This window comes from Rattus norvegicus, chromosome 1 (assembly GCF_021556685.1).
Source record: "Rattus norvegicus strain SHRSP/BbbUtx chromosome 1, alternate assembly SHRSP_T2T, whole genome shotgun sequence".
Lineage (NCBI taxonomy): Eukaryota > Metazoa > Chordata > Mammalia > Rodentia > Muridae > Rattus > Rattus norvegicus.
This window is the reverse complement of record NC_141534.1, coordinates 173,758,258-173,830,346: the sequence shown is the minus strand read 5'-3', so window position 1 is coordinate 173,830,346 and position 72,089 is coordinate 173,758,258. Positions and strand designations below refer to the sequence as shown.

General features: G+C 39.4%; 3 protein-coding genes and 2 pseudogenes across 3 annotated transcripts; 2 read left to right on the top strand and 3 right to left on the bottom strand.

The window, feature by feature from the left end:
* Positions 1–1,960: 1,960 nt before the first annotated feature.
* On the bottom strand, positions 1,961–2,908 carry Or10a4 (olfactory receptor family 10 subfamily A member 4). Its single transcript, NM_001000206.1, has one exon. It carries the CDS (start codon positions 2,906–2,908, stop codon positions 1,961–1,963), a length of 948 nt encoding a protein of 315 aa, NP_001000206.1.
* An 8,143-nt stretch (positions 2,909–11,051) lies between these two features.
* On the bottom strand, positions 11,052–12,005 carry Or10a2 (olfactory receptor family 10 subfamily A member 2). The gene has a single exon (NM_001000205.1). It carries the CDS (start codon positions 12,003–12,005, stop codon positions 11,052–11,054), a length of 954 nt encoding a protein of 317 aa, NP_001000205.1.
* Positions 12,006–28,849: 16,844 nt separating this feature from the next.
* On the top strand, positions 28,850–29,794 carry Or2d36b (olfactory receptor family 2 subfamily D member 36B). The gene is given in 1 exon segment (NM_001000204.1): positions 28,850–29,794. A coding segment is annotated over 1 exon segment (945 nt).
* Positions 29,795–54,081: 24,287 nt separating this feature from the next.
* Positions 54,082–60,501, top strand: Tm9sf3-ps1 (transmembrane 9 superfamily member 3, pseudogene 1; annotated as a pseudogene).
* Or10a5c-ps1 (olfactory receptor family 10 subfamily A member 5C, pseudogene 1) lies at positions 61,649–62,600 on the bottom strand (annotated as a pseudogene).

Here is a 72,089-nt window from a genome sequence, read left to right as displayed (position 1 = left end):
TAGTTTTGAGCAGAGACCGAAGGTATGGCCAGTCAGAGATTTCTTCACCTGGGGATCCAGCCCATATTCACACAGTCACCGAACCCAGACATTATTGGGGATGCCAATAAGTGCATTTTGACAAGTCCTGATATAGCTGTCTCCTGAGTGGTTCTTCAAGAGCATGACATTGACCTGAGAACAGGGTCCCCATTGGAGAACTTAGAGAAAGAATTGATCCAGTTGAAGGGGTTTGCAACCCCATAATAAAGACAATACTAACCAACCAGTGATCCCTGGGACTAATCCACCATCCAAAGGGTATACACAGACAGACCTATGGCTCCAGCTGCAAATGTAGTAGAGGAAGGCCTTTTTGGGCACCAATGGGAGGAGAAACCCTTGGTCCTGCCAAGGCTCAACCCCCAGTGTATGTGATTGTTAGTGGTAGTAAGAAGAAAGGGATGGGTTGATGGGTGGTTGAATACCCTCATAGAAGCATGGAAAGTGGTTTGGGAAAGGCATTTATGGACAGGAAACCAGGAAAGGTGATAACATTTGAAATGTTAATAAATAAAAAAATCCAATGAAAAATCTTAAAACATAATGTGTTTTTCTGCTGTTTCTTATTAGAGGGCTTTTGTTATCATTATGCTGAAGACACTTTGTGCAGGAAACAGCTGATTACAATTCCTCATGCCAAAAAGGAAAGCATGGATAATACAATCAATAGAGAGGGAATCCCTCTGCAGTAAATGGTCTTTACCCTGTCATGATCATTGCATCATTAGAAATGTGTTTGTACACGTGTATGCAGCCAGTATGCCAAGGCTGCTGTTTACTGAAAGTTCAGATTTGTGTGTGTTCATAGAGAAGAATTCGGAGGAGAGACTGTTCTGTTGATCAAATGTGCAGTCTTGAAAGAAAAACTGAGGGCTGGAGAGATGGCTCAGTGGTTAAGAGCACTGACTGCTCGTTCAGAGGTCCTGAGTTCAATTCCCAGCAACCACATGGTGTCTCACAACCATCTGTAATGAGATCAGATGCCCTCTTCTGGTGTCTGAAGACAGCTACAGTGTACTTATAAATAATAAATAAATAAATAAATCTTAAAAAAAAGAAAAAATGAGTTCATTCAATCACAATAAAAGCACAAAAATTGAGAAAATAAAATAACATTTGGGTTAACTACAGCAGGTCCCCAAAATTGTCTACTTATTTTTAGCTGGAGAGCATCTGCAACCTTCCTATCAAGAACTGTTCAATTTGCCAATGGGTAATTTGTGATTATCTGTGAAGTGTATATGACAATGTGCTTTAAATGTGGAATATTCTTTCTATAGATGAAACACATTGTAATTTTGGCAGCATAATCAAAACTCTTTAATTACCAACCACCATAAACCCTGGAGGTTTATAGTATTTTTCATTGTCTCTCTTTGTCACTAGGATACAAATTGCATTAGGTAAGAACTTCGTTCTAGACTTTGTATTCATGGGATAGATTGGCTCTCCTGTGGTATTCTGAATCAAGTTTTGAACTCAAGTGAAAAAAAGCAATTGAAAATAAGGAGGGGTGAAAGAATAAAAACATTTATTTGTTTTATTAGTATAATTATTTTAACTAACATAATGGTGCCCATGAAATATTTAGATACTGTGTTTGGGCAAATCAAGGGAAGTAAAACAGATTCTAAATAACTGGATAAATAATTTCAGGATTAAAATAAAAATATATGGTGAGTTGTAGGAAATTGTCCACGTTTAGTTGAAGTACCAAGGAGTACCCTAGAGAACCTAGTGACTCATTCAGCCTGCTATACTTCTTTCTGTACCTTCATTCTTTCATCCTCTAGTGGATCCTAGTGGAGAGTCCACAATTTCGGTAGGTGCATAGTGTTCCTTGAAAGAGTAGCTACTTAGAGAATTCATTGTTCTTTGTTTTATCCTCACACCATGCATTTGCTAGTTTCTAAGTCAATCATAGCTTCTGAGGACCCAGAGTTCTATGCATGATCCGCCTCAGTGCAGCTTTCACCTCGTTATTCCTTAAGCTGTAGATGATGGGGTTCAACATTGGAGTGACGACTGTGTAGGAGAGTGATAGCATCTTTTTGTTCTCGGGGGAGGTGTTTGAGCGTGGCCGGAAATATGTGAGGATGGCAGTACTGTAGAAGAGGGAGACAACCAGGAGATGGGAGGAACAAGTGGAAAAGGCCTTGCGTTTTCCCTCAGCTGAAGGCATCCTGAAGATGGTGGCGAGGATGCGGACATAGGAACCCAGGATCAGTAAGAAAGGAAAGAGGATGAACAGAACCGTGGCTGTCAGAGCCTCCAGTTCAAACAGGGAGGTATCAGCACAGACCAGGGCTATGACAGGGGGGCTGTCACAAAAGAAGTGGTTTACGGTGTTAGGACCACAAAAAGGGAAACTGAAAATCCATGTGGTTTGCACAGTGGCCACCGGGAACCCCGAGAACCAAGAGGCAGCTGCTAGCTGGGCACAGGACCTGCAGCTCATGATTATTGGGTAGTGCAAGGGATCACAGATAGCCATGTAGCGGTCATATGCCATTGTGGCCAGGAGGCAGCACTCAGCAGCCCCAAAGAAAAAGAAGAAATACATCTGAGTAGCACAGCCAAGGAAGGAGATGGATTTGTCTTGCAGTATCAGAGTACTCAGCATCTTGGGCACAATGACCAAGTTGAAGCCTATTTCCAAGAAGGATAAGTTTCTAAGGAAGAAGTACATGGGACTTTGTAGAGCAGAGTCAGCTGTAGTAACCAGGATGATGAGGACATTGCCCAAGAGTGTAACTAGGTAAATGATCAAAAACAGGAGAAATAGTAGAGCTTGTATTTCATAAGACAAGCTTGAGAAGCTGGTAAGAATAAATTCCTTGACGGTTGTCCAGTTTCCCCAGGTCATTCTTTAGTATGATTTCATTGGAAATTCAAGATTCAGGAATGTAGAAAAATTCCACATGTTAAGTTAAAGCTTACATTTTATTCTAAATAGGGAACTTCTTGTGGTTCTGTATTCTACATTTGCTGTGACTATTGAATATCAAGCATTCATTCTCTCTGAAATGCATGAAATGATTTTGACTATTGAGTTCCTGATTGTTCTGAAAATACCCTGCTTTTTCCTTCCAATTAAACTGACATGCATTATATGTATTTGTACATTCCAAGCTTTTCACTGTTCTGTGGAGAAGACATGAAGGCACAACTCCACTTACTTTCTTGCCGTAGCACTCTTCAGTTGTCAGTAGGTTAATAAAGACAGTTGTTTTTAAAGTGAGTGGTTTTGATGTACAAAGGAAGACGATGAAGTTCAACTTGGTTCACTTTGCATAGTAAAAGAGGAGAAAACACAAAAAGAAACAGTTATAATGATTAAATGGAAATGATTCTTGAGTAGTCCTAAAACAGTACCAATATCCAAACCCTATATATTAATAAATATTTAATATTATTTCAGAAAGCCCCTTTTATATACTCACCAAGACTTACAGCACAGAGGTGAACATATATGCATCTCAGGGAGGAAGAACTCTCAAAGTTTCTGTACGTGAGCAAAGAACATAGTTGAGATGACATCAGCCCCATGTGACAATCCTGATGTGTTAGGTAAGCCTTCACATTATCTCCTCTTGGCTATCTTGTGCTTGGCTATTGAGATGTTTGATGGTCATACATAACATGTTAATAAAGTCTACCCCAGATGTCAGTACTAAGGAAGACTTTCTAAGAGAAAGCAATAGAAGATTTCATTAATAACAAAGTTTCAAAATTGAAAGTCTCAGATTTTGATGATGAGAATCTTAGAAAAAGAAACAAAATTAAAATGTGTAGCATGTTGTCCTATGCATTGCATTTTCTCAATAAAATTCAGCCATGATGATTATGACAGTTGATGGTATCTTTGCTTTCTAAGAAGCAAATCTATCCAAACCATTGCTCAAACTCTCTTTACCCCCCACTATTCAAATTTCTAAGACAAAAGAATAAGAATTATTCAATAATTGCCAATTGTGTTCTGTGTGGTTGTCATCAAAAGTCATAATTGATGACGACTGATAATCTCTGCTCTTGTAGAAACAGCCTTCTCAATGATTACATACATAAGTAGCAAGTTTTTCTGGTAGAATGTGTGCTGTGTGGGCCGTGAGTATGAACAATGCTGCACAATAAAGTCATCAGGGAGCAAGGCATTTGGGTGTAGAGACTGTTAGAAATGCCTCCTTGAAAAGAAGACACCCAAGTACCATGTAGGTTCAAGAGTTCAGCATAGAAAGGTCAGAAGGAAAGGTAAATATAAAATGGGGATACTTAATGATTTTGCTGATTGATGTTTATTAAAAAATCCCCATCCTTGGTTTCTCCAGGTGGGCTTCTGTTTCCTTATTTTTAATTTTTGGGCACTTTTCCCTCTGTTTATCTGTTTTGTCCTATGCTGACATGTTAATTTTTTGATATATCACATCACATCATATCATATCATATCATATATCGTATCATATCATTCTCTTAGAAGATAGTTTGTGTTATAATGAGAGACAGAAAGGGTGTGTGTGGTGGACAAATCTGGATGGGAGAGAAATTGTGAGGGAAATTTGGTAGGGTAGAGGGAAAAGAAATAGAAATTAGTATAAATCATATGAGAAAAATGTCTTCAATAAGAAAAGAATAACAATGAAAAGAAGCCTTCTTTAATATTTGTTTACATAGCAACAGATGATTTATGACATACAAGCTATAGGTTTTACAACTTCATTAGAGATTTAGCAAATATTCTGGTAGAACATTGTTGAATAATTTAAAAGCAATCTAGTGAAGTCTAGCCATGACCAGTGTTAGGTTGAACTGTTGTAAACACAATTTTCTAAGGGCACATGGTCATATGACTGCAGTTAGATACTGGAAAACAAGTGAAAGGAAAGAAAACAGTTATCAAAGGAACACTTAGAAAAGTTTAGGAACTTCACACCCGACGAGTTATTGCTCTCTGGCTTTCAAGCAGGCATAGACTCCCGTTAAAGCACAGACAGGGAATGGCAATGCTGAAGTCAAATAGGATTTGGATGGAAAGAAAGATAAGGTCTTTGAGTTATCATCATACAGTTTTGCTTGTCTCCTGTTTTCTGAAATGCCTCCAGCTGCATCTTCCTGAGGACTCAGGGTTGCAAGAGACTTGAAAAAAAAAAACCCTAAATTTCTCATCTACCTCCTTCCCTGTAGTTGTAATTATGTACTTTCATTCACTTGTTTTGATCCCTTGCCAGCCTTCCACTTAATACTTTCTTCTTTTGAGCTATTTTTTCCTCTCTTTCATTCAGGCCCATCATCTTCCAGTTCTCTTTTAGATTCTGTTTCCACACTATGAAGAGAAAGGGCAGGAGAGAAGTCACTGGGTAGATATTGAAAATGGCCTTTCTGTAGCTGAGGTTCTATTTGTGAAGATATTATCAGTGCAATAGAATTCAGTTTCCTTTAGGTATTGAACAGTGAATACAGAACTTTTATTGATTGTGCTTGTGACATAGACACAGAGTGTGCTATAGCAGGAAGTGAAAGTAATGGAGAAACTTAGTTGAGGTTGGTGGCTTGCATAGTGACACCTCTCTGTTCACAGTGTCTCCTTTCAGGACTAGCACCTTGGAGATTCTGTGTTTTGTAAAAGACAGAAGAACTAGAAAAATACTAAAGAGTGTTGAGCAAAATTGCCATATTAAATGTTGATTTTATTCCACACAGATTTATCAGCAAGGACTCTGTTTTCAGTGCAGGTCAGAGTACTGAGGGTAAGATAACTTTTAAACCATCATAAAATTGGACACTGACATAACTGATGCTATTTTTTCTGATACGTAAGACTAAAAGCAATATTACTACCTGTCAGGGTGATATTGAAGGACCAACTGAAATGATATATATGCAAACACACACTGAATATTTTAAAGCACATTTCACCATTACTTCACACATTTCTCAGAATACGTATTTTGTCAAGTTCTATAAAATTCCACATACTTCACCAGTGTCTCCAATCTCTCTTCCCATCTCTTAGATATTTGTCAAAGAAGACATATTTTGGTGATGATTTGTCTTATTTACAAAAGCTTGTGAGTCTATGCCACCAACCCCTTGTCCTTTACTCACCTCTTGTCAGTGACATCTGTTAATGTAAATTTTGGAAGAACTTTCCTTTGTGACATTCACTGTGGAGAACCATCAGGCTATTTGTGACTTCAGAAGAGCCCTTAAGTTTGGTTTTGACTGTGCCACTTATTCCAGATAAACACTAGGTAGTCTCAGTCAGTAATTGCAAAGACTCTCTGGGCTAGGCTTGTTTCGTTCTCAATATCTAGTAGACTCTGGGTTGTGCCACTGTCAAGTTCTGCAAGATGCTTTGTTTCAGGGCCATGCCAGTCACTTCAGGTATATCTTGTGCACTGGCTGGGCCAGGTCTTATAAACAGGCTCTGAGCTCTGCAGTGCTCATCACTCCAGAGATACTGCACTTTGCCTATGTCTGTTACTCTGGAGGATTCCAGTCTGAGTCTCAAGACTATTTCATTCCCTTATGTTTATCATAACCAATTGATTTCCCTTAATGTTTCCTCCTCTTTAAAATGACATGTTTCAAAAATACCTTTTAAGTATTATTTAATTTTAAGTTTCTCCTTGAAGCATTAACTGTATCTGACTTGTTCATTATTGTTTCTTGGTTACAAACATGGCACCTGCAACCAAAAATAAAGTGAGAATAGTTAGGGATACTTACTCTCTCTGTCATTTTCCCTCTCATCCTTTCCCTCAACACCGATTTCATTCTAGCATTTGCAAGAGGACCATTTATAATACAGGTCCTCATAAAGAAGAAATGTATAGGGTCCACTTGGAACTTCATTTATCAGATGCTTATCACATAACTGGTGCTAAGTATTTAGTAGTAAATGGCCACCTCTTAATGGGGTATAAAGTTTAGAAGGAAAACAAACAAAGGAATCTTATAAAATAGGAAATTACAATCATGAATGTGCATTTAGGAGAAAATGATACAGCAACAAAAGCACCATTGGCTTTTTTTTTCTTTAGATATAAACCATGAGCATGAGGGAACAATTATTATGGGAAAATTATTATTCCTTGTGAGTCAGCTGAAGAAATATATGGGGAAGGGGAAGAAAGATGCCTTTAAGAAGTCAACAGTCTGTGTATTGTCTTGGTCACATCCACAAGGTCACTGCATCTAAGTGGGGGATGAGGAAACAGAACTGTCACTCTTCTGTATAAGGGTTTGTGTGGTTTTGAATCCATTGCAGAAATAACATGTCATGAAAAGTATTGCTCAAGAAAGGAAAATACTTACCTCTTCTTATGTGTTAGTATGTATCACTGCTGTTGAGAAATACCTATCAGTGGAAGATGAGTCTGAATATAATTAGTTTAAACATAACATAAGAGTATCCATGGAAAACTCATACTGCTGGGTAGGCATTGAATTTCGAATTTGGAGAAGTTATCTCATCCAGCTCCCTTAGATTTAAAGTTTCAGTGATCCTTACTTTTTTAAAAGTGTTTTTGTTTGGTGTTTTGGTTAAAGGGTTTGCAGTTTTGTTTTGTTTTGTTTTTGTTTTTTTCTTAACTCAAAATCATAGATGATGGAGATTCCTGAAGGGATGATTGTAGAGATGATAACTGGTATACTTTCCATTCAATCCTCTTGGGCCAGTCTTTCTCTTTGTGGAGAATTCTACACAATAATATGATGAAATATGATCTTATCAGTCCCTATTTCTCTAACTCTCCATATGAGCATCACTACATGTTCCTTTTCAATTTAAGGCTTTTTTTTGGTTATTTTTGAAAACCCACTAAGTGCAATCGGTACTCCCTATTTGTGTATGGGTATGGGCTATCCACCAGGAGCATGGAAAACTTATCACTGGGAGCAACTTTAATAAAATGGTTGTACCTTCTTCCAGCAGCTATCAGGTTCCAATACATTATCATGAAAGAGTAGGGCCTGGAGTATACATTCATTTCCATCCTGGAATTGTGGTTGTCTTGACCTTATCCAGGTCTTGTCTGGTAATCAATTTATTTGCTATGAGTTCATTAATGCAAGAGCTATGCCATGCCTAGAAGATAACCTTTTACAGTATCCAACCCCACCCTCTAGCTCTTACATTCTTTCTCTGGGCCAATTTTACAGACTCTGTGAATCTTTTCCTTTAGAAACTTTAATTTTACAAATCAAGGTAATACACATTTATAATTTAAAATTTACCACATTCCTAAACTTGGTACAAGCTTTTCTTTCAGATTTTCTGGTACCTATAGAAGAATGTCCTTGAATCCTAAAATCCTTCTGAGCTTGAGGTTTCTGGAAGAATGCTCTCTCCTCTTTATCGTATATGATCCATAGGAAGGATAAAGATTTGCTTATGCCTCACTGTTTCATGGAGGATCAGACTGATGCCAGGATTTCATATGAAATCAAAGCTAAGCTTCATACTTTCTCCTCTCTACTACAATTGCTCTACTCAATTATGTCATTGGTAATCAAGTTTTCGTCTTGACTTTCTGACTCTGTAACCAATGTGTGCTGATCATTGCTGGGTCCCGCAGCAAGTGATGTTCCTCTTGGTTTTGTGTTCTAAACAAACAGAAGAACAGGCAAGAAGAGAAATCCCGTGTAACCCCAGCTTTTACATAGTTTGTGTGTCTTCTCCAGCCTTTCAGGACACTTTAGTTTTGCTGTAAGGCCTGGTCTTTCTCCAGACTTGTCCCTGGTATTTGGAGTAGCACAATTAGCGATATGCCGTCTACAATCACTTCCCATAAACTCTTCTTTAAAGATTATTTTGAATTAATTTATTCTCATACTACTTCAACATAGCATCATTTGTAAAGCTGGAGTATCCCATTAATTTGTAAATTTTTATACTATAAAAGTCAAAGATGGGGCAGTGCTCACTTAATGTACAAATCTGAGTACAAATCTCTAGCATCCTTGTAAAATCCCTTACATGACAATATGTGGCTGTAATCCTAAGACTGACGGGGTGGGGAGCAAAATCCTGCAGGTCCCAGGAGCTTGCTAGCCAGCCAACCTATCCAAAATGATATGCTTCTGCTGTAATGACAGATACTGTCTCAAAGAAACAAGGGAGAGAATGATAGAGGAACATACTCAATGACCTCTTCTCCCCTCTACATGTATGCAGTTGCAGGCACAGGTGAATTTACCCAGCCCAATACAAAACACAACACACATTTTATAATTTAAAATTTTATTGTACAAAGTAATTATATACTCAACGTTGAACTAATTATTAAGTCTTGCATTTTGAGTTTTCATGGATATTCTTTTTGAATCATTTGAAATAATACCTATACCTTAGTTTCCACCCACAGCTTGGGATACACCTTGATTGATTTGGTTTTGGTTTCTGGGATACGGTATTGACTTTCATGATCATCTGTAGGATGTCTCACTAGATTAGACTACCTCATTCATCTACCTCAACATCTAATGTTCTATTGGAAATACCATCGGAATTTCTGTTCTACTTGTTGTTGTGCATGTTAAATATCTACTGATTATTGCATTGTGTTGTATTGTGTATCTACACATCAAGTGTTATTATGACAATACTCTGGATTTGAAATTCTATAGTTTTTACTAGGCTCTAATTCTATCCATATATTCCTAGTGTTTTTTTGTAGTTCTGTGGAATATAAGGCTTTTGATATACCTAAACAGAATGAAGTTTTAGTTTTCAAAGAATTAAAAAGTATTTCAAGAAAAGCTAGATTGTAAAATAAATGCACAAAAGTATTTATAAAGTTGAAATTATTGATAAAGTTGGAATTTAAGCACAAATGAATTGAATAGTACAGAGTGTATGATAAATTGTAGTGAATAATTGAAAGATGGATGAATTTGACCAAATAATGGTTTCAGGCTTTGAAGAGAAACAGTGGAATATTAAGACATTACCTGTGTTAATTATCTGAAGTATGTATTCAGAGGTTCAAATGAAATGTGTACCTTTCCTCTCATATACTCCTCTATTTTTCCTCACTCTTCAAGATTTATTTTATTTAATTAAAAATTCACTGAACTTATTATTCAAATGAAATAGTCAATATCAATTTATCATAATAAATATTCTTAATGAAATAAACATACTAAAAACCTGCTGGTGATAATTTTAATGGATTGATATTTTCATTATGTAATATTATTCTTGCATTTATATTTTGCCCCAGAAATTAATTTTCTAGATTTACATCTGTCATACATATCATTAGAAATAAAAGACATGTGCAAAAAGCTGATTTTGATGGCAAATTTTGTAACAGTAAATGATTAAATAAATAAATGACTCATCTATAAAATAAAGTGCCATGAGGTTATGAAAGGAATAGTAGGGAGGAATTTGAAGATTATAACTTCATCCTGAAACATACAGGCCATGGTATTTTGTCCATAGAAAATTCTGGACCAAACAAACACAAATAGTTTTGAGTTTCATTTGCCATACCATGATGAATAATAAATATGTGTTCATTGGAAAGGTGAAAACCATCGGCAATTTGGGAGCAGGGAAGACTTGGAATGACCAGAATGACACCATGGGTAGCCCTAATACTTTTGCCCTGTGGATATCTTAACCACTACTCAATCCTTCAGGAGATTCCCACCTCATCTGACCACACTATTCATGGTTCATCTCACTATAGTTCTCTGGGTTCCTTTTTTCTTTATTCACCTCAAAGTCTAGGTGATTTAAGAGTTAAGTTCATGACTATTAATAGAAAATGAACAAGAAAATTAAAGATAGAGTTTGTGATTATATCATTAGCAAGTAAAGTAAATTTTGTGTAGATTGCAATAATATGTCTAAACTATATTAGTGGGTATTTTCATCTTCCAATGAGATTTCCAAAACCCACATTGGCAACCGGAATTCATCACAATAGAGATCAATAGGTAGATATAAGTCACAAATATATGCTCTCCATTCAGCAAATATTAACCTTACCTTTAAATGTCTACAGGATCAATTTTCTGAGGGCCAGGGCCTTGTGAAAGGTCCTGCTGAGGGCATTCTTCACCTCATTATTTCTTAGGCTATAGATGATTGGGTTCAGCAGAGGAGTCACAACAGTGTAGGACAATGATAACAACTTTTTGCTTTCAGGAGAATTATTTGATTTAGGCCTAAAATAAGTGAGGCTTAAAGACACATAGAAAAGAGAGACAACAAGCAGATGTGAGGAGCAGGTGGAGAAGGCTTTGTGCTTCCCTTGAGCTGATGGAATCTTGAGGATGGAAGCTACAATGAGAGTGTAGGAACAAAGGATCAGCAGGCAGGGTATCATGACCACCAAAATGGTTCCGACAATGGCATAGACCTCAAACCGTGCTGTATTTGCACAGACCAGCTTCAGCACAGGTGGGCTGTCACAGAAGAAGTGGTTCACCTTGTTGTTGGCACAGAATGGAAATCTGAAGAGCCATGTGGTCTGCACAGTGGCTACAGGGAATCCTGGAAACCAGGAAGCAGCAGCCAGTTTGACACGTGTCCCTTGGTTCATGATGATTGGGTAATGTAAGGGACTGCAGATGGCTACATAGCGGTCATATGCCATGGTGGCCAGGAGGAAACATTCAGCCACTCCGAAGAAGAAGAAGAAATACATTTGAGTGGCACAGCCAAGGAAGGAGATGCTTGTGTCCTGGGCAATAAGGGTCCCCAACATTTTGGGTACAATGACCATGTTGAAGCCAATCTCTAAGAAGGATAAGTTCCTGAGGAAGAAATACATGGGGCTTTGCAGCATGGGGTCAGCTAAGGTCACCAGAATGATGAGGCTATTTCCGATCAGAGTGACTAAATAGATGGCTAGAAAGGCCAGGAATAGAACATCCTGTATTTCAGAAGACAGAGAAGAGAAGCTCATGAGGACAAACTCAGTTACTCTTGTCTGGTTTCCTGCAGCCATGGCTATGGCCAAAAATCTCCTGTGCTCATAAAGACAGATTCTTGAGCACAAAAATCAGATTTTGGATTCTTTTTCTCCAGATTACTGATTAATTTCATGGAAAGAGCCAGAGTAAGGATCCTTGGGAAGAAGAAGACAAATTCTTAGTGCATAAGCTTAGACATGCCTGAATGAACTTCTGAAGTTGATTTTTTTTCCAGATTGTACATGAACATCTAGAAAGGCCAAGCATAGGTAGAGACCTGAATTTGTAGAAAGGGCATTGAAGAATATATTTTTGGAGATGTGATGGTCCTTAATGCACCCTAACAATTCAGAAATATATCCATGGTCAATAATTTACAAAAGTATATCAAATAGAAATTTATCAAGGCTCTAGAAATCAAAAAATAAAAGTAGCTAGGTCAAGTAATGATTTTTTTATAATCTTTTTGAGACTTGACTTTGAGAGGTGAATGATGGGCTAACAGCTATTGAAAACAGCTTATGCTCTCTCTTCCCCTGAAAATTCTATTTCTGTGTGAACACTTTAACCTCAGAGTAATGGTGAAAAATCAAGAAAGAACATATATGTCCTTTTCCACACACAGATTTGCAGCTGTACTGTGTTGCCTTGTTTGGCATATGGAGTAGAGGATGGCCCTATTGGGCACCGATGGGAGGAGAATCCACGGTCCTGCCAATGCATGATGCCCTAGTGTGGGGGGAATGTCAAGGGAGGAGTTGGGAATGGGTGAGCGGGTGGGTGTGTGGGTAAACATCCTCATAGAATCAGGGGGGAGGGGGATAGGATCGGGGGTTTATGGACCGGAAACTGGGAACTGGATAACATTTAAAATGAAAATAAAAAAAAATCCAATAAAGAAAAATAAAATCAACCAGTTCAGGAGGTTCCTTAGACGTAATTGGATCCTCTTTCATTCTAATTTTGTTGCTTATCAACAAGTACTTAGTGTCACTGCTGCAATTCATGATATTGAATTCTAAGAAAACACGATATGATAAAGTTGGAAAATAAATATAGTAAACTATATATATACGTTTAGGGAATCAGCATAAGAAAAAAAAGAAAAACATGAAAAGTGAAAGAAACTTAGATTCTGGGTGTGACTGGTCATACCTATGTTCCCAGCATTTGGGAGGCTGAGGCAGGTGATGGCCGTGTGTTCCAGGCAAATCTGGAACGTTTGTGAGTTCTAGATTAACCTGTATTAGAGAGTAAGGCTTCTCTTTTAAAAGTAAACTAAACAAACAAACCAGGAAAAAAATCCCACAAACCAACATTTTTAGAGAAAAAAGAGAAAAGAAAAATAATGGTTGGTGTTGGATATTTTGCACTCTTAGATTTTTATCCCATGCTAATGAATTTGGACTTTATTTTTTAGATGAAGAAACATGTGGACGTTGGGACATGGGAATGACACGCTCATACCCTTCGTGTAGACAAATTGTTCTGTAAATTGTGAGGCCAGGAGGTATAGTATGAATGAAGGAGAAGAATGAAAGCTGTGTGCCCAGAAACAAGGAGACCAGGTTGTAGGCTCAATTTTCCTAGGAGTATTCACTATTAACCAATTCTGAAGCAGGGAAAAATTTATTGAAGAAAGGTCATTATTATTAATAAATAATGTGACTATCAAGGCTACATTTAAAATCCCAAAACTCTATCAAGGAACAGGGGATTGTTATCACAGAATGACTATGGTCAAATTGATCCACGATTTTCCTGAAGAGTATAATTTTTTGAATTTTCTAATAAAGTCTTACAAAACAGTAAGGGGATCAATAATGCAGTAGAAACTCTCAAGTAGAAAAGTTCTTACTGTCAATGAAAGGCAGCACCAGATCTGTCAATACTAGTTATGTATTAAAAAGGACATGCAGTAACTTTTATAATGAACAGATTTTCTTGTTTTGACTAAAATTGGGGGGAAGTGATAAGGAAATTTTGGTTAAGTTTTCTGATTAGAAAAATAATTCAACATTGTAAAATAAATAAAAATATCCATATAAACCACACTTTGGTTTGAGGGAAGAAAGAAAAATTACTTACCAACATCCATTTTAAAGGAAATGTTAGCATCCTGGATATCTTACTATAAGGCATTTTACAGCTGTTCACTTTGGGAAAAGGGATATACCACACTATTCTACTTCCTGCAACTGCCTAACAATTTATTTCAAGAAGTAATATAAAAATAATTAATTTGTGTCTTTAAAGTAAGTGTCTCGTTTTAACAAATGGAAAGACATTGCTTTGTAAAGGAATCCTTTACGATGAAGGGCAATTGGATGTTTGGAAATGACTTCATCATATCAGTTGGCTATCATAATTGGTTATGTCTTCCATAAAATTATATTTATTTACATAAAATCATGAACAAAATTTTTACAGAAAATTAAAAAAATCTGACAGATTCAGAATGTTAATGAACTTTGAATGCATTTCAAAAGAGGCATGGTGTAATGGAGCCAATTTGTTTGAATGCCAGCTAAAAGTCAATAACAGGGCAATGGTAATAGTAGATAACAGAGATGACTTACAATTAATGAGAGAGGAATCTTTAAGACGATTAGAATTATCTTTTAATCTCTGCAAATTTGTTGGTCAGAAACATAGACTCAGTGAGAATATTTAAGTAATATAAATGGTAATAGACATTCCAATTGTCTTTCTTCATAGCTATTTACCAATACTCCTCTTTATACTTAAATAATGTTAAGTGAGACACACTGGCCTTGCTGAGCAGGCTGAAAAACTGCCATGAGATGCATCTGCACTGAGCTTACAGGAGCAGAGGAAGCTGACACAGGTGACAGAAAATCTTTAGTTGTCCTCACAGTGTCTCCATTGTCCTTGGAGTCAGATGACAAGAAAGAACCTTTATTTCCCCAGGTGTTAGTAGATGTTTTTATTCCCCATGGGACCTGCCCTTTCTTGAATCTATTTTCCTTCGAGGCCATGATGAAGTTCCAATACCAGAAGGATAAACCTTAAAACAGAAGACCAAATTCTAGTAAAGGGAAGCATCATCACCATGTATAGGAACATACTAAAAGTCTGAAAGCTGAACATCTTAAATTTTAACCCCAGGTCTGGGGCTCTCTGCTTGTGGTGCTCACCAGTTTTGTTAAACCCTCTGACCTTCAGTTTCCAGTTTGTTTAAAGATAATTTTCTCATTGGACAGAAGTGATGCTAAGATGTAATAAATTGCTTTATATTTATTAAAAACACCTATAGTTTATCAATTGAACAAATATTCATGTCACATACTAGTACAGATGAGACATTTTTCTGCACATTCTATTATAAAAGTAAAAAGAAACGGATATGGTTGTGTGCCTATATGGCTTATATTTTACTTATTTATTTATTTATTTAATCTTTTTTAAATTGAATATTTCTTATTTACATTTCGATTGTTATTCCCCTTCCTGGATTCCGGGCCAATATCCCCTAACCCATTACCTCCCCTTCTATATCCTACCCCCAATATTGTACTCCCCCCAACAATCACGTTCACTAGGTGTTCAGTCTTGGCAGGACCAGGACCCCTTCCACTGGTGCTCTTACTAGGCTATTCATTGCTACCTATGAGTTTGGAGCCCAGGGTTCAGTCCATGTACAGTATTTGGGTATTGGCTTAGTCCCTGGAAGCTCTGGTTGCTTGGCATTGTTGTTCATAGGAGGTCTCGAGCCCCTTCAAGCTCTTCAAGTCCTTTCTCTGATTCCTTCAACAGGGGTCCTGTTCTCAGTTCAGTGGTTTCCTGCTGGCATTCACCTATGTATTTGCTGTATTCTGGCTGTGTCTCTCAGGAGAGATTTACATCCTGTTCCTGTCAGCCTGCACTTCTTTGCTTCATCCATCTTATCTAGTTTGGTGGATGTATATGTATGGGCCACATTTGGGGCAGGCTCTGAAAGGGTGTTCCTTCTGCCTCTGTTCTAAACTTTGCCTCCCTATTCCCTGCCAAGGGTATTCTTTTTTTTTTTTTATTAACTTGAGTATTTCTTATATACATTTCGAGTGTTATTCCCTTTCCCGGTTTCCGGGCAAACATCCACTTCCCCCCTCCACTTTTTAGTCGGTGTTCCCCTCCCCATCCTCCCCACATTGCCGCCCTCCCCCCAAAAATCTAGTTCACTGGGGGTTCAGTCTTAGCAGGACCCAGGGCTTCCCCTTCCACTGGTGCTCTTACTAGGATATTCATTGCTACCTATGAGGTCAGACTCCAGGGTCAGTCCATGGTAGTCTTTAGGTAGTGGCTTAATCCCTGGAAGCTCTGGTTGCTTGGCATTGTTGTACATATGGGGTCTCGAGCCCCTTCAAGCTCTTCCAGTTCTTTCTCTGATTCCTTCAACGGGGGTCCTATTCTCAGTTCAGTGGTTTGCTGCTGGCATTCGCCTCTGTGTTTGCTGTATCCTGGCTGTGTCTCTCAGGAGCGATCTACATCCGGCTCCTGTCAGCCTGCACTTTGCTTCATCCATCTTGTCTAATTGGGTGGCTGTATATGTATGGGCCACATGTGGGGCAGGCTCTGAATGGGTGTTCCTTCTGCCTCTGTTTTAATCTTTGCCTCCCTATTCCCTGCCAAGGGTATTCTTGTTCCCTTTTAAAGAAGGAGTGAAGCATTTGCATTTTGGCCATCCTTCTTGAGTTTCATGTGTTCTGTGCACCTAGGGTAATTCGAGCATTTGGGCTAATAGCCACTTATCAATGAGTGCATACCATGTGTGTTGTTCTGTGATTGGGTTACCTCACACAGGATGATATTTTCCAGTTCCATCCATTTGTCTATGAATTTCATAAAGTCATTGTTTTTAATAGCTGAGTAATATTCCATTGTGTAGATGTACCACAATTTCTGTACCCATTCCTCTGTTGAAGGGCATGTGGGTTCTTTCCAGCTTCTGGCTAGTATAAATAAAGCTGCTATGAACATAGTGGAGCATGTGTCTTTGTTATATGTTGGGGCATCTTTTGGGTATATGCCCAAGAGAGGTATAGCTGGGTCCTCAGGTAGTTCAATGTCCAATTTTCTGAGGAATCTCCAGACTGATTTCCAGAATGATTGTACCAGTTTGCAATCCCACCAAGAGTGGAGGAGTGTTCCTTTTTCTCCACATCCTCACCAGCAATGGCTGTCACCTGAGTTTTGATCTTAGTCATTCTCACTGGTGTGAGGTGAAATCTCAGGGTTGTTTTGATTTGCATTTCCCTTATGACTAAAGATGTTGAATATTTCTTTACTTGTTTCTAAGCCTTTCAGCATTCCTCGGGTGTGAATTCTTTGTTTAGTTCTGAACCCCATTTTTTAATAGGGTTATTTGTTTCCCTGCAGTCTAACTTCTTGAGTTCTTTGTATATATTGGATATAAGCCCACTATTTGTTGTAGGATTGGTAAAGATCTTTTCCCAATCTGTTGGTTGCCATTTTGTCCTAACCACAGTGTCCTTTGCCTTACAGAAGCTTTGCAGTTTTATGAGATCCCATTTGTCGATTCTTGATCTTAGAGCATAAGCCATTGGTGTTTTGTTCAGGAAATTTTTTCCAGTGCCCATGTGTTCTAGATGCTTCCCCACTTTTTCTTCTATTAGTTTGAGTGCATCTGGTTTGATGTCGAGGTCCTTGATCCACTTGGACTTAAGCTTTGTAGAGGGTGATAAGCATGGATCAATCTGCATTCTTCTACATGTTGACCTCCAGTTGAACCAGCACCATTTGCTGAAAATACTATCTTTTTTCCATTGGATGGTTTTGGCTCCTTTGTCAAAAATCAAGTGACCATAGGTGTGTGGGTTCATTTCTGGGTCTTCAATTCTATTCCACTGGTCTCTCTGTCTGTCTCTGTACCAATACCATGCAGTTTTTTTTTAATCACTATTGCTCTGTAATACTGCTTGAGTTCAGGGATAGTGATTCCCCCTGAAGTCTTTTTATTGTTGAGGATAGTTTTAGCTATCTTGGGTTTTTTGTTATTCCAGATGAATTTGCAAATTGTTCTGTCTAACTCTCTGAAGAATTGAAATGGTATTTTGATGGGGATTGCATTGAATCTGTAGTTCACTTTTGGTAAAATGGCCATTTTTACTATATTAATCCTGCCAATCCATGAGCATGGGAGATCTTTCCATCTTCTGAGGTCTTTTTCAATTATTATCTTCAGAAGCTTGAAGTTGTTATCATACAGATCTTTTATTTGCTTGGTCAAAGTCACACCGAGGTATTTTATATTATTTGGGACTCTTATGAAGGGTGTCGTTTCCCTAATTTCTTTCTCAGCTTGTTTCTCTTTTGTGTAGAGGAAAGCTACTGATTTATTTGAGTTAATTTTATACCCAGTCACTCTGCGGAAGGTGTTTATCAGGTTTAGTAGTTCTCTGTTGGAACTTTTGGGATCACTTAAATATAGTATCATATCATCTGCAAAGAGTGATATTTTGACTTCTTCTTTTCCAATCTGTATCCCCTTGACCTCCTTTTGTTGTCTGATTGCTCTGGCTAGAACTTCAAGAACTATATTGTATAAGTAGGCATAGAGTGGGAAGCCTTGTCTAGTCCCTGATTTTAGTGGGATTGTCTCAAGTTTCTCTCCATTTAGTTTAATGTTTGCGACTCATTTGCTATATATGGCTTTTACTATGTTTAGGTATGGGCCTTGAATTCCTATTCTTTCCAGGACTTTTATTATGAAGAGGTGTTGAATTTTGTCAAATGATTTCTCAGCATCTAATGAAATGATCATGTGGTTTTGTTCTTTCAGTTTGTTTATATAATGGATTATGTTGATGGTTTTCCGTATATTAAACCATCCCTGCATGCCTGGGATGAAGCCTACTCGATCATGGTTGATGATTGTTTTGATGTGCTCTTGGATTCGGATTGCCAGAATTTTACTGAGTATATTTGCGTCGATATCCAAAAGGGAAATTGGTCTGAAGTTCTCTTTCTTTGTTGAGTCTTTGTGTGATTTAGGTATAAGAGTGATTGTGGCTTCATAGAAGGAATTCGGTAGTGCTCCTTCTGTTTCAATTTTGTGGAATAGTTTGGATAGTATTGGTATGAGGTCTTCTATGAAGGTCTGATAGAATTCTGCACTGAACCCATCTGGACCTGGGCTCTTTTTGGTTGGGAGACCTTTAATGACTCCTTTTATTTTGTTAGGAGTTATGGGGTTGTTTAAATGGTTTATCTTTTCTTGATTTAACTTCAATACCTGGTATCTGTCTAGGAAATTGTCCATTTCCTGCAGATTTTCAAGTTTTGTTGAATATAGGCTTTTGTAGTAGGATCTGATGAATTTTTGAATTTCTTCTGATTTTGTAGTTATGTTTCACTTTTCACTTCTGATTTTGTTAATTTGAACACACTCTCTGTGTCCTCCTGTTAGTCTGGCTAAGGGTTCATCTGTTTTGTTGTTTTTCTCAAATAACCAACTTTTGGTTCTGTTGATTCTTTCTATAGTCCTTTTTGTTTCTACTTGGTTGATTTCAGCTCTGTGATTGAGTATTTCCTGCCTTCTACTCCTTCTGGGTGTATTTGCTTCATTTTGTTCTAGAGCTTATAGGTGTGCTGTCATGATGCTGATATATGCTCTCTCCTGTTTCTTTCTGCAGGCACTCAGAACTATGAGTTTTAGTCTTAACACAGCTTTCATTGTGTCCCATAAGTTTGAGTATGTTGTAGCTTCATTTTCACTAAATTCTAAGAAGTCTTTAATGTCTTTCTTTCTTTATTCCTTGACCAGGTTATCATTGAGTAGAGCATTGCTCAACTTCCATGTATATGTGGGCGTTCTTGCCTTATTGTTATTGAAGACCAGTTTTAGCCCGTGGTGGTCTGATAGGATGCATGGGATTAATTCTATCTTTCTGTACCTGTTGAGGCCTCTTTTATGACCTATTTTATGATCAATTTTGGGGAAACTACCATGAGGTGGTGAGAAGAAGGTATATCGTTTTGTTTTAGGATAGAATGTTCTATAAATATCTGTTAAGTCCATTTGGTTCATGACTTCTCTTAGTCTGTCTACATATCTGTTTAATTTTTGTTTCTATGACCTGTCCATTGATGAGAGTGGGGTGTTGAAATCTCCTACTATTACTCTGTGAGGTGCAATGTGTGTTTTGAGCTTTAGCAAGGTTTATTTTATGTATGTAGGTTTCCTTGTATTTGGAGCATACATATTTAGGATTGAGAGTTCATCTTGGTAGAATTTACCTTTGATGAATATGAAATGTCCTTCCTTATCTTTTTTGATGACTTTTAGTTGAAAATTGATTTTATTCGATATTAGAATGGCTACTCTGGCTTGCTTCTTCAGACCATTTGCTTGGAAAGGTGTTTTCCAGCTTTTTACTCTGAGGTAGTGTCTGTCTTTGTCCCTGAGGTATGTTTTCTGTAGGCAGCAAAATGAAGGGTCCTCATTGCATATCCAGTTTGTTAATCTATGTCTTTTTATTGGGGAGTTGAGATCGTTGATATTGAGAGATAATAAGGAATAGTGATTATTGCTTCCTGTTATATTCATATTTGGATGTGAGGTTATGTTTGTGTGCTTTTCTTCTCTTTGTTGTTTTTGCCAATTTTACGATTAGTTTCTTGTTTTTTCTAGGGTGTAGCTTGCCTCCTTATGTTGGGCTTTACCATTTATTATCCTTTGTAGGGCTGGATTTGTAGAAAGATATTTTGTAAATTTGGTTTTGTCATGGAATATCTTGGTTTCTCCATCTATGTTAATTTAGAGTTAATTTACCGTAAGCTGGGCTGGCATTTGTGTTCTCTTAGGATCTGTATGACATTTATCCAGGATCTTCTGGCTTTCATAGTCTCTGGTGAGAAGTCTGGTGTGATTCTGATAGGTGTGCCTTCATATGTTACTTGACCTTTTTCCCTTACTGCTTTTAATATTCTTTCTTTATTTGTGTATTTCGCGTTTTTGGCTATTATGTGACGGGAGGATTTTCTTTTCTGGTCCAATAAATTTGGTATTCTGTATCCTTTTTGTATGTTTATGAGCATCTCTTTCTTTAGGTTAGGGTTGTTTTCTTCTATGATTTTGTTGAAGATATTTACTCGTCCTTTGAGCTGGGAGTCTTCACTCTCTTCTATACCTATTATCCTTAGATTTGATCTTCTTCTTTTTTTAAAGATTTATTTATTCATTTATTATATATAAGTACACTGTAGCTGTCTTCAGATACATCAGAAGAGGGAATCGGATCTGTTTACAGATGGTTGTGAGCCACCATGTGGTTGCTGGGAATTGAACTCAGGACCTCTGGAAGAGCAGTTGGGTGGTCTTAACCGCTGAGTCATCTCTCCAGCCCCCAGGTTTGATCTTCTTATTGTGTCCTGGATTTCCTGTATGTTTTGGACCAGTAGCTTTTTCCGTTTTACATTATCTTTGACAGTTGTGGTGATTACTATGGAATCTTCTGCTCCTGAGATTCTCTCTTCTATCTCTTGTATCTGTTGGAGATGCTTGTATCTGAGGCTCTTTGTCCCTTTCTTTGGTTTTCTATATCCAGGGTTGTTTCCCTGTGTGCTTTCTTTATTGCTTCTATTTCCATTTTTAATTCCTTCACCTGTTTGATTGTGTTTTCCTGGAATTCTTTCAGGGATTTCTGTGATTCCTCTCTATAGGCTTCTACTTATTTATTTATGTTTTCCTGCTTTTCTCTAAGGGAGTTCTTTATGTCTTTCTTGTAGTCCTCCATCATCATGATCAAATGTGATTTTAAATCTAGATCTTGCTTTTCTGGTATGTTTGCTTTGGTGGGCGAATTGGGCTCCTATGAGGCTGTGTAGTCTTGATTTCTGTTGCTTGGCTTCCTGCACTTGCCTCTTGCCATCAGTTTGTCTCTGGTGTTTCTGCTATTTCTGACAGTGGCTAGACTATCCTATAGGCCTGTGTGTCAGGAGTTCTATAGACCTGTTTTCCTGTTTTCTTTCAGCCAGTTATGGGAACAGACTGTTCTTCTTTCGGGCTCGTAGTATTTCCTGGCTACTGGTCTTCAGCTGTTCCTGTGGGCCTGTGTCCTGAGTCCACCCGGCAGGTTGCAAGCAGAAAAGTTGGTCTTACCTCTGGTCCCACGCCTCAAGTTGCTCGTGGGGGTCTGCTTTTGAGCTCTCCATGAGGGCAGCAACCAGGAGGGCCTGTGCCACCTTTTCCAGGAGCCCCTGTGCACCGGGGTCCTAGATGGCGTTAGGTGTTCTCCTCTGGAGTCAGAAATGTGGGCAGAGTGTAGTCTTTTCTGGCCTCCCAGGCATGTCTGCCCCTCTGAAGGTTTAGCTCCCCTTCCCACAGGATTTGGGTGCAGAGAGCTGTTGTTATGTCCCTTCAGGTCTGGGATGTGTCTGGACCGTGGGGGAACCTGCCACTCCAGTGCCCCTGTCTTCCGGTTCCCAGAGGCCCTATACAGTTTCCCTCTTGGGCCAGGGATGTTGACAGGGGTGGGCAGTTTTGGTGGTCTCTCCCACTCTGTTGTCTCAGAAGTGCCCACCTGTCTGGGCAGTGAGCTCTCTCTCCCACAGTGTTTGGAAGAAAGGAGCTGTGGGCTGGGATCAGTGAGGTTTGGGCTCCAAATAAAAATCTTATTTATTTTTTTATATTTGTGTTCTCATAGTACAGGATGGCCTTGCATTTACTATGTAGCTGAGGACGATTTTGAACTTCTAACCGTCCTATTTTCACTTACCAGTTACTGACATCTGTGTGGAGGAGCATACCCAATGTGTAGAATGAAGCACGTTGAACCAGAACTTCATGTATTCTATGTAACTACACCACTAACATAACTACATCCCCAGTCTAAAACTTAGTCTATATTGAGTGGTACCTCCAAGCAGACTAGTACAAAATAGGACTAAATGGCCTCTAAAATTCACAAAGCAAGAAATACAACAATGTCGGGGAGTGTGTCCCAAACACATAGATAAGAACAAGCCAGAAACAGCCAAACCAAGCCACACTAGCATTGAGAGGAGAGATGGGACACAGAGATGAAGGTAGACCTCAGCTGTGGAGTGACTGGCAATTGACAGGTGCTTGGCGGAGAGTCAGTTTGGTTGTTGTTGCTTACTTATTAGTATGGCCCTTGGTAAACCTAGCAAGATCCAGGGATGGCCACCCCCTACAAAGAATATATGGACAGCACAAATGAGACTTTAATAATTTTATTTTTTAAAGGGACTCAAAGAGGGATGGGTAGGGAAGAGGTGTTGGGTCTGGTAGATGATAGAGGATGATGGTTATATATAGGCAAAATGCATTGCATGAATTTTCAAAATCTAATAAACTTGAGAAAGAAAAACATCTTTCCTCCTTTTTTTAAATAAAAGAAACTAAAGTATTGTTCTTAAAATTGTCCAACTTTGGGCTAGTGAGATGACTTAGTAGCTAACAGCACCTATTACCAAGGCTACTGACCTGAGTTCAGTTCTGAAGCCCAAATAGTAGAAAAAGATAACTGATTGTTTACAAGTTATCCTCTGACTTCACATGTTGTGGCACATGTATGAGTGTGTACACATGTACACACTCACACATTTTTCTTGTTATAAATTATACCTATGAACAAAACTTTGTCTTTATCCCAATAGAAGTATTTAACTTTAATAAGCAACACATTCGAAATACTCAATGTCATGTTAATATTAGAGCAATAATAAGAAAATTAAATTCTTGTTATTCTAGTTGATCTTCTGTCTACATTAGGTGAAAAAACCCCAAAAGTGCAAGCTTATAAATCAAGTTACATTCCTCAACTCTAAAGCCAAAATTCAGGTGAACTGACACATGCTTGTCTTGAGGTCATTTATTGTATGAACAAAATCAGAAATCAGAGGTCTTTGTGAAACCCTAAGAATATATCTTCTGATGCTATTTTGAACAAAATTTGTGCAAGATTTGAAAGACAGATATGTGTGGTTTGGCAAATTTAGTTTGTCATTTTAATTATAACACAAAGTATCCCAGGGTGTTGCTGTAAAGGACAGAAAGCTTAAATAATGCTAAGGACTCTCAATGCTCCAGGGAATACCTTGTTTACACAACCTTTAGGAACTCACCTTTGAATAGTTCCTCAAAGGAAACTATTTAGAAGCAAGACCTAGGAGACTTTGAGCTTGTACTTAGTGAAGTAATGCACAAAGGCATAATCAGAATACTGCTAAAACTCGTACAATCAGTATGGCCTTTGAGAAAACCTTTTCCAGAAGGCAGTGTTGTCCTTTAAGTCACTCTCTCATTCTAGGTCCTAGGTTCCTTCATAGATGACACTTCCAACACTGTTTCTACTCCATGTCTGCACTGAGGTAAGAGAGGGGAAGCTGCTAATAGGTCTAGTCTGAATAATTCTGTAGGCTTGACTAGAGATTGGGGTGTAAGAAATAGACTGTGTTATTAGTCTTCCTACTCATTCATATTTTTCATTATCAGTCTCCCGGGTAAAAAAAAAATCTATTTCCATTCTTCTCCAAAATCCCAGTCTGAAAACTGAATCCAAACTTTCTCCTTCAGGGATGAAGCTCATAGGAACCACAAAGGCACATAGGGCACAGGCGTCATGCCTTCTAGTATTGCTCTCCCTTTGGTGTGGAAGGCAGCTCTGCTTGACTCTCTGCTTGCTTAGCTATCAGCTTTCAGCTTTTCATTGCTTCCTTAGGTTTGTATACAGCCCACCATCTTCCCTTTCTTGTGGCATATCAAATACAGCTGGAGCTGCAAGAACACTAAGAATATTGCTTGGGGGAGCTCATCAAGAATGTGCTTGTTTCTCTTAAGCATTGCTCTGTGTAGGATTTATGGATGAATCAACATTGCAGGTTGCAATACCCTGATGACACTATGTAGAAGAGAGCTCAATTACAACCAAGATGGTCCCCCTAGTGCAGAAGAGATAACAACCTTACTGCAGACACAGCAAACTTTAACTTAATGTTTAAATATTCTCATACATAACAGGTCTGACGAGTTGCCACATGGCTCAACCTAGTCAGTGCTTACTTTGCTATGGTGAAACTGTTGGCAGCTATCCAGATGCTATATAAAAGACTGCATGCTTCCTGTGTGAGTGTATATTGAATGCTGATGTGTTGGTGTGTGTGTGTGTGTGTGTGTGTGTGTGTGTGTGTGTGTGTGTGTGTAAAGCAGATTGTAAACAAATGATACTGGTAGAGTGTTTGTATGCAGAACTCTCCCACGTGCATCTGTGTGTCTGAAAGTCATTAAGATACACATGTATGACCTTATCAAAGAACAAATCAACCACTAACAAAATAAAGATGTCTAGGGGCAAGTATGGTGACATATGCCTATAATCTCATCACCAGGGAAGGAAAGAGTGCCATGATCTTGAGGCTAATCATATCTAGTGAGTTATATGAGGAAAATGAAAGAACATGTAGAAAGAGCTTTTTATTGTAGTGTTACTAGGGCACAAAAGATATTACTGCATTTTCCTTCAGAAGCAGCTTCCAGACTTGTAGACCACTCCCTGGGTTCTCTCCTTCCTGCCTTTTCTCTACATATCAGTATTCTTGTGTTCTTAGGTCCCTCTCCATCTCTTATAGCTTTTACTTTCCTAATTCTATTTTCCTTACTCCTACTGATTCTTCTTCATGTTCTCCCCACTACAGAGAGATGCCACTGTTGATTCCTTCAGGAAAGTTGATAGTCATTTGGAATCTCTAGCATATAAGGAAATGTATCCCTGGCCTTCTTAAAAAATAAATGACACTATACTTCATGATCTACCCCCTTCTCACTCATTTATTACTCTAATGTCCTCTTTCTTGTTTTGATATTAGACCACATTTCCCCATACATTTATGTATATACAAATTCTACATTTATTTAGTAGCCCATATTCTTAGGGCAACAATTCCATCTTATCCATGATTTTGATACCTCTGACTCCAATCACCCATTGTTGACTATAATCCATGAATATTAATGTTTGTCTTCAATATTTCAAAACAGAAAGATCATTTACCCAACATTTATTATACTGTATTTTCATAGCTGTCCTATTTAATTAGTTATGTTGTATTGTAAATGCTTTTCTGCTTTTAACTCATAAGTTAATCTTTATCATATGTATCTATATATGTGTCAGAAATAAACATTATAGGAATTGTGCTTAAGCATTCTTAAGCATCCTCTGAGGGTCTTCGAATATATTACCAGTAGACAATAGGGAATCTTGTATCCACTACAGACTCTACAAGAATTCTGTGTCTTTCCATTGCTTAGTTTGAAGTCAAAATTGTGACAAGGGAATCATTTCTGCATATATAACACAGATAGAAAATTATATTCGTAAATACTATTGTTCAACTTCCTTTTTATTTATTATTGTGATGATTATTAATTTATTGTGTATGTGGATGCATGTTGAGGCAACCGCTTTTTTAACTTGATATTTTTCAGATGTCTTTTCGTGCATATCATAGAGATATTAATTAATTAATTAATATGATTATATATTTATTATCATTATGACCATTCCTTTTAATGTAGTTTCCAGGAATGAGGCAAATTTATTAAGTTTTATTTAATCTTTACATTTGTATCATAGTTTTGGCATTATATTAGTTTTACAAACTGGCAACAAAAGGATTCTCAAGGGCTATACAAATAAGAAACCAACATATGTATGTGTAACTCAGATGTCTGTATTCTTACTAATTCTTGAATATATTGCATAGATTTGACATTATAGGAAAACTAGATTTTATTTAATCTATGTTTAAACTATAGATTAAAACTAGATATAATTTTATATGTGAATATTTGAAACAAACTGTCATGCATGTTTATAGCTACATATAAGATACAAAGTGCCAAAAGTTGATATTTTCAGGGAAAAAAAGGAACATTAATTTTATTGTAATTAAAAAACTTGAGGTTAAGTATAATTATATCCTTTCCCTCTTCTTTTTTCTCCCTGCAACCTTTCCCACGTGTAAAAGTAACCCTTAATATCTACTAAATTCATGACATCTTTTAAATCAATTGTTAGTTTTATAATAATAAACATGTTGTTTACTATATGTAACTTTATAAATCCATAAATGCTACTTATGATGTATCTATTTCTAGAGTTGACCATTTGATATTGAATAGCCAATGTATGTGCTCTTCCCCAAGGAAGACTATTTCGCTCACTTTCATCATTTCCCTAGTTTCTTGTAGTTCTTTAGTTTAGAGTTGAGTTTTTCCCTTCCATATTAGCAATCCTACTGGTGACCTGTGTTATTCAGGTAATATTTAGACAGCCAAGTTAGTGAAACTTCATGATTTGACATTTCTAGGTGACAGATCCCTCTTGCTCTGGATATTACATTCTTTCTGTTCCCCTGAACCTTGCATGCAGGAGTTGTTTTGTAGAGGTATTCATTGAGTCTGGTCTCCACATCTCTGCACTGTGATCAGTCTGGTTTTCTATAGTAATCTCCACCTGTTGCCAAGAGAAGTTTCTTCTGTGAATGGTGAGAACTACAGTTATCTATGGGAGTAAGGACTAATATTGGAACGTAGTTAGAATTATAGTGGTTTAGTAAACTTGTGGTAGGAGTTGTAAAATCTCACCCAATATCCATGACTTCACTAGCCCTAGGTAATTGGCTCGGTGTTCAATATCAGGCATAATTTTCTGCCTGTTGAGCAGAGCTTAGGTCCAATTAGAGAACTGATTAGTACCACTAAGGTATGTGTGGTACAACTGCAGCTTCTAGGTTATTCCACAAATAGGTTATGCTATTCCAGTTATTGTTTTGGCTCATTTACCTCATAGCTGCACAGTATTGTTTGTTTCTGTCCTTTGGAACCTTGTATGGAACCTATGTTACTATGAAAGCTAATCTTTGGGGTCATGAGAGACTTTAAGGTTAGTTCCAGCTTCTGGGCCCTGTGACCAAAGTACATAGTGTCTTTTACAATGGGAATTTATCTTCTATCTTTAGGAGGTGGGGGACAAACCAAGAGCAATAGCAATAGCCTACAATGTTTTTTTGAAGTCTCTTGGACAATCCTGATCAACATCTCAAAATAAAGCTTCTCATGCATGGTGTTAGTGTTATTTTTAGTTGGCTTTTAGCTTTTGGGGGCACTGTCAATCAAGATGGGATGTTTTCATTTAAACTACATATGTGCTAAATATCATAGTTAACTTTTATCTAGCATCTCCCTCAACAGTTCTCCAATACTGTCATAATTATATTGTTATTTCACAGATACTTTTCCACATATGGCACAAGGGCAATTCATACTTTCTTCATTGTTTCATGTGTAGTCCTAATCAGGCATCTTAACAATTTAAGTCGTTTTTTCCTTCCTTTGTATATGAATTTTAACCTATCAAAACTACCAATGCCTATGTCTGCATTTATGTCTGTGCACCATGTGTATCCCTAATGCTTTCAGAGACCAGCAGAGGGTATCATATTCTTTCAAACTACAGTTAAAGGCCCATATAAGATGCCATACTGAGAATTGAATCTGGGTGTTCTGGAAGAGCATCCAGTTCTCCTAACATCAAAGCCACTCCCAGGATGCTTTAAACTATTGCAGTCTATCTATTTAAAAAACAGCAGTAGTTTTAAGAAGGGTTTGATGGATAGAGAATGAGGTTGTTATACTCTACAAACAAACAATTAGAGCAAAAACAATCTTGTGTATTAATTAAAACATGTTAGGTAGAAAAAATCCTTCTAGAACTATCCAATTAAATGGCAGTTTTAACATGAGACTCTTCTACAGGACTGAAGGTCATGAACCCAATCGTACTGTATTCTTGTTATTTGTGACGAACAGGTAAATGCACAAAAAATCTCAATGGGAAGAGAAAACCAGACCTTTGTAGTTGAGTTTTTGTTGCTTGGCCTTTCACAAGATGCACAGACTCAGATTCTCCTGTTTGTTCTTTTCTTCATCATTTATGTGCTGACTGTACTTGGAAACCTGCTCATCATTATCCTCATTCTTATGGATTCTCGACTCCACACCCCCATGTATTTTTTTCTTAGAAACCTCTCTTTTGCTGATCTCTGCCTCTCAAGTAGCATTGTTCCTCAAGTGCTGTCCCACTTCCTGGTAAAAAGGAAAACCATTTCCTTTTGGGGCTGTGTGACACAGGTAATTGTCTCTCTTCAGATTGGGTGTACAGAGTGTGCACTGCTAGCTGTGATGTCCTATGACTGGTATGTGGCTGTGTGCAAGCCACTACACTACTTTACTGTCATGACCCAACAACTATGCCTGCAGTTGGCCCTAGGGTCCTGGGCCAGTGGGCTCCTAGTATCCCTGATAGATATTACTGTTGCCTTCCATCTTCCCTATCAAGGGCAGAACACAGTCAGTCATTACTTTTGTGAACTTCCTGCTCTCCTGAAAGTGGCTTCAGCAGATACTTACAGCACAGAAATGGCCATCTTTGCAATGGGCATTGTAATTCTCCTAGCACCTGTCTCCCTCATCCTCATCTCCTACTGGAACATCATCTCCACTGTGATCCAGATGCAGTCTGGAGAGGGGAGACTCAAGGCTTTTTCAACCTGTGGATCTCATCTCATTGTTGTTGTCCTCTTCTATGGGTCTGGAATATTTAACTATATGCAGCCAAACACCAAAACAACAAGGAAGCGGGATAAGATAATGTCTGTGTTCTATACAGTTGTGACTCCAATGTTAAACCCCATAATTTATAGTCTGAGGAACAAGGATGTCAAAAGTGCCTTCAAAAGACTAGCAGCAAGAATAGCCTTCTTTCAGAAGCAGTGACCCGTGGGTCTGGGTTTTATCACTATGATAACATCGTTGAAACAGAGCAGGATTTTTGTGAGGGAATTATTAAGTAAATTATTTCAAGAAACATTACAAAACAAAACAAAAACATACTGTAGAAATGGTAACCACTCTAAGATAGAACACAAACAAAAAGGAAAAGGGTAGAAAATTGGGTTGTGCTTTCTTTTTATTATGAAAAGTCGGAGATACCATTTCAATGAGTGCCTAGTTAATTAATCTGCTATGGACCTGCTTTAGGCATTAGCACAGCCAAATTTGCTGACATAGGCCTCAATTCCTTATCCACTGGCTAGTTTTATGTCAACTTGGCAGGAGATATGGTCATCTGAGGGATAGGAACCTTGAGTGAGTAAGGCCTGGCTGTAGACAAACCTATAGAGTTTTCTCTTAATTAGTAAATATGCAATGACCCATCCTATTGTGAGTGGGGGTGCCCCATGACTGGTGGTCCTCGGTTTTATAAGGAAGCGGACTGAACAAACCATGGGGGGCAAACCAGTAAGCAATACCCACCCCTCCATGACTTCTGCAACAACTCCTGCCTTCTGGTTCCTGCCCTGTTTGAGTTCCTGTGTTGGCTTTTTTTAATGGTCTGTGATTAAGAATATTTTAGCCAAAAAATCCTTTCCTACCAAAATTGCTTTTGGTTACAGTGTTTCATTACAGTGATTGAAAACTTAATTCACCATCTATCTGAGAGGTCCAGGCCAGGGTATGTCAAGTATGGTCTGCTTGGGAAAATCATTGAGACCTTGTGGTTGTTTTTCTTTTTAAAGAGTTCTTGGAATATGGCTCAGTGGTAGAGTATTTACATTGCATGCACAGGGGAAGGGAAGGAGAAAAGGGGAATGGGGATGGAGAGAAGGAAGTAGGGAGGGACAAAGATGATTACATTAAAATCTTGGGTGTTTAAAGCATCCTATCCTAAAATGACATCTTAATATGATTTGTATGCATGATTCTCACATCAAAAACATTAGAAAAAATGAACGTTTGGGCCATAAAAGCCTTGGAAAGAATAGTGATTAAAATAATCAGTATCCAAAGGAGTCTTCAAAATTGGAATCACTTATGCCGAGAGCAAGTCAGTATGTGAAAGGGAACAAAGCTGATTCATGATGTCCTCTTCTACAGCTCAAAAAAGAGAATTTGAATAAATGTCTCAAAAATCGTAATATTTAGAGTAAATATGGAATTCAGTGGTGATCAAATTCAATCACAACGAGACTTAGAATCCTTCACAAGTGCCTCTATTGTCTAGAGCATGTCTCTCCAGTTTGGCTTTGCAGTATAACTGAGAAGTATTATGTTGGACTTCCTCTGACTTAATTCTTTTAAATATTCATTCATTTTTTAAAAGCTACTGGTCGAACTATTATTTTAATATCTACCCTAACTCTGACATATGACTAGAATATAATGTGTTTCACTGTTAAGGCAATTATAAATAGCCTTGTTGATAGAACCTTTGACACAGTGTTTTGAAACTGGCACTCTATCCCTGTCCCTGTAACTTTTATCACCAAATTTATAACCTCAGTCTAACAATGAGAAAGATATCAGAAACATTTCAATAAAGGGAGAGCCTACAAAAACACCTGGGCAGACATCCTCAACACTGTCAAGCTTATTTGAAAAAATGAGAAAATTCAGCGAATATCACAGTCATGGAGAACCTACATAGACACAATAATTTAATGGACTCTGATGACCTGAAAGGGATCCTTAGTTAGGATAATGATAAATAGAGAATGGAAGTCAAGCAAGCAAACTAAGTGAAGAATCCAATCATGTGTGCATGATCTTCAGTAAATAATGTGACCAACATATTTAATGATATCAGATAAGCTTAACAATATAAAATGACAGAATAGGAAATAGGTCTTACAGGGAAAATGGGAACTTTATATACTATCCTCTCAAATTTTTGGTAGTCTGATCATTCTCTTTAAAATAGTTTTTATCTTTAAAATTATCACACAGTAGATCCATTTTATACAATACACTGTTAAATAAAGACATTTTTATACATACATTGTACCTTGAGCATATCCCTCCACAACATCTTATTGTAAAAAGAGAGACTGAAATTATCTGTCCTTTTTTCATTCCATTGTCCTACAGACTATATTTAGATGGGTGAGTCCTTGTCATTTTCTGTGACCTTCCAGCAAAGCTCTGGACAGCAGAGGTAAAGAAAGTGAATTTGGAGTATATTTAGCCTCTGTAAAGGCCTTCTGCTCCCCAGAACCAGGCTTACTTCCTCTAAGATCCACACAGAGCTATAGAAGCAGAAGAATTTAGATGATCAGAAGCTAAAATAGTCAAAACTCTGTGACACAGGACCTAGGAAGCCAACTCAGATGAACTAAAATCTTAACTACCTGTGAATTCCAGACTGACTAGTACAACCCACAATCTATTCAACACAGCTTTCTGGTGGAACATAGACACAACAGCAAGTGAAGAAATGGAATAGTTTAGCAGAAGAAGTGTATGCCTTGGATGATGCCCAAGAACAGCTCAAAATAAAAAATTCCATGAAAGTGTAACATGAGTTTTTCTGTGCTTATTTAAAGACATTAGTGAAGTGTTATGTTGGGCAGTGTGGGTGGTCTCCAAACAATTACATCAGTGAAACTTCTGACCAAGCATGTATTAATTCTTTGTAGTTGCATAGAAGGGCTCCCGACCACCATATTTCTATTTACCTTTCATATCTTGTGTGCTCTTATCACCTCACAAGACTGTTGAAACCACATGCAGTTTAGCAGAGTTACACACAACTGAGAGGGCAGTATAGGCAAGAGTGCCTGGCATCTCCATTCTAACCTAATGACTCTCTCTACCTGCTTCTATCAGGAATGGCAACATGCCTGGTCTTTTTAATTATTATTGTATATTTTTTATTTACATTTCAAATATTATCCCCTTTTCAGGTTTCCCATCCATAAACCCCCTATTGCCTCTCCCAACCCCCTTCATCTATGAGGATGTTCCCCCACCCAACCACCCATCTCTTCCCACCTACCCACCCTGCATTCCCTTACACTGGGGGGGGGGTCCAGCCTTGGCAGGACCAAGGGCTTCTCCTCCCATTAATGCCCAACAAGGCCATCTTCTGCTACATATGCAGCTGGAGTCATGGGTCTGTCTATGTGACTGATTTCAAGGATTGCTTACAAGTAGTCACAGTTGCTCTCATGAAATTTGCTATGGCTGTTATACTGGAAAGATGTCATTCTACAAATAAATAGTGAAACAGACTTTTCTGAGTTGGGTTCACTAATAAATTTCCAATGTCTAGCCCAGCACCTGCCACAAATTAGGGTTTCAATAAAAATATCAATGAGTACAAGTTCTGAAAAATCTGTTGGTTTGAATCATGTGTTCTCTGTATCTTTATCTAAATAAATATAGACAGGCCAGTCCAGAAGAGATGAATTTTATGGAAACAGAAAGGGATAGAGTTTATAGAAAGGAATCCAAAGCATCTTGAAATCCCATGGACTTCAACGTCCTGTACCTTTACAGAAACAGTCATCTGTGGCAAGAAACCTTAAGTTGTGCCCCTAAAAGCTAGACCATGAGGTGCTTGAAACTGGGAAATAAGCCTCAGGGAACACTGCTCCACACCTATCACAATTCCTCTCTCCTAAGTCCCAGACTGATCTTCCCCTATCAAGTTCTCTGTATTTTTCCTAGCAAATTTCTTTCTCCCTCTTACTTGTGAGCTATGAGAGAAACTATGAACATGAGGCAATGATAGGAAAATTTAATAGTTCTTGTGAGCTTGTGAATCGGCTGAAGATGTGTGTGTGTGTGTGTGTGTGTGTGTGTGTGTGTGTGTGTGTGTGTGAAGAAAGATGCCTTTAAGAAGTCAAGAGTCTTGTGTATTTTCTTGGTCACATCCACTTCAAAGAGCTCCGTAAGTGAGAGTTGAGGAAACAGAACTGTCATTCCCCTATGTAAAAGTTTGTATGGAAAAAAAAAGTTTGTATGGTTCTGATTCCATTGTGGAAATAAAAGGAATTGATCAGATAAGGAAAATACTTATCTCTTCTTATGTGTTAGGATGTATTATTGCTGTTGAGAAGTGCCTATTTTTAGAAGATGAGTTTGAATATTTATACTTCATTTAAACTCATCATGGAGGTATCCACAAAAACTCAGGTTGTTGGGTAGGCGTTGAGCTCAGAGAAGTTATCTCATCCAGCTTATGGATTTAAAATAAACTATCAATGATCATTAATTTTTTAAAAAGGGTTTTTGTAAAAGTAACCTTTATTATCCCAATGTAGTTGACATCTTTGAGACTTACAGCCTCAGTCTGCTAACTCAGACCTAGTTCTAGAAGCTTCTAGCCTCCATACAATCTTAGAGATTTGCTGTTGAATACCCTCACCCCTTTATCTGCTTTGTACTCTGGTTGGTTCAACTCAGCTCTTCTGATTTGAACTGCTCTCCAGGCTGACTGATTTAGTCTGACTTCTTTCAGCTTCTCCTGAATTGCTCTGCTTGGCCTTATACTAACTTTGGCAATGTTATAATCTCATGGCTCCTTATCATTCTCTGTCTCCTTCTGTATTTACCTGTGTCTAGCTTGTTCTCTCTTCAACCTGTCTCTGTAAAAGTTTCCTGGTAAAACTTTCTCCTTCCTATCTCCCTCTCTCTTTGCACTGCTATATTAAATAACTTCCATTTCCTTTCTCTTATTGTGAGAGTTGGGCATATCCTATTCTGTCAGATCTTTCTCTGTTTCATCATTTTCTCACCCAATTAGATATCACTTTCAAACTGGGGTGCTTCATGTTACCAGCTAGCTTTACCTTCATGGTTTGGGAATAAAAGTGTTTACTAAAGGTGGTCCAGACACAGCCTGGATCTGAAGGGACCCGGTCAAACAGCTCCCTGCACCCAAATCCCATGGGAGGAAGAGCTAAACTTCAGAGGGGGAAGCATGCCTGATAAGCCAGAAGAGACTACACTCTGCCCACATTTCTGACTCTAAAGGAAAATACCTAGCTCCATCTGGGACCCCTGTGCACAGGGACCTGAAAAAGTTGGGGCAGGCCCTTCGGGTTGCTGCCCTCATGGAGAGCTGAAATGCAGCCCCTGAGGAGCACTTTCAGGCCCTGGACCAGAGGTAAGACCAACTTTTCTGCTCCAAGTGACCTGCCTGGTGGACTCAGAACACACAGGGGCAAAATTCCTCTGGGACCAGACACTTCCTGTTTCTAACTGGAGCCTGAACCTCACTGATTCTGGCCCACAGCTCCCTGTTCCCAAACCCCAGGGCAGAGAGAGCTCATCGCCCAGACAGGTGGCCACTCCTGAGACTGGAGGGCAGGAGAAACCTCCAGTACTGCCCACCCCTGCCCACATCCCTGGCCCAAGAGGAAACTGTATAGGGCCTCTGGGAACAGGAAGATGGGGGCACTCAAGCTGCAGGTCCCCTGTGGTCCAGACACTGCCTGGATCTGAAGGGACCTGGGCAAACAGCTCCCTGCACCCAAATCCTGTGGGAGGGAGAGCTAAACCTTCAGAGGGGCAGACATGCCTGGGAAGCCAGAAGAGACTACACTCTGTCCACATTTATGACTCTAGAGGAAAACGCCTACTGCCATCTGGGATCCCTGTGCTCAGAGACCCGAGAAAAGGCAGGGCAGGCCCTTCTAGTTGCTGCCCTCACAGAGAACTGAAACGTATCCTCAAAGAGTGACTTCAGGCATTAGACCAGAAGTAAGACCAACTTTTCTGCTCCAAGTAACCTACCTGGTGGACTCCAGACACACACCCACAGGAACAGCTGAAGAGCAGTAGACAGGAAGGACTACATGCCTGAAAAGCAGAATACTCTGTTCCCATAACTGGCTGAAAGAAAACAGGAAAACAGGCTTACAGCACGCCTGACACACAGGCCTATAGGATGGTCTAGCCACTGTCAGAAATAGCAGAACGAGGTAACACCAGAGACAACCTGATGGCAAGAGGCAAGCGCAGGAAGCCAAGCAACAGAAACCAAGACTACATGGCCTCAAAGGAGCCCAATTCGCTCACCAAAGCAAACACTAAATATCCAAACACACCAGAAAAGCAAGATCTAGATTTAAAATCACATTTGATCATGATGATGGAGTACTACAAGAAAGACATAAAGAACTCCCTTAGAGAAACACAGGGAAACATAAATAAACAAGTAGAAGTGTATAGAGAGGAATCACAGAAATCACTGAAAGAATTCCAGGAAACCACAGTCAGACAGGTGAAGGAATTAAAAATGGAAATAGAAGCAATAAAGAAAGCACAAAGGGAGACAACCCTGGATATAGAAAACCAAAGGAAGAGACAAGGAGCCACAGATACAAGCATCACCAACAGAATACAAGAGATAGAAGAGAGAATCTCAGGAGCAGAAGCTTCCATAGAAATCATCGACACAACTGTTAAAGATAATGTAAAAAGGAAAAAGCTACTGGCCCAAAACGTTCAGGACATCCAGGACTCAATGAGAAGATCAAACCTAAGGATCATAGGTATAGAAGTGAGTGAAGACTCCCAGCTCAAAGGACCAGTAAATATCTTCAACAAAATCATAGAAGAAAACTTCCCTAACCTAAAGAAAGAGATGCCCATAAACATACAAGAAGCCTACAGAACTCCAAATAGATTGGACCAGAAAAGAAATGCCGCCCATCATACAATAGTGAAAACACCAAATGCACAAAATAAAGAAAGAATATTAAAAGCAGTAAGGGAAAAAGGTCAAGTAACAAATAAAGGCAGACGTATCAGAATCACACCAGACTTTTCGCCAGAAACTATGAAAGCCAGAAGATCCTGGACAGATGCCATACAGACTCTAAGAGAACACAAATGCCAGCCCAGGTTACTGTATCCAGCAAAACTCTCAATTAACATAGATGGAGAAACCAAGATATTCCATGACAAAACCAAATTTACACAATATCTTTCTACAAATCCAGCCCTAGAACGGATAATAAATGATAAAGGAGACAAGCTACACCCTAGAAAAAGAAAGAAACTAATCATCTTGCAACAAAACAAAGAGAAGAAAAGCACACAAACATAATCTCACATCCAAATACGAATCCAATACAGGAAGCAACAATCACTATTCCTTAATATCTCTCAACATCAATGGTCTCAACTCCCCAATAAAAAGACACAGATCAACAAACTGGATGCACAATGAGGGCCTAGCATTCTGCTGCCTACAGAAAACACACCTCAGAGACAAAGACAGACACTACCTCAGATTAAAAGGCTGGAAAACAACTTTAAAAGCAAATGGTCTCAAGAGACAAGCTAGAGTAGCCATTCTAATATCAAATAAAATCGATTTTCAACCAAAAGTCATCGAAAAACATAAGGAAGGGTACTTCATATTCATCAAAGGAAAAATCCACCAAGATGAACTCACAATCCTAAACAGCTATGCTCTAAATAGAAGGGCACCTATGTACATAAAAGAAACCTTACAAAAGTTCAAAGCACACATTAAACCTCACAAAATAATAGTAGGAGATTTCAACACCCCACTCTCATCAATGAACAGATCATGGAAAGAGAAATTAAACAGAGACATAGACAGACTAAGAGAAGTCATGAACCAAATGGATTTAACAGATATTTATAGAACATTCTATCCTAAAACAAAAGGGTATACCTTCTTCTCACCACCTCATGGAACTTTCTCCAACATTGACCATATAATCAGTCATAAAACAGGCCTCAACAGATACAGAAAGATAGAAATAATCCCATGCATCCTATCAGACCACCACGGGCTAAAGCTGGTCTTCAACAACTATAAGGGAAGAACGCCCACATATACATGGAAATTGAACAATGCTCTACTCAATGATAGCATGGTCAAGGAAGAACTAAAGAGAGAAATTAAAGACTTCTTAGAATTTAATGAAAATGAAGGTACAACATACTCAAACTTATTGAACACAATGAAAGCTGTGCTAAGACGAAAACTCATAGCTCTGAGTGCCTGCAGAAGGAAACAGGAGAGAGCATATATCAGCAGCTTCAAGCACACCTAAAAGCTCTAGAACAAAAGAAAGAAATACAACCAGGAAGAGTAGAAGGCAGGAAATAATCAAACTCAGAGCTGAAATCAACCAAGTAGAAACAAAAGGGACCATAGAAAGAATCAACAGAACCAAAAGTTGGTTCTTTGAGAATATCAACAAGATAGATAATCCCTTAGCCAGACTAAGGAGAGGACACAGAAAGTATGTCAAAATTAACAAAATCAGAAATGAAAAGGGAGACATAACTACAGAATCAGAGGAAATTCAAAAAATCATCAGATCCTACTACAAAAGCCTATATTCAACAAAACTTGAAAATCTGCAGGAAATGGACAATTTCCTAGACAGATACCAGGTACCGGAGTTAAATCAGGCACAGATAAACCATTTAAACAACCCCATAACTCCTAAGGAAATAGAAGCAGTCATTAAAAGTCTCCCAACCAAAAAGAGCCCAGGTCCAGATGGGTTCAGTGCAGAATTCTATCAGACCTTCATAGAAGACCTCATAACAATATTATCCAAACTATTCCACAAAATTGAAACTGAGGGAGCGCAACCAATTCCTTCTATGAAGCCACAATTACTCTTATATCCAAACTACACAAAGACCCAACAAAGAAAGAGAACTTCACACCAATTTCCCTTTTGAACATCGATGCAAAGATACTCAATAAAATTCTGGCGAACCGAATCCAAGAGCACATCAACACAATCATCCATCATTATCAAGTAGACTTCATTCCAGGGATTCAGGGATGGTTTAATATACAGAAAACCATCAACGTGATCCATTATATAAACAAACTGAAAGAACAAAACCACATGATCATTTCATTAGATGCTGAGAAATCATTTGACAAAATTCAGCACCTCATTCATGATAAAAGTCCTGGAAAGAACAGTAATTCAAGGCCCATACCTAAACATAGTAAAAGTCATATACAGCAAACCAGTTGCTAACATTAAACTAAATGGAGAGAAACTTGAAGCAATCCCACTAAAATCAGGGACTAGACAAGGCTGCCCACTCTCTCCCTACTTACTCAATATAGTTCTTGAAATCTTAGCCAGAGCAATCAGACAACAAAAGGAAATCAAAGGGATATAGATTGGAAAAGAAGAAGTCAAAATATCACTATTTGCAGACGATACGATTGTATGTTTAAGTGATCCCAAAAGTTACACCAGAGAACTACTAAGCCTGATAAACAACTTCAGCAAAGTGGCTGGGTATAAACTTAACTCAAATAAATCAGTAGCCTTCCTCTACACAAGAGAAACAAGCCGAGAAAGAAATTAGGGAAACGACACCCTTCATAATAGTCCCAAATAATATAAAGTACCTCGGAGTGACTTTAACCAAGCAAGTAAAAGATCTGTACAATAAGAACTTCAAGCTTCTGAAGGAAGAAATTGAAGAAGATCTCAGAAGATGGCAGATCTCCCATGCTCATGGATTGGCAGGATTAATATAGTAAAAATGGCCATTTTACCAAAAGTGATCTACAGATTCAATGCAATCCCCATCAAAATACCATTTCAATTCTTCTGAGAGTTAGACAGAACAATTTCCAAATTCATCTGGAATAACAAAAAACCCAGGATAGCGAAAACTATCCTCAGCAATAAAAGGATTTCTGGGGGAATAACTGTCCCTGAACTCAAGCAGTATTACAGAGCAATAGAGATAAAAGCTGCATGGTATTGGTACAGAGACAGACAGATAGACCAGTGGAATAGAATTTGAAACCCAGAAATGAATCCACACACCTTTGGTCATTTGATTTTTGAGAAAGGAGCCAAAACCATCCAATGGGAAAAAGATAGCATTTTCAGCAAATGGTGCTGGTTCAACTGGAGGTCAGCATGTAGAAGAATGCAGATCGATCCATGCTTATCACCCTGTACAAAGCTTAAGTCCAAGTGAATCGAGGACCTCCATATCAAACAGATGCACTCAAACTAACAGAGGAAAAAGTGGGGAAGCATCTCGAACACATGGGTACTAGAAAAATTTCCTGAACAAAACACCAATGGCTTATCCTCTAAGATCAAGAATCAACAAATGGGATCTTATAAAAGTGCAAAGCTTCTGTAAGGCAAAGGACACTGTTGTTAGGACAAAACAGCAACCAACAGAATGGGAAAAGATCTTTACTAACCCTACAACTGATAGTGGGCTTATATCCAAAATATACAAAGAACTCAAGAAGGTAGACCGCAGGGAAACAAATAACCCATCAAAAATGGGTTTCAGAGCTAAACAAGGAATTCACAACTGAGGAATGCCGAATGGCTGAGAAACACCTAAGGAAATGTTCAACATCTTTAGTCATAAGGGAAATGCAAATCAAAACAACCCTGAGATTTCACCTCACACCAGTGAGAATGGCTAAGATCAAAAACTCAGGGCACAGCAAATGCTGACAAGGATGTGGAGAAAGAGGAACACTCCTCCATTGTTGGTGGGATTGCAGACTGGTACAACCATTCTGGATATCAGTCTGGAAGTTCCTCAGAAAATGGGAATTCCACTACCTGAGGACCCAGCTGTACCTCTCTTGGGCATATACTTAAAACATCCTCCAACATACAACAAAGACACATGCTCCACTATGTTCATAGCAGCCTTATATATAGTAGCCAGAAACTGGAGAGAACCCAGATGCCCTTCAACAGAGGAATGGATACAGAAAATGTGGTACATCTACACAATGGAATATTACTCAGCTATCAAAAACAATGACTTTATGAAATTCATAGGCAAAAGGATGAAACTAGAAAATATCATCCTGAGTGAGTAACTCAATCACAGAAAAACACACATGGTATGCACTCATTGATAAGTGGCTATTAGCCCAAATGCTTGTATTACCCTAGATGCACAGAACACATAAAGCTCAAGAAGGATGACCAAAAAGCGAATGCTTCATTCCTTCTTTTGAAGGGGAACAAGAATACCCTTGGGAGGGAATAGGGAGGCAAAGTGTAGAACAGAGGCTGAACGAACACCCATTCAGGGCCTGCCCCACATGTGGCCCATACATATACAGTCACCAAACTAGATAAGATGGATGACACAAAGAAGTGCAGGCTGACAGGAACCGGATGTAGATGTCTCCTGAGAGACACAGCCAGAATACAGCAAATACATAGGCGAATGCCAGCAGCAAACCACTGAACTGAGAACGGGACCCCAATTGAAGGAATCACAGAAAGGACTGAAAGAGCTTGAAGGGGCTCGACACCCCATATGAACAACAATGCCAACTAACCAGAGCTTCCAGGGACCAAGCCACTACCCATGGACTGACCCTGGGCTCCAACTTCATAGGTCCTGGTAAGGACACCAATGGAAGGGGAAGCCCTTGGTCCTCCCAAGACTGAACCCCCAGTGAACGGGATTGTTGGGGGGAGGCTGGTAATGGGAGGAGGATGGGTAGGGGAATACCCATATAGAATGGGAGGGGAAGGGTTTAGGGGGATGTTTGCCTGGGAACTGGGAAAGGGAATAACAATTGAAATGTAAATAAGAAATACCCAAGTTAATAAAGATGGAGAAAAAATAAAAAAAATTAAAAAAGGGTTTACTAAAGGCATGTCTGTATTCCAGACAGAGTGATTAAAGATGTGTGTGTGTGTGTGTGTGTGTGTGTGTGTGTGTGTGTGCACGTGCACGCAATGGCTAAGCCATACCACAACTAGAGATAGTAATTAAGACAATCTTGGGTTGCAAATAGTGGTCAAATATCCTACAACATGTTTTGTTTTGTGTTTTGGTTCAAGGATTTTTTTCTTAACTCTAACCCATCGATAATGGAGCTTCCTGGAGGGATGATTTATACTGGATCTTCCTGGAGGGAGAGTATAGAGAGTACATTCCCGTTCAATCCTCTTGGGCTAATCTTTCTATATTCTAGAGAAGTCCACAACATGCATACAATAAAATATGATCATGTCTACCCAAATTTCTCTCTTCTAACTCTCCCTATGTGCTCAACACATGTTTTCATCCTTGAAAATTATTATTTTTTGAATACCCCAAAGCACACAGTGTGTGTGCATGTGTGTTGGCCATAGGTAATGTATTGATGGGAGTTCCTTTTAAAAATGAATTATTTCCCATTCTCCCAAAAGCTATCAGGTGTCAATACATACTGAGTAAGGGGTAGGGCCTGGAGTGGAACTTTCCTGCCCATTCTTGAATTTTGACTATCTTTATCTAGTCCAGATAATCATATCTTTCTGTGAGTTGATTAGTGCAGTAGCCATACGGTGTCCAGAAGATAACCTGTTACAGCATTCCACCCCATCCTCTAGCGTTTATATTCTTTCACTGTTCCAATTTTGCAGACTCCGTTAATCCATCTTCAGCTTCTAGAAGCTTTAATTTTAAAAAATCAAAGTAGTAAACTTATTTATAATATGAAAATGCACCATATTCCTAAACTTGGTACAAGCTTTACTTTCAGATTTTCTGGCACCTTTAGCAGAATGCTATCTTTAGAAGAATTCTCTTGGATCTAAGAAACCCCTCTGAGACTGAAATATCTGAAAGAATGTCCTCTTTCTGTTTCTCCTCTTCTTTACACCCTCAATGGGAAGTGAGTACAAATACACATATTTTATGACTGTAACATAGGGTAAATGTTGAGACCTGCCTATCCGGAGCATATCTGTAGCCATTCTGTTCCATGCCTGCCAGCTTTTTCGCATTGTTGCTATAATATGACTGCCAGTCATTGACACAGAGAAATAACTTGACTCAGAGCAGGGTCATGCTGAACACATACACTTTTATGTTCTGTATGTTCTGAAGTTTGTTGATATTAAGAAATCTGAGAACTGTAATTTCAACATGGGAGAAATCAGAATAAAGATCATTTAGAACTGCTCTGTCTTGCTAGCCAAAACAGCTTGAGTCAGAACTGACCACCAGGCAGTACTTCCTCCACCTGCACATGATCTCATTGAGTTTCTTTTTCCTTTGTAAGTCTGCCCTGAGAAATGTTCAGGGTCATAGCCTCAGCCACAAATTCTGAGCTATGGTCCTGATTGATCAGTTTTAGGGTGTGCATTCAATAAGCCATCTCTGTCTGACTGAGATCAGTGATTGTGTGGTTTGTGGGTGACTTTTTTCCCTTTCTTTTTATTATGAAAACAAAACAAATACCCTAGGAGAAAGGTTCATGATAACCAGAGACACCAGAGTACTTCCTACTGTCTTTTACCTTGTGGTGTTGAGGCCAGCACTGCATAAAACAAGCTAAATGCTTGCAATGGACTCATTTTCAGTAACTGACATCTACAGGAATATACAAGAAATAGGAAAAAGTTTAAGAAAGGTTGTGGCAAACTTGAGTTCACATAGTGCAGAAAAGAAACATTTTAAATATCTATATCTATATATCTATATCTATATCTATATCTATCTATCTATCTATCTATCTATCTATCTATCTATCTATCTATCTATCTATCTATCTATATCTTCTGGAAGTGTTATGCCAGAATCAGGGACATAGCTTTAACAGTGGGCTTGCATTTCTCAAGTGACTGTAAAGGCATGACAGCTGCAGGACAAAACTGAGAAAACCACACAAGAATATGTCTCCAGTCTGTAAACAAGCTGAGCTACCCAGCATGAGGAGATATGAACCGCAAAGACTATGTTAAGTGCCCATCTGAGCCCTGCATGCAACCCTTAAGGAAGTCTGTAGACAGCTGCCCTCTGCCTCTGCACAGGACAATCTAAGTCTCTATAACTCACAAGAAGGGAATGGCAGTTTCCCCGCAGTCTGGCACTGTGGGGACCAGGGTTCTCCAAAACTCTGAAGACAAAACAGTTTAAGTCTGGACAGAAAGAGAACAAAAGTTAAAAGCACCAATGATCAAGGCTGCTCAGTAGGGACCAAGGAATTCCAGACCCTCCACGCCATGCCCAGCTCTGTGCAACAGCCATGCTGCAGGGACAGGCATCACCCCAAGGCCAGACTTTGCTTGCCTAACAGCTCATGGGGCACTAACTCTGTGCATGCCCAGGCACTGTGCCTTGCCTAGACACACTGGCTAAACTGTCGTGGTAGGCCACCACTGAGACCCCATGTGAAGGCCTGTCAGTTTGTTCATGTTTAATCCTTACACTCACAGCTTAAAAACTCTCTTAAAGATCTGTTTAAGAAATACCTTTAAAAAACAAGAGTAACCTTGAGAAAATGAAACCTTAAAATCTACTTATATCTTTATTATAAACAAAACTGGCTTACAAGTTTAACTTGCTGATAACTTACCAGGTGTCTAGACATGCCAGCCAGCCTGCCAGCCAGCCAGCCAGCCACTTCCCAAGCTTGATGCCCACAGACAGTCCACATCCACAAGGCCTGGAGGGATCTACCTTAGATATTTTAAATATCTCCCATGTAGGGATGGGTAAGGATGAGTCCTTGGCTCTGCATAGAAGCAATGGAAGAAACTGCAGGGACCCCACCCCCACCCCAAGTAAAATCATACAATACAAGGCTCTGACTTAGCTCTCTGAGGTCTGGGGGTCAGAAGAACCTGTCTTCTCGACTAACTGGAAATTCTTGAACAGGGACCCATGTGGAAAGTCAAGGAGAGCCTTGGCAGATTGCAGTGGTGGGTGCTTCCAGGCCTGGCCTGTTTGTTCTTGGCTGAGGCCACAATGTTCAGAGCTAATACAGTCTAATCCTGCATTCCAAAACCATTCAGCAGCCTTAAAAAACAAACCAAACCAAACCAATCAACCAAACAAACAAATAACATGGAGCAGGCCTTTTCTTAAACTCTGTATATTATTACTTAGTTGAAAATTAAATGTCAAGACCTTGGCCTGATGGGTTATTTTTCAACTTACAAAGCTTGTGTTGAAGAACTGAGGTTTCCCCCATTGATGTCTTTTAAAAGACCAGTCGTTAGTAAGAAAAAACTGAATAGATGACGTAAGATGAAGACGTGCTGCAGCTGAAGGGTGTCTATGCTTGGAAATTCCCCAATTCTGTCTCAGCTCCCTCAGGAGGCCAATCAAGTCTCAGCAGTAGCAGCTCGGAGTCTGCGAGCAGCAGCTCCAGAGGTCAAGCTTCAACAGCTGTGACTCAGAGTGAATTTGGACTGGAACAGAACTGGACAAAGGGACGTGACGCACGCTGACTGCAATGCTTCCTCGTGTGGTTAACATACTTTCGTTCCATGGTGTGCGGGCTTTCTTTTACTTCAGTGTTATGATCCCTTCATACTCCACTAGCACACTCCAGTAGGGCAGAGAGCCTCACATGTCCACCAGACCCCAAGAAAGGGCCGAGCTCTGCTGGGAAATGCCTTTGCAGTTCCCTTTCAGTTGTTTGGAGACTGCCCCTGGGACGCTAACCTGATGGCCATAGATCCCTTCTCAGGCCCAGCCCCTCCCTTAGTAACTTGAAGGAAGCGTTTCAAGGGCATTTCTCTGGAATGGGTTGTGTGTTTCAAAACTGTTAGAACACTAACCAGCAGGTTACTCTCTCCGCAAGAGTTGAAGACAGATGTGTCAGTAGCTGCAGACCAGAGCCTCATATCTCTTGAGTTGTGCATGGAGGAAGAGGGGTGCTGAATTCTATGGTCCTTTGGCTGTGTATGCAGCATGCAGATTTCAGAACCATGAAACTTTTACTTCAACTTAAGGGAATAAAAACAAACAAACAAACAAAATGATTTTAAAAAGCCTTTCTTTTTGTAAGTTCATCCATTTTTTTTTCTACAGAAGTCCAGGCCAGCATCCCCCCTTTGCTAGTGCTGCCTGCTCTGAAACACCTCCCCACTTTTATGCATATATAAATACTTTATTTATTAACATCATTGGTCAACTTTTTAAAAATGAAAAAAAATGAAGAGAGAAAACCGTAAATAAATGCATTGATAGAAACGTTGAGTATGCAGGCCTCTGGTGATGAGATTAGTCTGCACTTCCTGGTACTGGTGCTCATCATGGCTGGGTTCTCTGGGCTCAGTGGCTTTTTTTCCACTGTAGGATGAGGCTGATGCCAGGAATTAATATAAAATTGAAGCTTTGCTTCACTTTGTCTCCTCTCTGTACTGTACTGGCTTGACTCAGTTATTCCTTTAGTAATAAATTGTCTTGACTTTCTGACTCGGGAACTAATTCGGAGACAATATGATATGTAGTGATTATCTTTTTGTCCTGAAACAAGATGAATTTCCATTGGTTTGGAAGTCAGAAGTTCTTAACATGCAGAAGAAGGTGTGAGAAGGGAAATACTCCAGAGCCCCTCCTTTTACATAGGTTTCCTGTCTTCTCTATTCCCTCAGGACACCTAGGTTCTGCTGTAGGAATTAGTCTTTCTCCAGAATTATCCCTTGTCTTTGGAGTAGCACAATTACACATATACCATTCACCACCACTTCCCAAAAATTCTTCTTAAAAATACTTTGAATTAACTGCTGATGCTCCCACTCCTTCTTGAAAGGGGAAAAATATCTATAGGAGGAGATATGGAAACAAAGTTTAGAGCAGCGACTGAAGGAATGGCCATTCAGAGCCTGACACACATGTGGCCCATATATATACAGCCACCAAAACTAGATGAGATTGATGAATTTAAAAAGTGCATGCTGAAAAGGACTGGATATAGATCTCTCCTGAGAGACACATCCAGAGCATGTCCAATAGAGAGACCAATACCAGCAGCAAATCACTGAACTGCAAAACTTTTGTAAAGCAAAAGACCCTGTCATTAGGACAAAATGGCAACCAACAGATTGGGAAAAGATCTTTACCAATCCTACATTGGATAGAGGGATAATATCCAAAATATAAAAAGAACTCAAGAATTAGACTCCAGAGAGCCAAATCACCCTATTAAAAATGTGGTACACAGCTAAACAAAGCACTCTCAGCTGAGGATTATTGGATGGTCAAAAAGCATCTAAAGAAATGTTCAACTTCCTTAGCCATCAGGGAAATGTGAATCAAAACAAGCCTGAGACTCAACCTCACACCAATCAGAATGGCTAAGATAAAAATCTCACGAGAGAGCAGATGCTGGTGAGGATGTGGAGAAAGAGGAACACTCCTCCATTGTTGGTGGAATTGCAAACTGGTACAACCACTCTGGAAATCAGTCTGGAAGTTCCTCGGAAAATGGGAATTCCACTACCTGAGGATCCAGCTATACCTCTATTGGGCATATAGCTAAAAGATGCTCCAACATACAAGAAAGACACATGCTCCTCTATGCTCATATAGCCTTATTTATAATAGCCAGAAACTGGAAAGAACCCAGATGCCCTTCAACAGAGGAATGGATACAGAAAATGTGGTACATCTACACAATGGAATATTACTCAGCTATCAAAAACAATGACTTTATGAAATTCATAGGCAAATGGATGGAACTGGAAAATATCATCCTGAGTGAAGTAACCCAATCACAGAAAAACACACATGGTATGCACTCATTGATAAGTGGCTATTAGCCCAAATGCTTGAATTACCCTAGATGCACAGAACACATGAAACTCAAGAAGGATGACTAAAATGTGAATGCTTCACTCCTTCTTTAATGGGGAACAAGAATACCCTTGGCAGGGAATAGGGAGGCAAAGTTTAGAACAGAGGCAGAAGGAACACCCATTCAGATCCTGCCCGACATGTGGCCCATACAGCCACCCAATTAGATAAGATGGATGAAGCAAAGAAGTGCAGGCTGACAGGAACCGGATGTAGATCTCTCCTGAGAGACACAGCCAGAATACAGCAATTACATAGGCGAATGCCAGCAGCAAACCACTGAACTGAGAACGGGGACCCCCGTTGAAGGAATCAGAGAAAGGACTGGAAGAGCTTGATGGAGCTTGAGACCCCATATGAACAACAATGCCAACCAATCAGAGCTTCCAGGAACTAAGCCACTACCCTAAGACTATACATGGACTGACTCTGGGCTCCAACTGCATAGGTAGCAATGAATAGCCTAGTAAGAGCACCAGTGGAAGGGGAAGCTCTTGGTCCTGCCAAGACTGAACCCTCAATGAACGGTATTGTTCGGGGGAGGCCAGTAATGGGAGGAGGATGGGGAGGGTACACTCATATAAGGGGAAGGGTTAGGAGGATGTTTGCCTGGAAATCGGGACAGGGAATAAAAATTGAAATGTAAATAAGAAATACCCAAGTTAATAAAAATGGAGAAAAAAAGACATTTTCTTAGGTTATAGGGTTGCTACTGGTTGTTTTAAATAAACACATTATGATTGTAATGTTAAAATTCAAATTTGTGTTCAAATCAAGAAATATTAAATAAATATTAAATTCATCCTACAATATGCCTGAATTTGAACAAATCCTTAAGCCAGAGAGTCTTGTATGATTTCTGACATATAAATGATAGACCACTGATTTTTCACATTTAAATAACACTCTAAGTCTTAGTTTAACTATACTGTGCATACTAGAAAGGACTTACATAATTAGCTAATTCAACAAAAATTCATAATATGAATATTATATTATGTGATTGATTTATGTGTTAATTTTATGTAAAATATCAGAAATGATTGTCTATCATATTAGTATGGTGTTTGAAATATAAAAAAAAGAGGAAAAATATCCATAGGAGGGAATATGGAAGCAAAGTTTAGAGCAGTGTCTCAAGGAATGGCCATTCAGAGCCTGACACACATACAGCCACCAAAACTAGATAAGATTGATGAAGCTAGAAAATGCATGCTGAAAGGGACCGGATATAGATATCTCTTGAGAGACACATCCAGACCATGTCCAATACAGAGGTCAATGCTAGCAGCAAACAACTGAACTGAGAACAGGACCCCCTTGAGGGAATTAGAGGAAGTATTGAAAGAGTTGGAGGAGCTTGCAACCCCATAAAAACAACAATGCCAACCAACCAAAGCTTCCAAGGACTAAATCACTACTGAAAGACTGCCCCATAAGTTTGACAACAGATGCTGGCGAGGATGTGGAGGAAGAGGAACACTCCTCCATTGTTGGTGGGATTGCAAACTGGTACAACCATTTTGGAAATCAGTCTGGAGAATCCTCAGAAAATTGGACATTGAACTGCCTGAGGATCCAGCTATACCTCTCTTGGGCATATACCCAAAAGATGCCCCAACATATAAAAAAGACACGTGCTCCACTATGTTCATTGCAGCCTTATTTATAATAGCCAGAAGCTGGAAAGAACCCAGATGCCCTTCAACAGAGGAATGGATACAGAAAATGTGGTACATCTACACAATGGAATATTACTCAGCTATAAAAAACAACGACTTTATGAAATTCGTAGGCAAATGGTTGGAACTGGAAAATATCATCCTGAGTGAGCTAACCCAGTCACAGAAAGACATACATGGTATGCACTCATTGATAAGTGGCTATTAGCCCAAATGCTTGAATTACCCTAGATGCCTAGAGCAAATGAAACTCAAGACGGATGATCAAAATGTGAATGCTTCACTCCTTCTTTAAAAGGGGAACAAGAATACCCTTGGCAGGGAAGAGAGAGGCAAAGATTAAAACAGAGACTGAAGGAACACCCATTCAGAGTCTGCCCCACATGTGGCCCATGCATATACAGCCATCCAATTAGACACGATGGATGAAGCAAAGAAGTGCAGACCGACAGGAGCCGGATGTAGATCGCTCCTAAGAGACACAGCCAGAATACAGCAAATACAGAGGCGAATGCCAGCAGCAAACCACTGAACTGAGAATAGGACCCCCGTTGAAGGAATCAGAGAAAGAACTGGAAGAGCTTGAAGGGGCTCGAGACTCCATATGTACAACAATGCCAAGCAACCAGAGCTTCCAGGGACTAAGCCCCTACCCAAAGACTATACATGGACTGACCCTGGACTCTGACCTCATAGGTAGCAATGCATATCCTAGTAAGAGCACCAGTGGAAGGGGAAGCCCTGGGTCCTGCTAAGACTGAACCCCCAGTGAACTAGACTGGTGGGGGGAGGGCGGCAATGGGGGGAGGGTTGGGAGGGGAACACCCATAAGGAAGGGGAGGGGGGAGGGGGATGTTTGCCCGGATACCGGGAAAGGGAATAACACTTGAAATGTATATAAGAAATACTCAAGTTAATAAAAAAAAATGAAAAAAAAAAACAATAAATAAATAAAAAAAAAGAAAGACTGCCCCAGGGTTCCAAATGCATATGTAGCAGAGAATAGCCTTGTTGGGGCACCAGGGAAAGAGGAAGCCCTTGATCTTGCCAATGTTGGACCCCCAGTGCAGGGGAATATGGGAGGGGGAATAAAGGGGATGTATAGAGGGAATACCCATATGGGGTTGGGGGAGGGGAGGGAATGGAGGCTTATGGAAGGGAAACTGGGAAGGGGAATAACGTTTGAAATGCAAGTAAAGAAATACATCTAATAAAAAATTAAAACAAAACAAAACAAATATAGAATGGGGCTGAAAGGATTAAGCTTGAAGAGGGCTATAGTAGAACAAATACAAAATAAAAAAAGAAAGGGGTATTTAAGTTTAAATATTTAGGCTGTCCAGGAACCAGTGCCTGGATAGCTAGAAGATCCAGGATAGGATCAAACAGAACTAGTAAAAAAGTCAATGAAACAATTCTTAATAATATTCTTCTATATTCATTAGATGAGCACCTATATTTATTGTTTTCTGAGGGGCTTCATCCAGTAACCAATGGGAGCAGATACAGCAACCCACAGCCAAACACTATTTGTAGCCAGAAGAACCCTGCAGAAGAGGGGGAAGAAGGATTGTAGGAGCCAGCTGGGTCAAGAACAGCAGGATAACATTGCCTCCAGTATCAAATAAGCAGGCTCCTAGAGGCCCACTGAGACTGAGGTGATAACCAGAGAGCCTGCATGAGACTGACATTGGTTCTCTGCATATCCATCATGGTTCTGCAGCTTGCAGTACTTGTGGGGTTCCTAACAGTGCGAGTGGGGACTGTCTTTGACTGTCTCACCTGCTTTCATGACACTTTTCCTGCTATTGGGTTGCCTCATCCAGCCTTGATATGAGGGTGTGGGCCTGGTCTTACTTTATCTTGTTATACCATGCCTGGTGTATATTCCTGGGAGACCTACTTTTGGTTTTTTGTTTTTTTTTTGTTGTTTTTTGTTGTTGTTTTGTTTTCTGTTTTCTGTTTACTTTGAAGGCAAGTAGAGGAGGGGTTCATCTGGGGAAGATAAGAAGTGGGGAGAGGGGCTGGAAGAAGTGGAGGGAGTGGAAACTGAGGTTGATGTAATGAGTGAGAGAAGAATGAAGGTTAAAAGCTATTGGCTGGTTGCATTGTTGTAGATTATTAACAAAGTCTATGGATCTGAAAAAAAAATCACTGAACTGAGAACAGGACCCCTTTGGGGAGGAATTAGAGGAAGGATTGAAAGAGCTGAAGGGGCTTGCAACCCCATAAGAACAATAATTCCAACCAACCAGAGCTTCCAGAGACTAAACCACTACAGAAAGTCTATACATGGACTGACCCAGGGCTCCAACAGCATATGTAGTAGAGAATAGCCTTGTTGGGGCACCAGTGAAAGGGGAAGCCCTTGGTCCTGCCAAGGTTGGACCCACAGTGCAGGGGAGTGTCCGGGGGTGGTAAATGAGGTAGGGGGAACACCCATATGGTGGAAGGTATAGGGATGCGGGCTTATGGACAGGAAACTGGGAAAGGGAATACCATTTGAAATGTAAGTATAGAAACTTATCTAGTAAAAAAATTAAAAAATACTTTGAATTAATTCATTCTCATGCTACTTTAAGTCAGTATAATTTTAAAAAGCTGCACTATCCCATTCATTTATCAATTTTTATACTATAGAACTCTATACTATACTATACTATAAAAATCAGGGACAGGGAGGTATCTCATCTCTTGAAAAATCCCCAACACCACTGTAAAAAGCCAGACATGGGGGTTGGGGATTTAGCTCAGTGGTAGAGCGCTTGCCTAGCAAGTGCAAGGCCCTGGGTTCGGTCCCCAGATCCGAAAAAAAGAAAAAGAAAAAGAAAAAAAAGCCAGACATGGCCATATAGGTTTGCAACCCCAGAACTAGGGAGCAAAGTCAGGCAGGTCCTGGAATTTGCTTGGTAGCCAGCCAGCCTATCTAAAATGGTGTTTCTGCTTTAATGAGATATCCTGTCTCAAAGGAATGAGGGAGAATGATAGAGGACATACTCAGTGACCTCTTCCCCCTCTACATGAATACAGCTGCATGCACAGGTGAATGTACCCAGCCCAATACAAAACACAATGCACATTTTATAATTTAGAGATTTTTTTTTGTGCAAGGTGAACACAAATAAAGAAATGACATATTCAACATTGTGTTAATTATTGCTTGACTCTGGCATTATGAGTCCTCATGGATATTCGTTTTATAAATATTAAAAGTAGTGCTTAAATTGAAGGCTACATCCATAGCTATGGGCCAATCCCATATTGATTGATTTGGTTTTGGTTTCTGGGATATGGCATTGCCTTTCATGATCATCTGTAGGATGCTTGACTAGATTAGATGATCACATTCATCTGCCTCAACATCTAATATTCTAGTGGAAATATCATTGAAATTTTCATTCTTTTTTGTTGTGTGTGTTAAATATATATGGTGCCAACCTTCAGCCTCCCTCATTTGTCTGTCTTGACTGTGTGTATTGTGTATCAAGTGTTATTTATGACAATACTTTGGGTTTGAAGTTCTATGCTTTTTATCTGACTCTAACTTTATTCACATCCTCCCAGTATTTTTTGTGTCATTTTGTGGAACATAAGGTTTTTGATATACTGAAACAGAAACATCTGTGACGTTTTGGTTTTGAAAAAGCTGCAGGTACTTCAAGAGAAGGCAAATTTGTTTAAAAAATAAACACAAGTATTTATAAAATTGAAATTATCAATAAACTTGGAATATAAGCACATAAAAGTAATACACACTGCATGAGACATCACAACAGGTCCTTGAAAGACTGCATGAATTTGGCCAACCTAATTGTGACAGCCTTTTAAAAGAAAAATGAGATACCAATACATTAACGGTATTAATTACCTGAAGTATGTATTCTGAGGTTCAAATGAAATGTGTACCTTTTTTCTCACATACTCATTAATTTTTCCTGATCCTTCTAGATTTATTTCACTTAAAAATTCATATATTTATATTTGCTCAAGATGTTTGTTTTCTAGATTTATATCTGTCAGACTACCACTAGAAACGTTAAAAGAATATGGAAAAGGTCAATCTTGACAGCAAGATTTGTAACAGTAAATGAATAAATAAATGAATGACACATCTATAAAATAAAGTGCCATGAGGTTATGAAAGGAATCCTAGAATTAAAGATCTCCTGGTCTCAGCTGGTCTGTAATTCATGCTCTGATGAAAGCAGTACCATGACTGATGCGTAAGATACCACTTCAACAAGGCATAAGGACCTACATGTGAGCCAGGGTGCTCACAGAATCTCAGGACATTCTCCCTGGGAAGGACTCAGTGGGAAGGAAGTGGCCATTGAGGTTATGCAGGCATGTTCATGAGGGCTATGGAACTAGTGTTCTGTGATGCATCCTAGTTAGCTCAGAAGAAACAATACCTCAAAGGCATGAATAATGAACCTTTTCAAGAGGAGACTGATTCCGAGGGTGGGATCAGGACTTTCAAAATCTTTTGAAGAATGAAGAGTTCAAATTACACAGAGAAAGAGGAAATGACTATGATTCAAAATGATTTTCCCTCTTTTTCTTCAATATGGTCCCATGTTAACATTACTAGCCATTTTATACAGAAAAATGTGTGTGTGTGTGTGTGTGTGTGTGTGTGTGTGTGTGTGTGTGTGTATTCCACAGGAGTAAAATAATCTTGAAATCTGCTATGGAACTGTTGAAATGCCAACAGACTCAGTAAATTAAGGGATAAAGCTTTGAAGATTCTGCTGTCCTCTGTAGCCAGTTGCTATCAGCTATGATCAACCCCACTGTTCTTTGATATTGTGTTTGATGTTGATGTTGAACCCGTGGACTGAATGAATATCCTGTGAGATGTTTGCAAACAAAGTTCCACAAGAAAACTATCAAACTCTGAGCACTGTACAGGGCTTGGTTATAAAGCTTCCTCTGTTCACAGAATTGTTCCAAGATTCATTTGGTGAGGTGGTGGCTTCACATGCCGTAATGTCACTCTCAGGAAGTCCACCCACAGGGAAAAAATCTGAAGATAAGAACTTCATCCTGAAGCAAACAGGCCCTGGTACTTTGTTCATAGAAAAAGCTGAACAAAGCACAAATAGTTCTAAATTTCATCTGGCTTGCCCAGATCGAAGTGGTTGGATGGCAAATATGTGTTCATTGGAAAGGTGAAAAGCATGGACAATACGGAAGCTTACGGAGTACAGGAATGGCAAGCCCAAGAAGAAGGTCACTATGGGAAGCCATAATAGTTCTCACCTGTGGGCATCTAAACCACTAGGCCATACCTTTTAAATTCAAGAGAGTTTGAAACCTCTTTTGTCTACAATATTCGTAGGTTATCTTGCATTTTTTCCCCTCTGGGTTCCTTATGTTTCATATTCCCCTCAAAATCTAGATAAGTTTATGAGTATAGAATAAAAACTAAGTAAGAATAGAAACTAAGTAAGAAAATAAAGATACATTTTTGTGAGTGCATCTTTGGCAGGTAAAGGAAATTTTGTATTGATGCCAATAATATGTCTAAACTACATTTGTTTTTCTTCTTCCATTGAGATTTCCAAAATCCATATTTGCAACCAGAATTCATCACAATGGAGATCAATAGGTAGATATGAATCACAAATATATTTTCTCCATTCAACAAATACTGGGAGGCCAGCGGGCAGAGGTGGAGAAGAGCGGGCAGAGGTGGAGAAGAGCGGGCGGTGACCTTGGCTGACACAGTGGCTGGGCCTCAGCTCCATGCATTTGTCTGCACCAGGTTGATGTGAATCAGTAGCATCAGCAGAGAAGTTGGTGGGTCTGCCCATAGCCTGTGGGAGTATGAAGAATGAGGCCACTTCTGGTCATGCTTCTGGCTTGGTGGCAGCCCTTGCATTGTTGATGCTGCTTCTCCTGCTGCTCCTGCTGCTTCTGCTTCTCCTGCTGCTCCTGCTGCTTCTGCTGCTTCTGCTGCTTCTGCTGCCACTGCCTCAGGCTCAGTCTGACTAGCAAGAACACACTTACGAATATAGTTTTAAAAATACTCAATACAATTCTCACAAACTGAGTCCAAGAACACATCAAAATAATCTTCCATCATTATCAAGTAGGCTTCATACCAGGGATCCAGGGATGTTTCAATATATGGAAGTCCATCAACGCAATTCACTATATAAGCACCACTGGCTTATACTCTAAGATCAAGACTCCACAAATGGGACCTCATAAAATTGCGAAGCTTCTGTAAGACAAAGGATACTGCCAATAGGATAAAATGGCAATCATTAGATCATGAAATATCTTTACTAATCCTGCATCCAATAGAGGGCTAATATCCAATATACACAAAGAACTCAAGAAGTTAGACTCCAGAGAATCAAATAACCCTATGGGGCACAGAGCTAAACAAAGAGTTCTCACCTGAGGATTATCGAATGGCTGAGAAGCACCTAAAGAAATGTTCAACATCCTTAGTCATCAGGGAAATGCAAATCAAAACAACCATGAGATTCCACCTCACACCAGTGAGAATGGCTAAGATCAAATACTCAGGTGACAGCAAATGTTGGTGAGGATGTGGAGAAAGAGTAACACTCCTCCATTGTTGGTGAGAATACAAGTATTCTGGAAATTAGACTGGTGGGTCCTCATAAAATTGGACACAGTACTACCTGAGGACCCAGCTATAGCACTTCTGGGCATATACCTAAAAGATGCTCCAACTTACAACAAAGATACATGCTCCATTATGCTCATAGCAGCCTTATTTACAATAGCCAGAAGCTGAAAAGAAACCAGATGTCTTTCAAGAAGACATCTGGTAATGGATACAGAAAATGTGGTACATTTACACAATTGAATACTACTCAGTTATTAAAAACAATGATTTTATGAAATTCTTAGGCAATGGATGGAAATGCAGAGACAAAGTATGGAGCAGAGACTGAAGGAAAGGCCAACCAGGGACTGCCCCACCTGGGGATCCATCCCATATCCAGTCCCCAAACTCAGACACTTTGTGGATGCCAAGACCTATATGCTGATAGGAGCCTGATATAGGTGGCTCCTGAGAGGTTCTGCCAAAGCCTTACTGATAGAGATGAAGGTGCTGGAAGTCAACCATTGAACTGAGAACCGGGCTCCCCAGTTGAGGAGTTGGAGAGAAAGGACTGAAGTTGTTTGTAACCCCATAGGAAGAACAACAATATCAACCAACTAGATGATGCTGAGCCCCCCAGGAACTAAACTACTAACCAAAGAATACACATGGAGTGACCCATGGCTCCAGCCACATATGTAACAGAGGATGGCCTTGTTGGGCATCAATGGAAGGAGAGGCCCTTGGTTCTGTGAAGGTTTGATGACCCAGTGTAGGGAAACGCCAGGGTGGGGAGGTGGGAGAGAGTGGGTAGATGGCTAGGGGAGCATGCTCATAGAAGCAGGGAGATGTGATGGGGGGTTCCAGAGAGGAATCCAGGAAAGGGGATAACATTTGAAATGTAAGTAAAAAATATCCAGAAAAGAAAGAAAGAAATAAAAAAGTTGTTTTATGGATGAATACTGTTGGGCCCTATCACAATCTCCAAGAAACATATAAATACTTTCCACTTCCATTATATGTGGGGTCAAAAAAAGGTGTCAGTCATTACTGTGAAACTTTGGAAGAAGCACTTCAAGAATTTAGTGGTCTGGATATTAAATTTAAAGATGAAGTGATGCCAGGTACTTACTGTGAGATTGACTTAGAAAAGGAAAAGAGAGATGACTTTGGGTATGCTATCAAGAATCACCATTGGTATCAGATGTACATAGAAGACATAAAAAGACGGGGTATTGTTGGTGAAGCAGATGAAAATGGAGAAGATTACTATCTTTGAAACTTCAAAAAACTTGAAATAGACTTTATTGGTAATCTAATTGTTGATGCTAATCTAACTATGGAAGAAAGTTCAAACTGGTTGCAAATGCTAAAATACAGATGTCATATTTGGTAAAATGGACAAAAATCAGATGTAAAATTTGAAGATAGATTCGATAAATATCTTATTTTACTTTAAAAATGAGTTTATTTCTTTCTTTATTTTTATTTTTTTATATTTATTAACTTGGGTATTTCTTATTTACATTTCGATTGTTATTCCCCTTCCCGGTTTCCGGGCCAACATCCCCCTAACCCCTCCACCCCCCCTTCTATATGGGTGTTCCCCTCCCCATCCTCCCCACATTGCTGCGCTCCCCCAACAATCACTTTCACTGGGGGTTCAGTCTTGGCAGGACCAAGGGCTTCCCCTTCCACTGGTGCTCTTACTAGGCTATTCATTGCTACCTATGAGGTCAGAGTCCAGGGTCAGTCCATGTATAGTCTTTGGGTAGTGGCTTAGTCCCTGGAAGCTCTGGTTGGTTGGTATTGTTGTTCATATGGGGTCTCGAGCCCCTTCAAGCTCTTACAGTCCTTTCTCTGATTCCTTCAACGGGGGTCCCGTTCTCAGTTCAGTGGTTTGCTGCTGGCATTCGCCTATGTATTTGCTGTATTCTGGCTGTGTCTCTCAGGAGACATCTACATCCGGTTCCTGTCAGCCTGCACTTCTTTGCTTCATCCATCTTATCTAATTGGGTGGCTGTATGGGCCACATGTCGGGCAGGATCTGAATGGGTGTTCCTTCTGCCTCTCTTCTAAACTTTGCCTCCCTATTCCCTGCCAAGGGTATTCTTGTTCCCCATTAAAGAAGGAGTGAAGCATTCACATTTTGGTCATCCTTCTTGAGTTTCATGTGTTCTGTGCATCTAGGGTAATTCAAGCATTTGGGCTAATAGCCACTTATCAATGAGTGCATACCATGTGTGTTGTTCTGTGATTGGGTTACCTCACTCAGGATGATATTTTCCAGTTCCATCCATTTGCCTATGAATTTCATAAAGTCATTGTTTTTTATAGCTGAGTAATATTCCATTGTGTAGATGTACCATATTTTCTGTATCCATTCCTCTGTTGAAGGGCATCTGGGTTCTTTCCAGCTTCTGGCTATTATAAATAAGGCTGCTATGAACATAGTGGAGCATGTGTCTTTGTTATATGTTGGGTCATCTTTTGGGTATATGCTCAAGAGAGGTATAGCTGGGTCCTCAGGTAGTTCAATATCCAATTTTCTGAGGAACCTCCAGACTGATTTCCAGAATGGTTGTACCAGTCTGTAATCCCATCAACAATGGAGGAGTGTTCCTCTTTCTCTACATCCTCACCAGCATTTGATGTCACCTGAGTTTTTGATCTTAACCATTCTCACTGGTTTGAGGTGAAATCTCAGGGTTGTTTTGATTTGCATTTCCCTTATGACTAAAGATGTTGAACATTTCTTTAGGTGTTTCTCAGTCATTCGGCATTCCTCAGCTGTGAATTCTATGTTTAGCTCTGAACCCCATTTTTTATAGGGTTATTTGTCTCCCTGCAGTCTAACTTCTTGAGTTCTTTGTATATTTTGGATATAAGCCCACTATCTGTTGTAGGATCAGTAAAGATCTTTTCCCAATCTGTTGGTTGCCGTTTTGTCCTAACCACAGTGTCCTTTGCCTTACAGAAGCTTTGCAGTTTTATGAGATCCCATTTGTCGATTCTAGATCTTAGAGCATAAGCCATTGGTGTTTTGTTCAGGAAATTTTCTCCAGTGTCCATGTGTTTGAGATGCTTCTCCACTTTTTCTTCTATTAGTTTGAGTATATCTGGTTGATGTGGAGGTCCTTGATACACTTGGACTTAAGCTTTGTGCAGGGTGATAAGCATGGATTGATCTGCATTCTTCTACATGTTGACCTCCAGTTGAACCAGTACCATTTGCTGAAAATGCTATCTTTTTTCCATTGGATGGTTTTGGCTTCTTTGTCAAAAATCAAGTGACCATAGGTGTGTGGGTTCATTTCTGGGTCTTCAATTCTATTCCATTGGTCTATCTGTCTGTCTCTGTACCAATACCATGCAGTTTTTATCGCTATTGCTCTGTAATACTGATTGAGCTCAGGGATAGTGATTCCCCCTGATGTACTTTTATTGTTGAGGATAGTTTTAGCTTTCCTGGGTTTTTTGTTATTCCAGATGAATTTGGAAATTGTTCTGTCTAACTCTCTGAAGAATTGGATTGGTATTTTGATGGGGATTGCATTGAATCTTTAGATTGCTTTTGGAAAAATGGCCATTTTTACTATATTAATCCTGCCAATGCATGAGCATATGTTGATCCATTCTTTTTCAACATAGTATTCACTAGTTTTTCAATTTTTAATACCTTCATGATGGTCTTCTTAGTGGGATTAGTTTCAATGGTTTTAATGAGAACTTTAAGAAAAATATTGACTGATATGTTAAAGGAGATGAAATGGATGACATGGGCATGGATATCTGTTCAGACAGTCAAGTCACCCTCTGATATTCTCCTCTGTCATTGACTCTGGATGTCAGATACTTGCTGTGTTTCTCATTGTTATTATTGTTGCCATGATAGAGGATTTACATACAGAGAGGCAATCAATGCTCAGTATAGCCATATTTGTCTATGCTGCTACCTCTCCAGTGAATGGGTACTTTGGAGGAAGTCAGTATAATAGACAAGGAGGGAGGAGATAGATAAAGCAGATGTTTGTTTGGGCATTCCTAATCTCAGTTATGGTGTGTGGCACTTCGTCCTTCTTCAACTTTATAGCCATTTATTACCATGCTTCTAGAGCCATTCCTTTTGGAACAATGGTGACTGTTTATTACATCTTTTTTTTCTTGTCATTCCTCTAAATCTCATTGGTATAATACTGGACCATAGTCTGTCAGGTCAGCCCAACTTCCCTTGTCATGTCAATGCTATGCCTCATCTTATCTTGGAGGAAAAAATGGTTTATGGTCTATTGTTTGCCTGGGAGGAATTTTATTCTTTGGCTCAATCTTTACTGAAGTGTACTTCACCTTCTTGTCTTTCTGGGCATATACGATCTACTATGGCTTCATGATTTTGGTGCTGTTCATCCAGTGCCTTGTGACTGTCTGTGTGATCATTGTTTGCACATACTTCCTGCTAAATGAGAGAATTATAGGTGGCAATGGACAAGTTTTCTCCCTGCTGCATCGACTGCAATCTATGTTTTTTAAAAACAAAGATGTATGGTTTATTTCAAACATCATTTTACTTTGGATATATGTCAATATTTAGCACAACCTTGGGGATAATATGTGGAGCAACTGGTGACATAGGAACAAGTGCCCTTGTTGGAAAAATCTATACTAGATTGACTACTAAATTGACTAGACACCCGAGACAACCTCAGATCAGTTTCTCTTTCATAAGGGTGGAACTTGCACAGAAAAGAAGAATGATTGCAAGAAGAGATTTGGGTGTAACAATGGGCACTATGTGGGTTTCTTTTGTGGATGGCATCAAGTAACATCTATTTCCATTGATCCTAAGTTCTTGGGATCTTAGAAAGAACTAATTGTTCACAGCAGATGCTTGGGTTTTATGCAGTTGGTATTACCACAGTACATGGCTAATCTTCCCTAAACAGCTCATTAAAGATGAAATAGACCAGCTCTCTTCAGTGAAGAAGACAAATAGTTTATTTAAAACATTTGTTCCAATAAAATACCTAGAGTGAAACTTGGATGCTAAAGTTCCATATGTAGAAATCTTCCTGGCACTTGGTGTTTCTATGTTATTAAAAATGATGTTCCAGGAAGATTACTTTTTCTCTTATTTTACTGCCACTGTTGATGTGTTGTGGGACTTTTTAATATATTAACCCTGGGTTTTTTTTTACCTGTTTAGGTTGTCTCTCCATTCAACTGCAATACTGTTTTAAACAAAATTAAAAACTTTTAAATTCTGAATGGAATCTGTTAACTTAAACTTAGTTGGATCAACCACATTTATTTTTCTTAAAATTAACCAGCTTTCTAAATTCCATCCAAAGAAGATACAGAATGAAAATAGTGTACTCTCTATAATACAACTTACTGTACAGTTAACAAGCAAAGGGATAAATGGGGAAGATTGTTTTTATTAAACATTTGGAGATTTAGATAATTTTTATTTTAACTGAATCTCTAAAGTGATTATATTCTCCTCTGTATCCCCAAGTTAGTCTTACATCTTTTGTGGGGGGTTCAATGAAGGCTTTACATAAGAAATTATTAAAAAACAATGCGGGCAATAAGTGTATATAACATTAATAATGTTGTGGACATGTAGGTTCCTGGATGCATTTGAATGTATAAATTTACTGGAGGACATTTTTGGAATGATGATTGGTGTAGAAACTCAGGGGGTTGGGTGGCATTTTACATCTTGCCTACCATTGCATGAAACATTGGGTTTTTTTCAAAATGTGTATATCATACTTCATTTGGAAGAGGGTTGTTTTCTTCTTTTCTGAAACTCCTACTGAAGCAAAATTTGTAATTTAGAAACATTTAATTTTGTTAATCCTGTATGGGACATTTAAAAAACATCTAAATCATTATTGTTTTAGGATGTCCATATACAATTTTCTGACAAAAATCCAACAGAAAAATATTAACCATATATTTTAATATCTACAGGATAAATTTTCTGAGGGCCAGGACCTTGTGGAAGGTTCTGCTAAGGGCATTCTTTACCTCATTATTTCTCAGGCTATAGATGATGGGTTTCAACATGGGAGTCACAACAGTGTAGGACAATGATAACAATTTCTTGCTTTCAGGAGAATTATTTGATTTAGGCCTAAAGTAAGTGAGGCTGGAAGTCATAGAAAAGAGAGACAACAAGCAGATGTGAGGAGCAGGTGGAAAAGGCTTTGTGCTTCCCTTGAGCTGATGGAATCTTGAGGATGGAAGCTACAATGAGAGTGTAGGAACAAAGGATCAGCAGGCAGGGTATCATGAGCACCAGAATGGTTCCGACAATGGCAAAGACTTCATACTGTGCTGTGTCTGCACAGACAAGCCTCAGCACAGGTGGACCATAACAGAAGAAGTGATTCACCTTGTTTTCGGCACAGAATGGAAAACTGAAGAGCCATGTGGTAGACACAGTGGCTACAGGGAATCCTGGAAACCAGGAAGCAGCAGCCAGTTTGACACGTGTCCCTTGGTTCATGATGACTGGGTAATGTAAGGGACTGCAGATGGCTACATAGCGGTCATAGGCCATGGTGGCCAGGAGGAAGCACTCAGCTACTCCAAAGAAGAAGAAGAAATACATCTGAGTGGCACAGCCAAGGATGGAGATACTTGTGTTCTGGGCAATCAGAGTCCCCAACATTTTGGGTACAATGATCAGGTTAAAGCCAATCTCTAAGATGAATAAGTTCCTGAGAAAGAAATACATGGGGCTTTGCAGCATGGGGTCAGCCAATGTCACCAGAATGATGAGGTTGTTTCCCAGCAGAGTGACTAAATAGATGCTGAGAAATGCCAGGAAGAGCAAGGTCTGTATTTCAGTAGGCAGGGAAGAGAAGCTCATGAGGATAAACTCAGTTACTCTTGTCTGGTTTCCTGTAGCCATGAACGTGGGTATAAATCTGCAGTGTATACTTGAAGACACATTCTTCAGCACACAAATCAGGTTCTACGCTGATTTTTAATATTTTTGTTTGTTTTTGCCTCTCTGGTTTACTGATTATTTTCAGGAAAGAGTGCATATCAGGATCTGTTGGAAGAAGAGGAATTCTTAGTGTTTAAGCTGGGACATGCCTGAATGGGCTTGTAAATTTCATTTTTCCTAGTTTGTAAATTAACATTTATAAAGGTCAAGCATAGGCAGATCCTTGAGTCTTTAGAAGGGACATTGACACATATATTATTGTTGTTCTGCAGGCTCCCAAACTTTTGAGAAACTGATTATTCTCAAACAGTTTGAACCCAACTTTTGGGAAATATATACAATATTTATAATTTCACAAAGAACACAACATAGTAATAGAAATAGAATTGGAGTAGCAGATGGGCTAACTAATCATTTTTCTAATTTTCATGAGTCCTGAGTTTGAGAAGTGAGTGAGGGGCTAGTGTCTATCAAAATAATGATTCTCCTCCCTCTGAAATTTCTATTTTCTATGTGATCTCACTGACCTCAGAGCAATGGTGGAAATAGGAATTTTTTTTTAAAATATGGCCTCATTCTATAACCCTGTTTGTCCTTGAACCCATGATTCTCCTGACTCTGATTCCACCTCCTTAGTGCTGTGAGTAAGGGTGTGCACTGCCACTCCTGTCATGTAGTAGGTTTTTAAACATACCTGCTGAGTGGAAAATCCATTCTGATGTCTACTAAATTATATTTTACAGAATTCTTCTAATTTGTCTGAGGACTTGTTCCTCATTGCTTCTGAGAATTAATGAAGTTTCTAAAACAAAATAGCAATTAAGATAGTGGAGAAGAGACCGCCGGACCCTGAAGGAAACAGACCGGATAAACAGTTCTCTGCACCCAAATCCCGTGGGAGGGAGAGCTAAACCTTCAGAGAGGCAGACAGGCCTGGGAAACCAGAAGAGACTGCTCCCTGCACACACATCTCGGACGCCAGAGGAAAAAGCCAAAGACCATCTGGAACCCTGGTGCACTGAAGCTCCCGGAAGGGGCGGCACAGGTCTTCCTGGTTGCTGCCGCTGCAGAGAGCCCCTGGGCAGCACCCCACGAGCGAACTTGAGCCTCGGGACCACAGGTAAGACCAAATTTTCTGCTGCAAGAAAGCTGCCTGGTGAGCTTGGGACACACGGAAGCAGAATTTCTCTAGAACCGGGCACGTTCTGTGTTTACCGGAAGTCCCACACCCGCGGATCCCGGCCCGCAGCAGCTCTCTGCTCCCAGACCCGGTGAGAGAGAGACCCAACCGCCTGGTCAGGTGGGCACTCCTGAGGCTGCAGAGCTGAAGAGACCACCAACACTGCTCACCCCTGCCCACATCCCTGGCCCAAGAGGAAACTGTATAAGGCCTCTGGGCTCCCGTGGGGGAGGGCCCAGGAGCGGCAGGACCCCTGCCAGAGACACCGCCGGACCCTGAAGGAAACAGACCGGATAAACAGTTCTCTGCACCCAAATCCCGTGGGAGGGAGAGCTAAACCTTCAGAGAGGCAGACAAGCCTGGGAAACCAGAAGAGACTGCTCCCTGCACACACATCTCGGACGCCAGAGGAAAAAGCCAAAGACCATCTGGAACCCTGGTGCACTGAAGCTCCCGGAAGGGGCGGCACAGGTCTTCCTGGTTGCTGCCGCTGCAGAGAGCCCCTGGACAGCACCCCACGAGCAAACCTGAGCCTCGGGACCACAGGTAAGACCAAATTTTCTGCTGCAAGAAAGCTGCCTGGTGAACTCAAGACACAGGCCCACAGGAACAGCTGAAGACCTGTAGAGAGGAAAAACTACACGCCCGAAAGCAGAACACTCTGTCCCCATAACTGACTGAAAGAGAGGAAAACAGGTCTACAGCACTCCTGACACACAGGCTTATAGGACAGTCTAGCCACTGTCAGAAATAGCAGAACAAAGTAACACTAGAGATAATCTGATGGCGAGAGGCAAGCGCAGGAACCCAAGCAACAGAAACCAAGACTACATGCCATCATTGGAGCCCAATTCTCCCACCAAAACAAACATGGAATATCCAAACACACCAGAAAAGCAAGATCTAGTTTCAAAATCATATTTGATCATGATGCTGGAGGACTTCAGGAAAGACCTGAACACACTTAGGGAAGCACAGGAAAACATTAATAAACAAGTAAAAGCCTACAGAGAGGAATCGCAAAAATCCCTGAAAGAATTCCAGGAAAACACAATCAAACAGTTGAAGGAATTAAAAATGGAAATAGAAGCAATCAAGAAAGAACACATGGAAACAACCCTGGATATAGAAAACCAAAAGAAGAGACAAGGAGCTGTAGATACAAGCTTCACCAACAGAATACAAGAGATGGAAGAGAGAATCTCAGGAGCAGAAGATTCCATAGAAATCATTGATTCAACTGTCAAAGATAATGTAAAGCGGAAAAAGCTACTGGTCCAAAACATACAGGAAATCCAGGACTCAATGAGAAGATCAAACCTAAGGATAATAGGTATAGAAGAGAGTGAAGACTCCCAGCTCAAAGGACCAGTAAATACCTTCAACAAAATCATAGAAGAAAACTTCCCTAACCTAAAAAAAGAGATACCCATAGACATACAGGAAGCCTACAGAACTCCAAATAGATTGGACCAGAAAAGAAACACCTCCCGTCACATAATTGTCAAAACACCAAACGCACAAAATAAAGAAAGAATATTAAAAGCAGTAAGGGAAAAAGGTCAAGTAACATATAAAGGGAGACCTATCAGAATCACACCAGACTTCTCGCCAGAAACTATGAAGGCCAGAAGATCCTGGACTGATGTTATACAGACCCTAAGAGAACACAAATGCCAGCCCAGATTACTGTATCCAGCAAAACTCTCAATTAACATTGATGGAGAAACCAAGATATTCCATGACAAAACCAAATTTACACAATATCTTTCTACAAGTCCAGCACTACAAAGGATAATAAAGGGTAAAGCCCAACATAAGGAGGCAAGCTATACCCTAGAAGAAGCAAGAAACTAATCGTCTTGGCAACAAAACAAAGAGAATGAAAGCACACAAACATAACCTCACATCAAATATGAATATAACGGGAAGCAATAATCACTATTCCTTAATATCTCTCAATATCAATGGCCTCAACTCCCCAATAAAAAGACATAGATTAACAAACTGGATACGCAACGAGGACCCTGCATTCTGCTGCCTACAGGAAACACACCTCAGAGACAAAGACAGACACTATCTCAGAGTGAAAGGCTGGAAAACAACTTTCCAAGCAAATGGTCAAAAGAAGCAAGCTGGAGTAGCCATTCTAATATCAAATAAAATCAATTTCCAACTAAAAGTCATCAAAAAAGATAAGGAAGGACACTTCATATTCATCAAAGGAAAAATCAACCAAGATGAATTCTCAATCCTAAATATCTATGCCCCAAATACAAGGGCACCTACATATGTAAAAGAAACCTTACTAAAGCTCAAAACACACATTGCACCTCACACAATAATAGTGGGAGATTTCAACACCCCACTCTCATCAATGGACAGATCATGGAAACAGAAATTAAACAGTGATGTAGACAGACTAAGAGAAGTCATGAGCCAAATGGACTTAACGGATATTTATAGAACATTCTATCCTAAAGCAAAAGGATATACCTTCTTCTCAGCTCCTCATGGTACTTTCTCCAAAATTGACCATATAATTGGTCAAAAAACGGGCCTCAACAGGTACAGAAAGATAGAAATAATCCCATGCGTGCTATCGGACCACCACGGCCTAAAACTGGTCTTCAATAACAATAAGGGAAGAATGCCCACATATACGTGGAAATTGAACAATGCTCTACTCAATGATAACCTGGTCAAGGAAGAAATAAAGAAAGAAATTAAAAACTTTTTAGAATTTAATGAAAATGAAGATACAACATACTCAAACTTATGGGACACAATGAAAGCTGTGCTAAGAGGAAAACTCATAGCGCTGAGTGCCTGCAGAAAGAAACAGGAAAGAGCATATGTCAGCAGCTTGACAGCACACCTAAAAGCTCTAGAACAAAAAGAAGCAAATACACCCAGGAGGAGTAGAAGGCAGGAAATAATCAAACTCAGAGCTGAAATCAACCAAGTAGAAACAAAAAGGACCATAGAAAGAATCAACAGAACCAAAAGTTGGTTCTTTGAGAAAATCAACAAGATAGATAAACCCTTAGCCAGACTAACGAGAGGACACAGAGAGTGTGTCCAAATTAACAAAATCAGAAATGAAAAGGGAGACATAACTACAGATTCGGAGGAAATTCAAAAAATCCTCAGATCTTACTATAAAAACCTATATTCAACAAAACTTGAAAATCTTCAGGAAATGGACAATTTCCTAGACAGATACCAGGTATCGAAGTTAAATCAGGAACAGATAAACCAGTTAAACAACCCCATAACTCCTAAGGAAATAGAAGCAGTCATTAAAGGTCTCCCAACCAAAAAGAGCCCAGGTCCAGACGGGTTTAGTGCAGAATTCTATCAAACCTTCATAGAAGACCTCATACCAATATTATCCAAACTATTCCACAAAATTGAAACAGATGGAGCCCTACCGAATTCCTTCTATGAAGCCACAATTACTCTTATACCTAAACCACACAAAGACACAACAAAGAAAGAGAACTTCAGACCAATTTCCCTTATGAATATCGACGCAAAAATACTCAATAAAATTCTGGCAAACCGAATTCAAGAGCACATCAAAACAATCATCCACCATGATCAAGTAGGCTTCATCCCAGGCATGCAGGGATGGTTTAATATACGGAAAACCATCAACGTGATCCATTATATAAACAAACTGAAAGAACAGAACCACATGATCATTTCATTAGATGCTGAGAAAGCATTTGACAAAATTCAACACCCCTTCATGATAAAAGTCCTGGAAAGAATAGGAATTCAAGGCCCATACCTAAACATAGTAAAAGCCATATACAGCAAACCAGTTGCTAACATTAAACTAAATGGAGAGAATCTTGAAGCAATCCCACTAAAATCAGGGACTAGACAAGGCTGCCCACTCTCTCCCTACTTATTCAATATAGTTCTTGAAGTTCTAGCCAGAGCAATCAGACAACAAAAGGAGATCAAAGGGATACAGATCGGAAAAGAAGAGGTCAAAATATCACTATTTGCAGATGACATGATAGTATATTTAAGTGATCCCAAAAGTTCCACCAGAGAACTACTAAAGCTGATAAACAACTTCAGCAAAGTGGCTGGGTATAAAATTAACTCAAATAAATCAGTTGCCTTCCTCTATACAAAAGAGAAACAAGCCGAGAAAGAAATTAGGGAAACGACACCCTTCATAATAGACCCAAATAATATAAAGTACCTCGGTGTGACTTTAACCAAGCAAGTAAAAGATCTGTACAATAAGAACTTCAAGACACTGAGGAAAGAAATTGAAGAAGACCTCAGAAGATGGAAAGATCTCCCATGCTCATGGATTGGCAGGATTAATATGGTAAAAATGGCCATTTTACCAAAAGCAATCTACAGATTCAATGCAATCCCCATCAAAATACCAATCCAATTCTTCAAAGAGTTAGACAGAACAATTTGCAAATTCATCTGGAATAACAAAAAACCCAGGATAGCTAAAGCTATCCTCAACAATAAAAGGACTTCAGGGGGAATCACTATCCCTGAACTCAAGCAGTATTACAGAGCAATAGTGATAAAAACTGCATGGTATTGGTACAGAGACAGACAGATAGACCAATGGAATAGAATTGAAGACCCAGAAATGAACCCACACACCTATGGTCACTTGATTTTTGACAAAGGAGCCAAAACCATCCAATGGAAAAAAGATAGCATTTTCAGCAAATGGTGCTGGTTCAACTGGAGGGCAACATGTAGAAGAATGCAGATCGATCCATGCTTATCACCCTGTACAAAGCTTAAGTCCAAGTGGATCAAGGACCTCCACATCAAACCAGACACACTCAAACTAATAGAAGAAAAACTAGGGAAGCATCTGGAACACATGGGCACTGGAAAAAATTTCCTGAACAAAACACCAATGGCTTATGCTCTAAGATCAAGAATCGACAAATGGGATCTCATAAAACTGCAAAGCTTCTGTAAGGCAAAGGACACTGTGGTTAGGACAAAACGGCAACCAACAGATTGGGAAAAGATCTTTACCAATCCTACAACAGATAGAGGCCTTATTTCCAAAATATACAAAGAACTCAAGAAGTTAGACCGCAGGGAAACAAATAACCCTATTAAAAAATGGGGTTCAGAGCTAAACAAAGAATTCACAGCTGAGGAATGCCGAATGGCTGAGAAACACCTAAAGAAATGTTCAACATCTTTAGTCATAAGGGAAATGCAAATCAAAACAACCCTGAGATTTCACCTCACACCAGTGCGATTGGCTAAGATCAAAAACTCAGGTGACAGCAGATGCTGGCGAGGATGTGGAGAAAGAGGAACACTCCTCCATTGTTGGTGGGATTGCAGACTGGTACAACCATTCTGGAAATCAGTCTGGAGGTTCCTCAGAAAATTGGACATTGAACTGCCTGAGGATCCAGCTATACCTCTCTTGGGCATATACCCAAAAGATGCCTCAACATATAAAAGAGACACGTGCTCCACTATGTTCATCGCAGCCTTATTTATAATAGCCAGAAAATGGAAAGAACCCAGATGCCCTTCAACAGAGGAATGGATACAGAAAATGTGGTACATCTACACAATGGAATATTACTCAGCTATCAAAAACAACGAGTTTATGAAATTCGTAGGCAAATGGTTGGAACTGGAAAATATCATCCTGAGTGAGCTAACCCAATCACAGAAAGACATACATGGTATGCACTCATTGATAAGTGGCTATTAGCCCAAATGCTTGAATTACCCTAGATCCCTAGAACAAACGAAACTCAAGACGGATGATCAAAATGTGAATGCTTCACTCCTTCTTTAAATGAGGAAAAAGAATACCCTTGGCTGGGAAGGGAGAGGCAAAGATTAAAACAGAGACTGAAGGAACACCCATTCAGAGCCTGCCCCACAGGTGGCCCATACATATACAGCCACCCAATTGGACAAGATGGATGAAGCAAAGAAGTGCAGACCGACAGGAGCCGGATGTAGATCGCTCCTGAGAGACACAGCCAGAATACAGCAAATATAGAGGCGAATGCCAGCAGCAAACCACTGAACTGAGAATAGGTCCCCTATTGAAGGAATCAGAGAAAGAACTGGAAGAGCTTGAAGGGGCTCGAGACCCCAAAAGTACAACAATGCCAAGCAACCAGAGCTTCCAGGGACTAAGCCACTACCTAAAGACTATACATGGACTGACCCTGGACTCTGACCCCATAGGTAGCAATGAATATCCTAGTAAGAGCACCAGTGGAAGGGGAAGCCCTGGGTCCTGCTAAGACTGAACCCCCAGTGAACTAGTCTATGGGGGGAGGGCGGCAATGGGGGGAGGGTTGGGAGGGGAACACCCATAAGGAAGGGGAGGGGAGAGGGGGATGTTTGCCCGGAAACCGGGAAAGGGAATAACACTCGAAATGTATATAAGAAATACTCAAGTTAATAAAAAAAAAAAATGAAAAAAAAAAAAAAAGCAGTAAGGGAAAAAGGTCAAGTAACATATAAAGGGAGACCTATCAGAATCACACCAGACTTCTCGCCAGAAACTATGAAGGCCAGAAGATCCTGGACTGATGTTATACAGACCCTAAGAGAACACAAATGCCAGCCCAGATTACTGTATCCAGCAAAACTCTCAATTAACATTGATGGAGAAACCAAGATATTCCATGACAAAACCAAATTTACACAATATCTTTCTACAAATCCAGCACTACAAAGGATAATAAATGGTAAAGCCCAACATAAGGAGGCAAGCTATACCCTAGAAGAAGCAAGAAACTAATCGTCTTGGCAACAAAACAAAGAGAATGAAAGCACACAAACATAAACTCACATCAAATATGAATATAACGGGAAGCAATAATCACTATTCCTTAATATCTCTCAATATCAATGGCCTCAACTCCCCAATAAAAAGACATAGATTAACAAACTGGATACGCAACGAGGACCCTGCATTCTGCTGCCTACAGGAAACACACCTCAGAGACAAAGACAGACACTACCTCAGAGTGAAAGGCTGGAAAACAACTTTCCAAGCAAATGGTCAGAAGAAGCAAGCTGGAGTAGCCATTCTAATATCAAATAAAATCAATTTCCAACTAAAAGTCATCAAAAAAGATAAGGAAGGACACTTCATATTCATCAAAGGAAAAATCAACCAAGATGAACTCTCAATCCTAAATATCTATGCCCCAAATACAAGGGCACCTACATATGTAAAAGAAACCTTACTAAAGCTCAAAACACACATTGCACCTCACACAATAATAGTGGGAGATTTCAACACCCCACTCTCATCAATGGACAGATCATGGAAACAGAAATTAAACAGTGATGTAGACAGACTAAGAGAAGTCATGAGCCAAATGGACTTAACGGATATTTATAGAACATTCTGTCCTAAAGCAAAAGGATATACCTTCTTCTCAGCTCCTCATGGTACTTTCTCCAAAATTGACCATATAATTGGTCAAAAAACGGGCCTCAACAGGTACAGAAAGATAGAAATAATCCCATGCGTGCTATCGGACCACCACGGCCTAAAACTGGTCTTCAATAACAATAAGGGAAGAATGCCCACATATACGTGGAAATTGAACAATGCTCTACTCAATGATAACCTGGTCAAGGAAGAAATAAAGAAAGAAATTAAAAACTTTTTAGAATTTAATGAAAATGAAGATACAACATACTCAAACTTATGGGACACAATGAAAGCTGTGCTAAGAGGAAAACTCATAGCGCTGAGTGCCTGCAGAAAGAAACAGGAAAGAGCATATGTCAGCAGCTTGACAGCACACCTAAAAGCTCTAGAACAAAAAGAAGCAAATACACCCAGGAGGAGTAGAAGGCAGGAAATAATCAAACTCAGAGCTGAAATCAACCAAGTAGAAACAAAAAGGACCATAGAAAGAATCAACAGAACCAAAAGTTGGTTCTTTGAGAAAATCAACAAGATAGATAAACCCTTAGCCAGACTAACGAGAGGACACAGAGAGTGTGTCCAAATTAACAAAATCAGAAATGAAAAGGGAGACATAACTACAGATTCGGAGGAAATTCAAAAAATCCTCAGATCTTACTATAAAAACCTATATTCAACAAAACTTGAAAATCTTCAGGAAATGGACAATTTCCTAGACAGATACCAGGTATCGAAGTTAAATCAGGAACAGATAAACCAGTTAAACAACCCCATAACTCCTAAGGAAATAGAAGCAGTCATTAAAGGTCTCCCAACCAAAAAGAGCCCAGGT

Bases quoted from the DNA above. Each gene is read 5' to 3' on its own strand.
- Or10a4 (NM_001000206.1), bottom strand. From the start codon at position 2,908: ATGACCTGGGGAAACTGGACAACCGTCAAGGAATTTATTCTTACCAGC.
- Or10a2 (NM_001000205.1), bottom strand. From the start codon at position 12,005: ATGGCTGCAGGAAACCAGACAAGAGTAACTGAGTTTGTCCTCATGAGC.